Source organism: Diceros bicornis, chromosome 1 (assembly GCF_020826845.1).
Source record: "Diceros bicornis minor isolate mBicDic1 chromosome 1, mDicBic1.mat.cur, whole genome shotgun sequence".
Classification (NCBI taxonomy): Eukaryota; Metazoa; Chordata; class Mammalia; order Perissodactyla; family Rhinocerotidae; genus Diceros; species Diceros bicornis.
The window spans coordinates 43239614-43300561 of NC_080740.1; the positions used below are offsets into that span (position 1 = coordinate 43239614).

Genomic DNA, 60948 nt, shown 5'->3' on the forward strand with positions numbered 1-60948 from the left:
TTGTATAGAGCTTAATATATATACACACACATGAGTAGAGGTAAAGGTGGACTGTATCAATTTCAGTATTCTGGTTGAGATATTATACTAGAGTTTTGCAAAACGTTACCACTGGGAGAAACTAGGCAAGAGTACAAGGGATCTCTGTATTATTTCTTTGAACTGCATATGAATCTACAATTATCTCAATAAAAACTGTAATTAAAAATACAATCATAATGTCATCATCAGACCTAAAATATTAACATTAGTTCTTAATATCTGGGCAGCAAGATACATTTTATGGGATCATGATATGATGAAACCAAACAAGATGAAATGCACCTAGGAAAATGTAAACTTCTACAATTAGATCCAAACAGCCAATTGCATCAGTGCAGACTGAGGGAGACCTGGCTCAGCAGCAGATCACATGAGCACATCTGAGGTCTGGGGACAGGATGTTAAGGCATTATGCCACCCACTCACCAAGGCTTTAAGCAACACACACTGAGGCTGAATTGCTGAGTACGTCTTTCTTTGTGAAGGAGCACACAGGCAGGAAACAGCAAGGGATGTCCCATATCTGGGGTGACTACCTCACACTAATGCAATAATTTTCCCTGTGTGACCCTCTTCTACCTATACAGAAGTTCCAAATATGACTCAATTGTGGACCAAATACTCAGTCTCACCTCTGCATTAAAATGAAATCTACTTCTCCTTTCTGAGCACTATAGGCAGCATCTCTAATGTTCTCATGCTATTTGTACAGAACATTCGAAATTTCATTTTGGCTTTGCTCATGTGTGTGTAGTACATACACTTTGGGTATGAGATGGCTAAACAGTAATGACCAGGAACTATTGATGCCATTTAATGAGGTTACACAAAGTGTCATGGCACAACATGCCAGGGGATCCATTTTATACTAGGACTCTGTAGAGGAGGAAAAAATTTCTTTATCCTCTTTGGTTCCGTGGGAGGGCCTGTGAAATAAACTGGCAAAAGACAGATTAACAAGAGAAAAACAGAGTTTATTAACACGTGCCTTGTGCATACACATGAGAGGACTCAGTGATAAGTAACTCAGAGGGTAGTCAGAATTTGAGGTTTATATAGCATCTTCACAAAGAACCATAAATGTGTGGAGAAGTGACAAGACAAAGGAAAAGGGAATTAGTTTTTGAGGAGCAACAAACTGTCCAAGTAAGTATATGGGGGAAGGTAATAGAAGATAAAGGCTGTTTAGCAATGTTGTTATATAGCTTCTTCTTGGTGCTTGTCTCCGGGCTGATAAGTGTCTACAGGTGAGTTGAGAACTCCAGGTGAGTTCTGCCCTTCCTGGGATGGAAAAGGGAGACAGCTTTACAGATTTATGTCCTGCTCTCAGGCAAATAGAGGGAGGGCAGAGAGCTTCTCCTATATCTGCTTTTTCTCAATTGCCTTCAGTTCAAAATAATCCTTATGCCAAAGTGGTATACTCTGATACCCTACAATTCCAAATAGGAAATGACTCTACAAAATGGAAATGTGTTTTCAATTCAGAATCCCAACTGGAAGTGACCCTTTCCATCTAGGAAGGGTTTAAACATCCACCTCCAATTGTTAGAGAAGACTGATCCGCGGTCCTGAGAACACAGCTGAAAGGAGGGAAGGAAAACATTGTTATGCACACGACACTCTCATTGAAAGAAATGTAGTCAGTTAGCCAGGAGCAGTGTGTATTTAAGTCAAGTTTCTGAAGAAAACAGTCAATAAAGACTCTACCTGATTTAAAGATGCAGATGCCAGGACAGAAAATACAGTCAAAGAGGAAAGGTGAGAAGTGTGGGCAGGAAAGCTGTGTAGACCACACTGGGGAGCATGCAAAATCTGAAAGGATTATTTCCTCAGTCACTGGTTGAGAGTTCTTACCAGAGCCAGAGGGAAATACTGGACCCCACTGAATAATGTTATGTGAATATTTATGCTTTGTTACTACGGAGTGAATTGTATTATAATTCTCATTCTAGAGGGCTGACTAGGGTATCTCAGCAAGAATCCTGGGATGCAGTTCCCCCTGGTGGTGTTTCCAATGGAGAATAGAGCTGGTTGACGGTGAGCTGACTATTAAGATTCTGGGGCACAGTGTGGGCAAAACTAGCTGAGCACTATTTTTCCAGAAAGCTGCATTCACAATGCTGATCTCTTTCTGTTGTATTTAGTTTTCTATTATTGCTGCAGCAAAATACCATAAAGTTAGCAGGTTAAAACAACCAAATTCATTATCTTATAGTTCTATAAGTCAGAAGTCCAACATGGATCTCCTGAGGCTAAAATCAAGGTGTCAGCAGGACTGTGCCCCTTTTTGGAGGCCTATTTTGGAGGCTTTGTGTTTCCTTGTTCTTTCAGCTTCTAGAGGCCACTCACATTCCTTGGCACATAGCCCCCTTCCTCCTTCTTTGAAGTCAGGAATGGTTCGTTGGGTCCCTTTCTTCCTCAGTTGTCCCATCTTTCACCAAATCAGGGAAAAGCTCTCCATTTTTGAGGACTTGTGTGATTAAGTTGGGCCCATCACTTCTAATCCTGCTTTCTCTAGAATATAATGGAGTTAAAATATAAGCCACACTTTTCTAGTGGTGAGCTAGTTAGCGTTGCCTTAGAGCAAATTAGCAGTGGAGTCAACCACGGGATGCTACGTTCTCCACTCCCTTCCTAATGGCACCTTGTCCTTATTGTGTTGGGCTGTCCTTTTAGACTTCAAGTAGAGATAGACAGACAATAGGAACAAGGAAACAAAGTGAAAGAGCACAGAAGTTGGGAAAAGTGCCTATTGAAAACACAAGAAAGAGGAAAAATCAGCATCCACAGAGTTGATTTTAAATTGAGTTCTAATCAAATATCCCAATCTTTCCAAACCTAAGTATGACTTAAAACACATATGGATCTTCTTTTTGTTTACTAAAAAAAAAAAAACAGAACACAGCAGTTGATACTCTCACTGACTTTCTGGCTATTTGATAGTTATTGGGCATTGAGTGGAAGGAGGCGTTCAGTAAATTTTAAACCACAAATAAATTAAAGTAAAAGCTAAAGACATTTGCAAATAAAGAGCTGTCACCACATTTCATATTTGCTTCAGCTCTGGGGACATAGAGAATGAACAAGTTCCTCCTAAACACCGGGAGACTCCGTTTAGTGGTTTTCTCCAGAAAGGGATAGCCCACGTAAGATTCCTGAGCAATGAAAGCGTGTAGTTTGGAGGATTTCGAACCATCAATGAGCCCAAATCATCTGGCCTGTGAAAGGGTGCATTGTTCACGAGACATAGAGATGTCATATGGAGTGACAATAGCTTTTTGATGACTTATTTACACAGGACGGTTAGAGATGTGGGAAAACAGCAACAAAAAGCCCACGTTCAAAAACAGCCTTCAGCTTGTGGTCACACATAAACTCCCAAGTCTCCGGGGTCACCACCAGGCAAGTCACACTAAGCATATCAGAAAATAGAGGCGCATTCATTACACACACAGCAGAAACCAAGCCTGCCTCATGGGCTCAGCACTGTTTTTGACTTTCTTCCCAGGAACTTGACTCAGAAACAGCTTTGGATGGGGAGAGCATTTTTAACAAAGGGTGTTGATGTCTGTAATGAATGGTAATGACGATCAATTTAAGTGTTAGCCAGGTTCTGGGAGGCACCGACCTCCTGGAGATGGATGGCATGCTAAGGCACAATTTTGAGGGTGTTGTAGGATAAATGGATGATGTGGTTAAAAAAAGGTTCCTCCGGGATACAGTGAGGCCCATCTCTTGCATGCCAATCTATCCTGGCCAAGAAGCTCCCTTCAGGGCGGCTGTATTCTTCACTGTGTTTGTTTCCCCCTGGATGCACTACCCCAGTGACTACACTTCTGATACTGCCACTCTGTGGCTTGGAAGTCTGTACCAGAGATATTGCAGTGAGTTAGAACTCTGAAACAATAAATCATGAGTGTGAAGACAGTGGGAACTCTGTGCAAGCATATCACATGATGGGAGCTAGTAAACACACGCATCTATTTGCAGTTTTATTACATTTAATACTAAAGGGTGTCTGTAGTTTTCCCCCACTATTTTTTATCATAATACATCAATTTTAGACACTTGATGGATATTTGATATCCCATTCTAAGTTGAGAAGGAATTATTGTGCTATTCTTATACATTTTCAGTTCAAACTTATTTATAGGTGTTATTTGAAAAAATAGTCAGCTTGGCAGAAAGAAAAAGTGCAACAAATTCTGTAATTCCTACAAGGAAGCATAATTCTCTTATGAAGCATTTCCAGCCCAAATCTTGGAAATCCAACAGCATTTTGCTAATAGCTTGTTTATGGTTCTTTTTATTGACTGATTCTTTCTTTAGACTAATAACTTAAGATATCCAACATTCTTCATCTGGGGAATCATTTGATGGTAAATCAAGGACTGCTGGCTTAAGCAGAAGAGTAGCTCTTATTATATCAATGGATAACTACATAATTATGGGAATGCCTCCAAAAAGTTCAGATTGTCTCCAAAACACATTTTTTGCCTGCTTGTGTTTTTCTTTTTTTTTTTTGTTTCCTTCTATCATCTCTCCTGTGGCTGATCTAAACGCTGGATGCTTGATTTTTTTTCTCTCTGAAATTGGGTGCATCATTTCTTATGACCTTCCAATAACATATGAAAATTCCTTCTCAGGTCACTGGTTCTTTCTTTTCCCCTTGGATATTTCCCTCCCTCCTAGAACCAAGTATTTCAACCTCACTCCACTTTCATTAGGAAGTTTGCAGTCTGAGTTTTTACCCACAAATATATCATGCTTTTAGTAATTATCTCCTATAGAAAAGACACCTACTAGACTCCCCGTTTCCTGAGGACGAGTGCTCCTTGAAGTGATTTTCAAATATTTAATTGAGGAGAAAAGTAGGGGGAAAGGGACATTTTAAAGTAAGGATCACAAATGATTGCAAATTCAAATACCTTTGAGAATCAAGCATGAGCTACAAATTAATGAAGCAAAGGGCTGACGAGAAGCTTTGGAAGAGTGAAGACTGGATATCTGACCTACCTGCACGGCCCTTACTCAGTATCAGCTTATGTTGGATGTGGCCACATTGGAGTGTGGGCTTTATGGCCAGATCTTTCACTTTTTCAAAAGAAACCCCAAATCCTGATTTTGTGTGATGTCTCCCAATTTTAAAATAATGGCAGCTGATTCAAACATTTTTAACTCTATGCTGGCCAGAAAGAACATATCTATGGGCCAGATTTGGCATAGAAACCACTGCTTAAAATTCTTGAGAAAGAGCTATTTGCAAGAGAGCTATTTTATTGGAATAGAACTATCCCAAATGTCAGAAACTATAGTATGTAGACTTGTTTTTTATTCAATGGCCTGACTCTTTCACTTTTTTTTTTTTGTCTGTCCTTTGAATTTCTATACATTATAGGCCTCTAATGTGATTGTACTGATGGTTTCCATAACCAGTTCTCCACCACTCCAAATACCAATATTATAATTACGTGGTCATACCTGTGTGGCATTCGTGACTCTTGAGTACTCTGTGATTTGGATACTCAATATAGAGTGAAAATTACAGGCTCAATCTAACAACAGCTTTCATGGGGTGATATTATAAGACTTAACAACATAAAATGTCTTTGCAGAAGGCTCTACTTAGAAGCATAAAGAGTGCATTTCTCCCATTTTCTGTTTTCATCACTTTCCTAACACCATAGACTATTATGTCTACACCTGACAATTAGATTGAACGAAAGTGAAGAAACTTATTTCTTGGTTTAAAACTCTTCATGGTGAAGGAGAGACAAGGAAGGGGAAATTTTTCGTTAGCGGTTCAAAATCACCCTGGAAATGCCAAAATGGACAGTCATATTCCCTTGAAGCCATATGTCTCAGGCTAAATGGCTTTTCTGAAAGTGTTTCCATTTTTTAACTTTCAGATACTGCTCTTGTCTTTCACAAACCATACCACCATTAGTCCCTGGTTGTTCTCACTGGCCTGTCTACCATTCATCAATTACTGAGGACTGCAAATGCCACTGGTCCAGGTGCTACTCAGAAGGGGTGCGGAGAACCACCCAGAGTGAGCTGGGCCAGCTCGCCTCAACTCTTCTTGGTCATCCTTGATCTATGAATGGGAGCACTTTTCTTTGACTCCCTCTCTGGCAGTGGTGGCCTGATGGCTGGGCAGTCAGCAGCAGAAGAGTGTCATATAAAATTAAGGGAAATATGAATATGCCTAAAATGGCAGGTTTCCCTTATGATTTAACTGTAAGTCACAAATGGAAGACCAACGTTTTCTAGCTCTTGAAGCATGGTAATGGTGTAAAAATTATAAAAGTGTGTGTTCAGTGGTCTGAACTAGTTGAGGGTTGAATGTTAAGATAAGCAGCATATTATTTTCTAAGACGCTATGAAAGAATTCACTTGAGTTTATATTTATTGCAATGGTAAGGTAACACGCAGATTTGAATCTTAAATATTACAGATTTTTATTACTTATATTCTGATGGTGGTTATATCAGTCAGACAGAAACCATACCAGTCATACTTAAATGGAGAGAATTTAATATAAAGAGATGTTAACCAGGAATGAAGTTGTTACCTAGGTAACTAGCAGGGTAAAAAGAGAACACTACTATACAGAGGAGGTGGCAGCTGCCATTCCTAGGGCTGAAGGATCAAAGGGAAGAGGTTTGAATTGTTAAAACTTAGAAACTTAGAAGAAGCGCCCTATGGAGCTGAAAATCAGATCTCCAGAGGAGGCACAGACTGGCCGGTGATGTCGTCTGGTGGGGCAGGGGACGTGACTCTGGTTTGCAAGTGTTAGAAAAACCGTACACTGGTTTCAGCAGCTGCTGCAGGAAAGAACTGCTTCTGCCGGGCTGAAGAAATGCTGCTGGGGTGATGCTCACAGGAGCCACAAGCAGACAGGAAGCCTTTAAACAGGAGAAAGCCCTCTCTTCCTCCTCCAACTTTGCATTCTCCTTCCAGTACCGCTATTGGCAGAGCGTTAACGCAGAGCCAGCTGGCAAAGCAGAAATGGGGTGGGCAGAGTCCCAGTGCCAGCGTCGCAAAGCTGAATATAGAAAAAAGCATTTGGAATATAGAGACAAAAAGTTAATAAATGGCATAACAAGGATGCCTCCTAGCTCTTTCAAAAGCTTATGGGAAAAATAGATTTTTATTTTCCTGAAGCAAAATATGTCATTCAAATTTGTTCAAAAAGATAATTCTAGGGAAGGAAGGATTGGTAATCAATTTCTTAAGAAGCACTGGTTCAATATTTACAGTTTCAAGTTTTTTATTTCTGATTTTCAGGAAAATAAGTTTACTTAACAAGCCAATTTTGCCCCCAAACATAAACTCTCTCAAAAAAAAAATTCTTTCACCAATAAAAAAGATCCTGAAATTTGAAATAGCATCATTAGAATTCAATGACAACTATGTCAATGACAACTATTAAAATAGAACTGTATCTCAATTAGTATTAAGTTTTCATGTGAGTAAAGGACTCTTAAAAAGTGGCTAAAGTATGAATAGATATTTATTTCTCTTATGTAAATAAAGCCCAAGAGAGGCACTCCAGAGCTTATATGGTGGCTTCAACATTATCAGGGACTCAAGTCCATCCAGGTCTCTCCTCTGCCACATCAAGGGTTACATGAATGTAATCTGGTCCACGATGGCTGCTAGAGCTCCATTCATCGCATCCATGTGCTAAGCATCAGTATGAAGGAAGAGAAGAGGAGCAGATTGTGCCTCCACTTTTCAAGAAGAGTTCTTATAAGTCCCACACAATACTTCACTAGCTGCAAAGGAGCCCACAGACTTTTAGCTGGGAAATCATGTGCCCAGCTAAAAATTGGGGCTCTGTTAATTTGCAGGAGTTGGGCAGAATAACTATTGGTAAGTAACTAGTTGTCTCTGCCAGACTCTGGGAGGGATATTACTTCATCAGTCATAAGCCTTGGTATGAATGAGTCTATCAGCTCCTTTTAGAAAGTGAGATTTCATAGGTAAGGAAGACTGCAGAGTATATGAGGGCATGAGCAGGGGAGAGTAGAGGCTGCTGAGGGGGGTGGATACAGGATATTAAAGACAAATCTCTTCTATTTTACAATTTTGCTTGGAGCCAGCATCAGCCCCATCTTTCTTTTTTATTCATTTGTCGATTTAAAGAGTTTGGATTCTATATTAACAAGGAACAGATCATGTATCACATGCTTATTTAGTTTCAAAAGACTAAATTATTTTTTAAAAAACGTAATCATTTTGGTTGTGTTCTTTCCCCTCTTTTATAGAGAAACGCCTTCTAATGGCAAGATGGGTTTTAGGTTTCCACGGTTATTACACTCGTCTTTGTAAGTTTGTCTCTCCCTTCCCATGAACCCCAAAGGGCGTGGAAAAATGGCATCATATTGATAAAACATGGTGCCTTCCAAGACATTCTTTAAATATCCTTTGTGCAAATATGGTCAAAATGAATAATTCAGGCCAGTTGGAGTGAACATTTCTCTACGGATGCCTGGGGTGAAACTGGCTGGCTTTGCAAAATGGTTCTCTTTATAAACTAGCAACATTGCTTTATGACGTGTCTGGGTGACGGGCCAATTTCTTAAGTGATTTAAGTTTATGTATTTAGTATTTTCCAGCGCTTTTGCTTTTAGAACCAACTTATAGGGTAGAGCAGCTGACCACGCTGTGCCTTGTCACATTGCCTTAGCAGAATCACTGGCGGAAACATCATAAATTTCTCCATTAGACACTTCAGTTCCCAAAAATTTTACTCGCTTCTAACTACCTCATCTTTCATACTTGGACATCTTTAATCACAATAAGACAAATTTCAAGAGGACATTGGAGGAAGAAAGAGATGATAGAAAAAGAAAAGATGTGAAGATTCAGTGGAAATTTTATGATGCTTCGTCACGCACGCTAGGGAGAAAATACTAGTAGAACACAAACCCTGTGTGCATAAAGATCCATCCATCTCCTAATGAAAATAGTAAAGTGGCTGCAAACTGAACACCATCCACCCTATTTGGTCAGCCTTAACTTTCACCCTGCACCCATTATAACACCCCAATTTCCCCTCACCCATCCCCACCCCTGGCTAGTAACATAGATTTTTTCTTAAGGACGTTGGTGAATCAGGAAAAGGATCTGTATTGCACGTTGCGTAGGGAAAAACTTCATCTAGAAAACCACTTACAGCAAAATAAAATGATCCTTTTCACTTAAGAAAAAACGTTGTCTTCAGTGGCCCCAATCTCTCTCTCCTGCTTTTTCCAGCTCAGAGGTTTCTCTTCTTCTGCACCCTCGTCCCCTCCTCCTTTTTGCCTCTTCCTTCTCCTCAAGGGGAGCCTAAAGGCTGGAGCTTAGTTACCTTCCCGGGGGGCATATGAATTGTATATTAAAACAGGAATAAAAACTAAAGAGAAGAAGCTCTGCCCGTGGAATTTTAGGCAGAATGAATAATGGAAAGAGCTGCGTATTGGAGCCAAAGAGAGCTGGAATTGATCCCCAGTTCTGTCATTTAGAAACTGACTGTCTTGGACAAGTTACTTGTCTTTTCTGAGTCACAGTTTCTTCATTTATAAAATTGAAATAATAATACCTGCTTCATAATCGTTTGAGAATTAAAAGAAATTATGTATATAAAAATTAGTATAGTACCTGACGCATAGTTAGCATTCAATAAATATTAGTTCTCTTACCTTGTCATAAGGGGGATGGAGGAGTTGTTGAGGCAAGTCACGGTCTTTCTCAGTATTCTAACCTGCTGGGAGTAGTGTGTGTGTGTGTGTGTGTGTGTGTGTTTGTGAGAGAGAGAGAGAGAGAGGGAGATTGAGAGCAAGTTTAGGGGAAGTAAGGTTATTTGACTGCATTGATTTTTCCAAACTGTCTTAAGAAGAAGTACTTTTGGTGTCTGCAACTTCCTGGTACCAAGGAAAATGAGAAACTAAAACAGCAGATCCTTGGTGAACAAAAAATCAGAACCAATGAAGCAGAGTGGTATGGGGGGTTATTTTACGCATGTGCTGATAAAAACCTAGTGAAATGATTTTACTGCAGTCCTTGTATTCTCTAGGTCCACTTTCTGTTTTGGACGGTGCTGACCAAGTGATAAATTTTTTTTCTCTAAGTTTCATTTTCTGTGCAGGCCACTCTGTTTGGGGCCAACACATTCTTCTGTCACATGTGTTAATATCACTGTCTTAGGATCTGTCGAAATGAAGAATAACTTCCTTTTCTGTGCCAGACCTTGTTTGATAGTCTTCATGGCAAAGATTCAGACCTTCCTCGGCACCAAAATACAGGAACTGGGCACAGATCTCAGAATTCTTTTTGTCCCTTATCAAACGTAGTGCCCAAACAGTGTTTTGATATGACCAGCACGGCTGTCCTGGCTCTGCCTGAACTCAAGTGTCTGCCGCGGTCGGCAGAGTCCAGCCTCAGATCAGGTGCTGCTCCCTCTTTGACTGGGAGTGGATGCTACAGAGCCTCTAATCCAGATCCACGTCATTCTTCAGGAAATGAAGACGGTCCTAAGAATTCTGCAAATAATCTTCCTTGGGGCTAGATTGTAGACCGGGGGTGAAACTGACCCACACATTTATTTCCCCAAGGTAAAAACTCCTTAGGCTTCTGCCTATAATGAGATCTTATCAGCCCTTTCTTCTGGTTGGTTTGAGAAAACCATTGGCCATGTTTTTATAAAAAATATTTGGAAGATAGATGATAGATAGATAATATCTATATATAGATACACATCTATATAAAACAAGAAAGTAAGCATGATAGCTATAAAAAGAGTATCAAGCAAAGTCTGAGCATCTTCATCCCAGGGAAGCTCTGCAGATATCCCACCAGGAAGGGCATAGGCCTGAGTTTCATTCTTGGCTTGACAGTTATGGCCACAATTTATTAATACTCCATTCCTATAATAAAGAAAATTGCATACCTGGTAGCTTATGAGAATTGTATCCGCTTCTGAGGGTTTTCTTGATAATCCTCATAATATTCACTATTGAATTACTTCTTCTGCAGGAGTTCTTAACCTGAGGCCCATGGACTCTCAAGAAATCTGGCTTATTACTATATCTCAAGTGAAATATATATCACAACCAAAAATATTTTATAAATTATTTCAATAAAATTAGTTTTACTTTTAATAGTAAGAATTTTATTTTTTGCCTTTAAAATCATTATTCTGAGAAGAGATCCATAGGCTTCAAAGAACTGTCGAAGGGATCCATGGTACTAAAAGTTAAGAATCCCTAAGGTAGTGGAAGAAGGTCTTTTTACATGATCTGCGGTTTTATTAATCTAATTTTCACAGTTCTTGGTTCCCTCTTCCATGATCTCACCACCATGCCTCTGTTGGTTTGTGCCATATGTCTCTATGATATGCTGTAATTGTCGATCTTTCTTTGAGCAGAACACTACTTTCAATATGGTCACGGTGCAATTCATAATGGAAATTTTCTTCATAGTTATTTTAAATTTACTGAACAAATCCTATATGCTAGTTACTATGCTAGCTAAAGAGGATACTAGGTCAAAAAAAAAAATCACTGATCTTTATCAATTTACAATCTAAAAGGTATGTGTGTGTGTGTGTGTGTGTGTGTGTGTGTGTGTGTTTAATAACTTCTTGATTTATGTTTCCTCCGCAGATCTTGGAGGCATCTGAGGTTTAATGGAGACTTTCCAGCATTCCAGACTGCTGCCCTGCAATGAAGCTCTGAGTCACGATCTTTGGGTCTAAGGTACTGGCAACAATGTGGAACCCCAGGACAGCCAACCTGACTAACCTTCCCTCTAAGCAGAAGCCCAAAATGAGTCTGGCCTGAAATCACAGCAAGCACTAGAGAAGGACTTCTTTGTTAATGGAAAGAGGAAAGAAGAAAAAGATTTCCAGCAAATTGCAACAGACTTTCCACCATTCTAAAGAACCCACCTTCCTTATCAATCAAGCCGTCCTATCTAGTAACTCCCATTCTAGCCTTTTGCCAGGAACAGGGCATGTCAATCCTGGTGAAAATATCAAGACAAACCCTCAGAAAAATAGACCTGGAACTGTGACACTCTCAAAACGGTCCAGTAGGAGAACAATGTCAGAAAGCCTGTCCAGCCCCCCTGTGATCCCGTCCCGCAGGCCTGGATTCCGGGTATGCTATATCTGTGGCCGAGAATTTGGGTCCCAATCCCTTGCCATTCATGAGCCCCAGTGCTTGGAGAAGTGGCATATTGAAAACAGCAAGTTGCCCAAGCACCTGAGGAGGCCTGAACCCTCCAAACCACAGCCTCTCCGTGGCAGCGGGTCCTACAATCTTCAAGCAGCGAATGAGGCAGCGTTTCAGAGTTCCCAGTCTCAGCTGCTGCCCTGCGAATCCTGTGGCCGCACATTCTTGCCAGATCGTCTTCTTGTTCACCAGAGAAGCTGCAAGCCAAAGGGTGAGGGGCCCAGAGCACCAAGCCCCAACAGATCTGATGATCTTCCTGGTTTCAAGAAAGCTTCCAGCATCCCAGCCCGACCAAGGACTCTCATCTGCTACATTTGTGGTAGGGAATTTGGCACCCTGTCCCTTCCTATTCATGAGCCCAAATGCCTGGAAAAGTGGAAAATAGAAAATGACCAGCTCCCCAGGGAGCTCCGCCGGCCATTCCCACAGAAGCCTCAGCCTCTTCCAACTGGACAGTCCAGTCAAGAGGGGCCAAGTCAAGCTCAGCTTGTGCCCTGCCCAAACTGTAGCCGGACCTTTGCCCCTGACCGCCTTCTGGTACACCAGAGAAGTTGTAAAGCTCAACCCAGTGGGTCAACAGTTCAGAATTTGACCTTAGGAAGTAAAGGTGGCCTAAAAGAGTCCGCTAATTCTAAGCAGCAAAGGCACATGGCAGCACCCGCTGTGACTGAAAAGGTAATTCACGCCACTTGAGATGCACTGGGTAGACCTGGGGGTACATTCTGCCTCCAGGGGAATGAGAGAAAACTGTCTGCAGAATCAGCTGCCTCAGCCCCTAGGATGGTTTCTTTCAATACATTATTTCTGCCTCAATGCGTCCCATCCGCGTTGACCCCCTGTCGGACTCCAGGGGCTATATCTCTGTTGACAAAGTAAATATAAGAACATCCTTGCCTGGTGGGTTCATAGTCCTCTTCCATTCTGCTGCCTAAAAGTAAGAGAGATGGACTTCTTTCTTCCCTGATCCCTCATACCAATAATCCTTGGGAGAGACTGTTATTTGAAAATGAGTCATTAATGCTGTGTCTACATTACAGAGATATAATTCCTATTCCAACAGCCAATATTTATTACCAGTTTATTTTAGTCATCTACCTTAGGAATTCATTTTTGGCAATGCTGGGTTATGCTGAGTTTATCTTACTAAAATAGAATCTGTGTCAAAAACCCCAAATGACTTTAGCAATAATTAAACACTGGAGCACTTACAGAAATAGACATGCTCTGCAAATATGGCATGTTTTCTTTCAACAATTACATGATTGTAGTATGTGGGGAATTAACCCCCGTGTAGACTCTGAAGCAACTAAGTGTGTGTTCATGGTTCTGAGAAGCGCTCAATTCCTGCTCCGTGTTTGGGTTAGACACCGGGCCCTGACCCCTGACTTGGGCAACTGTAGATAAGCATGACCCCAGGGGTCCCCAACCTGTATGGTGAAGTGTTGTTGGGCCTTTACCTGAAGTTTCACCATCAGCCAGGATTGGGGAAGGATGCTTATGGAGATGGCTACCTGCAAGAGAGGCATGATCTATGCTCTTGGTGCTGCCATTAAGCCAGGGGAGTGGATGTGCTGTCTTGTACAGAATGTCAAACCGTGAGAAATAGGAAGTGCTCACAGTCTTTTCTCTATGGCTTACTACTTAAGATGCTCCACCTGCAGGGATTCTTTAAATGAACTGTTTTCGAGAAACTAAGGTTACTGAAGCTATGGTAAGAGATTAGACCAGAGGGATGGACTGTGGGAAGGCATCCTTTATTTTTAATCCAATTTTTTTCTTTTTTATTGCATTATTTTGGCAAATGTCTATTACTTTTTCCTAACTTCCATGTTTAAAATGAAATACTTATGGACTTACTGGTTTGGAAGATTCCAAGACAATGATCCTAAAGCTGAAGAATCAGACTAACAGCTGCTGGGCAAGTTTTCCAATGAACATTGAAGAAAGAACGGCTAGTTTCTTTGCCGAAGGAAAACCCAAACTCTTAAGTGTGGCATGGGCTGCAGGCTGGTCTCATAAACATGATCTGTTTTTCCCATCTTCTGGCTGTTGCTTTTCTTCCAAAACGTGTGGGGTCTGGATTCAGAGAGGAAAAGAATCCGTGTCTCAGGGCCACAAATGAGAAACTCTGTGAGTGTTCTGACTTACAGGCCTGTTTCCTGATTGTATGCATTTACTTCAAATGTTCTCATTGCAGATCTCCAGATAGGGAGGAGTGTGGTCAGGATTCTTGTGCTTGTTGTTGTAACACATACTTTGTGCTCCCCAGAGTGGAGCCAACAGGCTGAGCACAGCGTGTTCTCACTCAGTCACGACCGCTAAAAGAGGCTGGCCTGGGCCCACGGCTTCACAAGAAGACACCTCCTGATCCACCCAGTCATCTGGAGGGGAGAATGTCAGAAGGAGAGGCCAGAGATGGCCCTCAATGACTCGAGCATTTCGATCAGAGTAGGGGGAGTCCATCAGAACCAGGGCATCTAGAGGACATGGCTATGTCAGGGTACAGCCAACCCTGCTCCAGACCTGAGAAGGCATGTGTCAGTGAGAAACTGGCGCTCACTGCTGTCAGATGTGTGCTGGCCCGTTTGGGGACCACACAGGCTTCAGTGGAGGGCATAGGAGGGTCATCCAACATAGGGTCCCTTTAGCTGCCAGATTTAAAGCAAGCTTGGGTTAATTAAAATGGAGGAAACTCCTAGGCTTCAGAGAGGCATAAGAGCTCTTGAAGCAATGGACTTTATTCCTCCTCTAGAAAAGGCATTTGCCAGTCCATAGTGCTTTCAGCAGAAACCCTCTCCTGGTAGCGCAATTTTCTCTTTAGGTAGTGGTTTGATCTTGTCTGTTGCTCTTTTTTCTTTCTTTGTGTCATTTAAAATTTAGATAGTACAGTGAATCATCCATTTTCCATAAAGAGCACTGCCCTATGTATTATTAGCTCTCAGAGTTTCGTCTGCCTGTGGTGGCCGACTCTTGGCTGACTACAATGCACACTCATTCTTTTTACAATTCAGATGTTTGCTTCATGTCTTCTCTTGTCAATTAGAACAATTTCCCTCTAGAATCCTCATTCTGACTTCAGATTAGAATCAGTGATCTTGCCTAATGTTCTCAGGAGGCTCAATCTTGTCATGTATTCAGGTGAGAAAAATATTTTCAGAACCATGATCATAGTGCTTGGAAAACAATTCACTCCGGTTGGGCGACAATGACTGTTTTGCTGGCAGAACGAATAACCCTCCTCTCGGAATGTTCCTCCAACATAGATTGGCGCAGGTCCCTTATGACACAGATGCTCCTGTTGCCCTTCAATCAAATCTAAACACAAACAGACGCCTTTAAGACAAGTTCTCCTCCAAGACCCTGTGGGGGGTGGGGGGGGGAAGGTGGGGGGGGAGGGCGGGGGGCTGGAAGCTTTTTACTTTAGCTCTGCTTTGCCTTCTAACCACTGGATGGGCTTGAACTGTCCTGTTGTTTCTCATTCAAAATATAGAGCTGAATTCACTCTTTCTGATCTCACAGGGAAGTTGTGAAGGATGCTAAGCAGTGTTTCAGAGGAATAAAACCATTGGTGTGGATTTTTATTTAAAAGGTGTGACTGCCCTGGAGTTATTGCTCTCCCACTATACGGCATCACGAGCAGCATCGCACTCCCTTTCTTTCCTCTAAAAGAAGGGAAGCCTGAAAAAGAAATATACAGTTTAGCAAGATTTTTAAAGTGGCGTCAATTTCAGATAAAATTTTTATGCATGATATGGAAAACCATATATTATCACTTTAAATTTTAATATTGCATTTATTTTATGAGATCCTTTGAGGTCTATTTTCGTAAGCAGTTTCCTAAGTGATGCTGAGAGGTACAATAATAGATGTCATTACTGCTCCTTATTTTAATATGAGTGAATAAATTTTAATATTTGCATTTAATATTTGGAAAAATATTACCCTTTCTAGAAGGTGAGAGTATTTCATTCTTTGACTTTAGGCCCTTTCTGGCTAATTGGAACACAGATTGACAGAGTTAATTAAATATAACTACAAACCAAAATGAAGCCTTTATCTAATTACCTTTTATTAGTTAGATAATGTTTGGGGTTATTTTCTTAGGATTTTGCTTTTAACATGTGAAACACTGTTCCTAAAAATCCTATACTATATTACAAAATAGACATTCTTTTTCTTTATGGAAACTATCTTTTCTATAAATGATTGCTTCTCTGAATGTAGTTTTAAGCTAACTCTGGTCTCCTAGATGCTAAGATTTAAGCTAAAAATCCCATCAGATGCATCTCTAGCATCTGGTGCTGCCATCTGGTGTTTTCTTTTAAAGTAATATCTTCTACACTACAAAAATGTTCTTGCCTTTCTCTTTGTGTTACCTCCAAATGTGTTTGAGAAGATGCCTTTAAAATACCAACTCTAGTTATTTAGGTCTACAATTATATATTTGGTTTAATATTATAAATGCTGTTCCATGGCTAATTATTTCATTCTCTAAAGGCGAAACTCTCAGTGGCAAGGTCACAATCAGAAAGATCCAGAAAGGCAGGAGGGATGTTCTCATATTGTCAAATGTTGCGTGTGTGCCTGTGTATCTATTGGGTAAGAATTATTTGGAGTTTATTAGGAGGCACGGAAGAAAGAGAACTAACTTTCATTGAGAGCCCTTATGATTTCAGCCCTTTATACACATGATCTCATTTTATTCTTCATAGTATTACTGTAAAACAGATATTATTTTCCCCACTTTCCAGGTGGGGAAACTGAAGTTAAGCAACTTGCCCAAAGTCACATAGTGGGTTTGGTAGTGAGTGTCAGAGCCAGATATACCTATTTCCAAAGACCCATCTTTTCATGTCACTAAGAGAGAGGCATATGTGTGATACAAAAAGGGTATGGCTGCCCTGCTGGGCTGTGAGTGTTAAGTAGGACAAAGACAACAGAATTTAGTTCATTCAACAAATATTTATTGTTAGGCGTTGGACTAAGTACTAAATATAGAGTCATAAAATAGATAGACACTGTTCTTGATTTCATGGGTTTTTAATTTATAAAGGAAATTATATGAAATATGAAATTTCAAATTGTAATATGACAGTGTCTAATGGCGGGAGTGGACATTCAGGATCTTGGTTAGCAAAAACCTCTGGGAGGAAGTAACATTTCAGCTGAGAGATGAAAGATGTGAAAGCATTAGCCGAGAGTAAAGATGTAGGGGAAGGAAATGGCAGGAAGAGGAGACCTTTTGGCCAAAGGTAGCATGTGTGAAGGCTGTGAGGTAAGAAAGATCTTAAAATGGGACTAAAAAGTCCACAGAAAAGTGGCCAGAGCCTAATGAAGGAGGGGACAGGCACACAAGATGAGACTGTAGAAACAGCATAGTTCCCTTGAGCTGCCCAGTGGATGTGGGGACACCAGTTGTTTGGCTCTTGCAGAATGCAGGCTAGAGCTGATGATGGCTTGGCCTAGGGTGTTGGTGGCAGAGATGGAGATAAGGTATAATGGGCAGAAATTGGTGATAGTTGGGATGTGGAGGGGTGAAGAAGGGGGTCAGAACAACTCCCAGATTTCTAGCTTGAACAATTGTACTAGTTGTGCCATTTTCTAAGATGGGGAAGACTTGAGAAAGGGTAGGCTCTTAGGGGTCAAGATCAATAGTTCCATTTTAGACATATCAAATTCAAAATGCTTGTGAGATATCTTAGTGAGTAGGTCAGGCTTAATATACAAGTCTGAATCTCAAAAGAGAAGATTAATGTGGGATATACATTTGTACATTAGTAATATATATTTAAAGTCATCAGAATGAGTATAGGGTTAGGAAATTAGAGCCAGGGCTGAGCCCTGAGGCATTACAATATTTAGGGGTTAGAGGAGAAGGAGCTGGGGGATGGGTGCCTGGAGACATTGGAGAAATTACTAGAGAGTATGGTGCCATGGAAGCTGCAATCAGAGAAAACGGCAAGAATGAGAGTGCGGAAAACAGTGTGGGATGCTGAGAGTCTGGGTAGAACAAGGGCCCAAAAAATATCTCTTTGATATGGCAATGTGGATTTAGTTTGATAGTCTTGGAAAGAACACATTCAGTATAGTGGTGGGGGTTGTAGAGTGTGTGGATGATAAAGATATGATGTGTTTTGAGAAGTTTGGCTTTGAAAACTAGGAGAAAAATAATGGATAGGCTGGAAATAGAGATATTTGGTTAAGAGAGATTTCTTTAAAAGATGGGAGCTTCTAGACTATATTTGAATGTTTAGGATCGTGATCCAGTGGAGAGAGGGAGATTGAAGAAGCTGGAGAGGAGATAAGGGCAAGTGGAGGAGAAATGGGCACCAGAGGGTGGGATCCCAGCTTGTTCAGAGGAAGGAATTTGATAGGAAGGGACATTTCTCCATTTCAGGAGGACGTTGAATGCAAGTAAAGGCAAGTTTGTAGTTTGCAAGTGGGAAGATGAAAGAGCTACAATCTGTTAGCTTATCTCTTATGTTTTCTCAATGAAATACCAAGCAAGCTTATCTGATGAGAAAGAGAGAGGTATAAAAAGAGAGAAAAAGGTTACTTTTAAGAGTCTACTTAGTCCTTCGTCTCTTTATGCCTTCAGTTAAGCTGTGTTCCTGAAATCAAGACTAAGGATTCTAGAATCATTTGCCTCTATGATTCCCAAGCACAAGAATGATTTGGAACCCTTTGGAAGTGGTAGATAAAACATTCAGTGGGATCCTTCTGAGGGTTCTTACCCTTATAATCCTCTTCAGTGGTCCTACTTTACCTCTTCAGCTGAGCTCATGTCATGAAAACCAGCCTTGACCTCACAAACAGTCCCCTGATGATGCTGATAGCTGCACTACTCATGTTCAACTCCCTGTGCCATTTCTTCACCTTTCCTTGGTGCCAACCATGCCTGCACATCAGGGCAGCATTCTAAGATCCCACGGCTCTCAGATGTAAAAAGCACAACTTTAAGGTAACAGGACCAGTTCTCTTCTGCACTGTGGCTCTAGAAGCCAACCCAAAGGCATCTGTGTGTGTGTACTGCATGTGTGGATTACGTGTGTGTTGAGGGTGGGGGGACTTATGAATTTTAGAGCAACAGCATTACCACTGAAGTCGATGGATAGCTTCCTAATATAAACACTTGAAGGAAAATACTCATTTGTACAAATTACAGTCTAACGTAATTATCTTTAAAAATCAGCCTCAAATTATAATTTTATATCACATATCCCCAGTGAGAGAGACCATAATAGATACAGCCACCTCTCCCAGAGCCCAAAGACCAAAGTAAAAATAGGTGGTCAGGGACCAGCCCAGTGGCGTAGTGGTTAAGTTCACGCATTCCGCTTTGGCAGCCCAGGGTTCGCCAGTTCGGATCCTGGGCGCGGACCTACTCACCACTCCTCAAGCCATGCTGAAGCAGCATCCCACATAAAAGAACTAGAAGGACATACAACTAGGATATACAACTGTGTACTGGGGCTTTGCAGGGACAAAAGAAAAAGAGCAAGATTGGCAACAGATGTTAGCTCAGGGCCAATCTTCCTCAAAAAAAAAATAAATAGGTGGTCATTGCATTGGTGCTCCAATATGGGGCTTTCTGCTTCTCTAGAAAGAGAAATACTGATTATAACCTCTGTGAGAGGAGACGATCACATATTATAAATTCAAATATTATTCAGACCTAAAATGACAAAACTACAACACACCATACTCTCAAAGAATTAGTCTAGCTTAAATGATTTCATATGTCTTCATAAGCCCGTTTTTCCATCACCCTCATCTCCCTGCTTCCAGCCCCAAACACACAGACATCCATATTTTCTAATGATAGATGCTTAGAAATCTTTGTGTGATCATTGAATGGGTATACATAGTTCTTAGAAATCTGAATTCCAAGGTCAACAGCTAACATCTCTCCCAAAATTCTTAGAACTTCACCAAAGGCAGTGCAACACAACTTTGAAGGAGTTCTTATTGAAACAGAGTCTCCCTGCTGAATATGAGACACAAGTTCAGCTTTATGAATATGTGGAGCATTGAGAGAGTTTGACTTAGGACTCCATCTCTCGTTTTCACTTTATATTGTATAATTCACCTCCTTCTTACATCCATTGTCTCTTTCAAATTTTCACCTCTATGAGGCTGTTTTACATGTAAAGAAATGTCCTGCAAATTGAAGAAGGGCCTAATAAATCCAGGTACTCAATAATTTTTCAATATTCCTGCTCCAAGCACCATCCCTGAGGCCATGATCCTGTCATTTAAAGTCCTCAAGCAACTCTCACATCCCAGGCTACCTTTGTTTAAGCAGAGAAGGTGAAATCATAATGGTATCACTGGTCCCAACCTAAAGGTTCAGGAAATCAAGGCAGAGGGAGAGAGAGAGGATAGGGAGGAACCGGGATCAACAACTCTGATAAGGAAAGGGAAAAAAAAAATTGTCTCCCAAGGTTCGAATTCTTTCTGGCCTATCCAAGGGGATACCTTTCTTTTCATTGGAAAACTTCTTTCTTTGGCCTTCACGCTGAGCTGGGGGCCCTTTAGCATAAATTGTAGACGAATCAGGCATACGTGTCTGCATTCGTCGAATCAGGAAATAACCCAACTTCCAAGTTCCAGGTCAGGTAGCATCTACACTTTTCTTTATTTCTCTCTAACTGTAGAAGCTGGAAAAACTGAGTGGCTGTCTCAGTTTATGGGTTTTTCCTGTCTTGGCCCCATTCCTCCCTTGCTGCTTCATTTTATCCTATGACCTGGAAGCCATCTGACTACAAGGGTGGTCAAACTGAAGAGCACAAAAACCAGATACAGGGGACATCCTCCATCCATTTTCTTCAAGGAAAGTCATTCTTGACAAGAATTTAGCAAGAGATTTAATCAAACACTTCACCTTCCAACCAATATCCTTCTAAGGGATCAGGGAAAAAAGCAGTTTTATCTCAAATGTGAAAAAAAAAGAAAAAAACTTCAGCTAAGAAACTGTATTTGTTTCAGGAACAGACTGTAACTTGGAATTCATTCTTTGACTTACATTTTTCAGCCTTGTATCTCAGGGTAAGCAATTAAATAACTAAAATGCCAAATTACCAACTAAAAAATAGGTACCTGAAGATACTTGAATATTAACAACATTTCCAAATGAGTAGCCAAGTCTTTCTTATTGTTAAAAGGAGCGAAACAAAACTCCAAATCATAAGTAACAGACTCTCTCTAATAGTTGGCCAATAGACAGGCTGGATTGGAAAATTCCTTACGTGGCATCCAGTGATTTCCAAAAACAATTTAATTTCAAACAACGATCCTTCCAGATGTGACATTTGGGTAGAATTGTTTGAAAACACCACAAGTAAATGTGACATACCAGTGGTTTCTAGACAATCAAACTCTGCAATTGTTGAAGTTTAAGACTGAACTATGCAGTTACTCCTATATATTAAAATGCTATTTATACTGTATCTGCATGTGTAGAACATGCCTGGGGGATGGAAACTTAATTATATACATTCAGTCTCAGTCAAGTGTGTTAAAATTGTGTTTTAAATGGCCACAGGCAAAATTCTGACTTTGGGAAATGAGTCTTTGGTGACCTGGCCTCACATTCTGATCTTTTCCTTTCAGCACCTTCTGCACCCTCCCTGCCCTTACCAACCCCCATTTCTTGATATTGTCGGAAAGGGTTTGGGAGAATCTGATAAAATCCTTCATAGAAAAATCTCCCTCATAGGACTATTTGCATTTTGAAAGAAGATAGTGGAGAGGGCAGTTTTAACCGAAGGAATGAACTCTTGAGGTAGTCAAGAGAACAGAAGTAGGAATTTTGCTGGTTTCTCTCCAATCCCACCCAATGGCTGACTCTCTGGACATATAAGACAGAGTATGATACTCTGCTGACCACTGGTGGCCTTATCCCTCATGTTTCTAGAAGCCATTGGAATCAGACAGACCTGGAATCAGATAATAGATGCACAATGAAATCACATATCTTTGAGCAAATTACATAACTTTCCCCAGCCTCAGTTCCCCCAATGTGAGAGGTTGAAATGAGAGAACACCTACAAAGGACCGGAGATGGCAGCTGAAAAATGGTCATTTGTCAGCTACTCCCTGCCCCCTTCACAGTGGCAGTGCCTGAAGACCCCCTGTCTGAGTGAAAACGAGCTTTACCACTTACTTATCACTCTGTGCCTTGGTTTCCTGCTTTGGAAAATGGGGGTACTGAGTCTTTCCCAGAGGATTATTATGAGAATTATTTGGATAAAGCATGTTAAGTGCTTAGTATGGTGTCTGGCACTTAGAAAGTGCTGGATAATTGTCAGCTGCTACTCAGTTGGACATTTTCAATATTGGAATATTCACAAGAATTTCTAAGAGAGGTTTTACTGATTTCCTCAAGTATGGGAGAAAAAAACTTCCCCTCTTATTCCCCCATCCAAACTTTCTGCATTCTATGGTATGCCCTGTGCACTTACCACAGACATCTCAATTATTTGGCCTAATGCAAGGGATCAGGAGAATGGAAAATCTAAAATAGTAGCTAAGGCTCAAATTCTTCATATTTAATTTTGTCTTTTGGGAAGAGGAAGACTCACTGACAGAATGACACCCATTCAAACAGCTGCACAGTCACATAACAAGACCCTCAGACCCTGGCAGGACAGGCCCTGTTTTTGACAGGCTGAGATTCAGCTGGGAGTGAGGGTAACAAAAAATCCTCCAGCAAGCAAATGACTTGAGAATTACGCATGGTTACTGTGCCTATGTGGTCTTGGAAGCCAGTCTCATCCCTCAAAGTAGGAGCTTCTTTTGCTTAAGGATAGGCTTCAAGCCTCCTGTCAAGTTCTGTTGTAATTGCCTAAGTGCTTAAATTCAAAGAGAACAGGGAATTTTCAGTGTGACAATCTCTAATGTATCACTGTACACTTTTTTTCTAAAATGCCTCCCCTACCACCTGGCAAGCTTTTTAAATCCCATAGTCAGAGACTCAGTCCTTTGACTCAAAGCACTGACTGTATAGAAGATCCCAGATAAAACGCAAAGATTCCCTAAATAGGTAACAAGCCTTTTTTAGCCACTGGCACGTTAATGCAAATTAACCATAAGTTTGGCTCATTTTTTGGAAATGAGATATAAGGCAAATACCTTTTGTTGGGGAGATATATGGGGAGAAGAGGTGGGAAAATAGGCTGCTCAGAGTCACAAACTCAGATGCTTTCAGGGGTTGAGCAGGCTGCGTATAGGACAACAAGGACTGGTGGAGTCTGTGGTATTGTGGAGAGTAAGTCCCTTCTAAAGATATTCACATTTAAAGCTTTCAAGAACATTGTGCTGGTCAAGTAACACATACCTGTCTGTTGGCTGAAGTGGCCTTTGGTCCATCAGTTTACAATCTGAGATCCAGAGTAGGAAGCAGAGGGGAGATAGTTCTAGGGGGTAGCCTGGGTGACAGGCTGTCAAGAGGACAGCCTGGGTCAGAGGGACTCATGAAGGGACCCACATAGTTGTGTGATAGTTGTGTGCAGGAACCACTGGCATGCACACTTCATGTCTGAGCATAGAGGAACTCACCCCAGCTGCCAACCACCATTTGGGAGTCTCCAGAACAAGGAGGGCATTCTTGTGGGTCAGACCTCTGGGAGCCAAACCTTCTAAGAATTTTACAGGGCCACAAAAAGTCCAGGATCCTAGAGAGCTTCCACATCTGGAGAGTAGTTTTCAGAACTAATCAGTCCGAATTCAAACATATCAGTGGGCAGAGAAGTCAAGAAAATGCTTCCCCCACGCAACAGGGCCCTTTCTCACTCTGCCCCTGTTTCTTGAGTAATTTCAGGTGGAATAGGCTCTGTGCACGCCAAAGAGGGATCTGCCAACCCGACTTATTGCCTTCGAGAAAGAGTTTAGGAAAAAGTAAAAAATATTTCCCAAATAAATGTGGTGAGTTAAGTGTGGTCATTCCCACCGTTAGGGCCGGTTCCTGGTTCTGTACCTAGCACAGTGTCTGGCACACTGCCCGGAACCAGAAAATTCTTCCTGAGCAACGGTATCTGGGGTACAATTGAATCACCTCCTGAGAGACAGCCCTTTCCTCCAGATGCGTTTCCATTTAGTGCAGCTCTCATCTCCCGAAGCAGTCTCAGCTGTATCCTCAGCAGATGTCTCTGGTTTCTTTCTACTCACAAGGCAGCTTGAGCATCAATATTTAGAATCTCATTGCTTTATTGGCTTTTGTGAAGTTGAAAAATATCTGATTAAACCCAGATATTTTCAGACTGGCCATACTGAGCTCGTTACCAGTCACGCTCCATTTAAGAAACAAAGTACATCAACATATAGGGCCGGTTCTGGGCCAGGGCCTGAGACAGGATAAGAATTGTCATGTGTATCTCTCCCATGGCACCATTTTTTAATTTTGCATCTTGTGACTTGGATCATTACAGATTAATGATCACAACCAGATGGTTTGAAAGTGTCTTAAGGGGGGACACCTTTTTTTAATTTACTCAAAGTTGTGGTTCGGGCCAACGGGAACCATTCCCTTTCAGGATGCTCTCTTACCTCTGGGTTCCTTGATTTCTCTTTGACTCTTAGGTTACTGAATGTCCCCAAATGAACATAGGGCATATGGCTGTTTCGATGCAGGGATGTTATGATGCAAACCTAAAAAAAAAAAGGACTCAAATTTTCTACATTTTTTGCTGTTTGTATCCAAGTAATGTGCAAAGCATGTTACTTGAGGGAAAGAGCCAGGCATTTCATTTCATTTGCATACATATTTGGTAATAAAAAAGACATCTTTTACATTTTGATATGGTTGCTTTGGCACAGCCCCACTAAAATGGCCTCCTCAAAAAGAACAGGCCAACTGCTTCAATGACAGCAAATAAATCCAGCTACCTCCTGCCTTCCGCGGTGCGAACGTGGGGGGCTTCCTCTGTTCCCTGGTAGCAGATAGGTAATTGTGTTTGTGACCTTCTAGAGCGAAAGCTCTCAGCTTTCTCTTTCTTGCTTAGGGGAGTGAGCCTAAAGATGATGATTACAGGCTGGAGGGACGTCAAGGGCAAAGCCGAGGAAAACGTAAAGGAATGAATAGTTTGAGGCAAAGGGAGACTTTCAGTATCCCTGAAATCAACTGAGGAAAGCAATTGACTTTATATGTCTTTTGTGCACACGCTTACACACACACACACACACACACAAACACATTAAAGGATCTTGAAGTTTATTTTACTGGAAGATGAGAAACTGGTGTCTGTTATGTTTCAAACAGACCAGATGCCATGCACATAGCACAGAGGGAAAGCCCTGCTTTTAAGCTATCCATTTCTGCTGCAGGGCTCAGGCCCTGACACTCTAGAATTGGACTTTTCTGGTTGAAATTGTATGTGAATGGATTTGCTCTCTAGTGTACTTTCTCTGGCAAAATTTTTGATGTCCTGGAAAAAAAAATTTTCTAATTTTCTTTCTTCAGTTATCTCCTATAGTATTTTTTTCTTTTTTCAACTGGAGGATGTCTTGGGAGACAAATTAAAGGGTTTACGATCTAGATCACTTAAAAATATTCTCTAGGTCTTGGCAAAAGTCACTCTAAAATACATTATTTGATTCTGGAATTTCATCTGAAAATGTGTGTTGCTGACTTTGAACTTACCGCATTGCATGAGCCCAGTAATGTAAAAACACTCCACTAAACTAGGTCCACACGAGTGGTTTCTAATCAGCTTTATTGAGGAATAATATACAAACAATAAACTGCATTCATTAAACATGTGCAATTCAATGAGTTTTGACAGTTTTTTGTTTTTTTGTGAGGAAGATCAGCCCTGAGCTAACATCCGTGTTAATCCTCCTCTTTTTGCTGAGGAAGACCGGCTCTGAGCTAACATCTATTGCCAATCCTCCTCATTTTTTTTCCCCAAAGCCCACTAGATAGTTGTATGTCATAGTTGCACATCCTTCTAGTTGCTGTATGTGGGACGCGGCCTCAGCATGGCCGGAGAAGCCGTGCGTCGGTGCGCGCCCAGGATCCGAACTCGGGCCGCCAGTAGCGGAGCGCGAGCACTTAACCGCTAAGCCACGCGGCCGGCCCTTGACAGTTTTATGTACCTGTTATAACACCACCATAATCAAGATACAGAACATTTTCATCATCCCCAAAGATTCTTGATACCCTTTATTCCTCCTTTCACCTCCAGCTTCTGAGCAACCCCTGATTTGATTTTTAACCACTATGGCTCAGTTTGGATTTTCTATAAATGAAATTAGGCAGTAACGTACTGTTTTCTGTCTGGCTTCTTTCAGCACAATTCTGAGTTTCAACCATGTTGGTGCAAGTAGCAGTAGTTCTTTTGTCTTGCTGAGTAATAGTCCATTGAATGGCAGTATCATACTTTGTTTATCTATTCATGGACGTTTCCAGTTGCATTAGTGTCTTTATTATCACTTAAGAGTGCTGTCTACTTCAGCGCAGGCAGAACCAGTTTGTATTTCTTTAATATGGAAGAAGCAAGGTGTTTTAGTATATGAAAATTATAAATTGTCCCATCTGGCCCATTCCTTGAGCTGATTCTGTCTCAAAGAGATTAAGTCCTCATCCGTGCACTCGGGTCTCAACACGATCAAGACAGTTTTCATTACTGCCCTCTCTCTGCCTGGCTCCCACAACAACACAATGGCTGATGCAGCTCTCTTGGCATAGAAAGTGCTTGCTTCTAGTACTGTCTGTCGAATCCTTATCCAGCTACTGAAGCATGGCCAGCTTCTAACGATAGGAGAATGGAATCTGGGGTCAGGACCAAGTTGGGAAGATGGGGAGACACTTAGAAAAGGCACCAACCTTTGACTGCATTCTCACGGTTTCAGTCCTATATTGAACAGACTAATCCTTGCTTTCACACTTCCTTTCATCAGTCTTTTTGCTATGGGCTTTAAAGCTTTCATGTTAATTTACTTCAGTAATATTAAATAGTTGTTGAAAAGGTCATGTTGTCTGGCAGTTTGCTTGAGGGAGTTCTCCCCTCATCAGTACAGTTCTACCCATTCGACAAAACCAATTCAAATATCACTCACTTCTCTGGCTTCCTGTCAAAACTCTTCCCTTTCTTCCTACTTCAGGCTCCCATGGCTCTATGTCTTCCTATCGTGGCACTTATAAATTTTGCCTTCTAATTAGCAGTTTACATGCTTGTCTCCATTACTAACGAAAACTAAGGATTGGGGAGCCCCATAACCTCCAGCATGCTGAGAGTGTTATACTCAATTAAATTTTTGTTGCTGGAACGAGTAGATGAATAAAGTCACGGAGGCAGCAAAGTTGAGGACTGTGGCCTCTAGCTTGGGGAATGGTGTTGAGTTTGGTGTGGCTAGCAGACTTGTTTCACGGGGCTAAAGTTGGCCATGAATGAAGTCAGTATAAAATGTTTGGCCTTTATTCTGTAGCCATGGAGAACCACAGAAATTCCTGGTATCATGTCAAACAGGCTAAGTTTGCGTAAAACACAGTCAAGTGCAGGGGGCTGTGGGGCCAGTTAGGAGGCTGAAAATTATATGGTGATTTGTCAGTCCAGCCACAATGGGCAACACAGGACCCAAGGGATGGTTCAGTCCATCCATTCCCCAAGTTATCTTTTTGGCTGCCACTCAACATAAGATGGCTAACACCTTACAGCCCCATTTAGTTATTTGAGAATTCGTGTTTTGGCTAATGCATCCAAGCCAGGAAAACAAGCCTGAACAAAATTTAAATATATGAAAGAGCTATATTTAAATTGTCTTATGGTGGAAACAGACTCAAGCTGAATCCTGTTCTCAAATTATTTTTCCAGGCCTTTGTTACTGCTTTTTAAAGTAATGGGGCAGAATTCTAGGACTTCAATTAAGTTGCATCATACAAGCATTTAACTGAAATATAGTCAACTTTAAACAGTTGACAAAATAAAATAGTATTATTGCAATAATGTAATTTAAGATATTGTAAATATTTTCATTTTGTGTTGTACTTTTATTTTACACTATGCAAAGCTGTATTCATTCCTAATATTAATTCTAGTTCCAATTACTAATTTATTACAATACTAAACTGTATTATATACAAAGCCTTGAATATCATCTTTATTATTATTATTATTATTATTTTTTGTGTGAGGGAGATCAGCCCTGAGCTAACATCCGTGCTAATCCTCCTCTTTTTGCTGAGGAAGACCAGCTCTGAGCTAACATCTATTGCCAATCCTCCTCCTTTTATTCCCCAAAGCCCCAGTAGATGGTTGTATGTCATAGTTGCACATCCTTCTAGTTGCTGCATGTGGGACGCGGCCTCAGCATGGCTGGTGAAGCGGTGCGTTGGTGCGCGCCCGGGATCCGAACCCGGGCTGCCAGCAGCGGAGCGCACGCAGTTAACCGCTAAGCCACAGGGCTGGCCCTTGAATATCATCTTTTATCAATTATTAAAGGAGTTTTCAGAAAGTAATTTGGGCTCCACTTGATTTTTCCTTTTAGGACTGATTTTCTTTCCTAATCTCTGCTTAAGTTTTGACTGTGGAGTTGATATTCTTTTTTATTATTTTGTTATTCTTATGAAAATGACACAAGTTCACTACAAAAATTCAAACTATTAGGAAAATATAAAAATTACCCCAACCTCCCCTTAGTTTGACCTTAGCAAATATCACTCCAGACATCTGTCTATATACATAAACATATACAAATAAATAGACACGCAGATTGTTTCATTGAAGTGTGAATGACTTGGACCATCATATCCAAGTTATTGTTAATAGAGATATTATATTTAATTTTACTTGAATTTGATAAAAAGAAACCAAAGTGAAACTGATATTGCTGAACTATAGAAAAATATATCTTCACTAAAAGAATATTAGTTTCTAAAAGGACCTACTAACATTAAAAAACAAAGATAAATTATTAAAAGATTTAAAATTTTTTTTAACTCTATGTTTTAATATCACACTGACTTAATTGACTGTTTGCCATGAAAGGTGAGGAATTTAGTATCATTAACATCTTTCCCCTGCCGGTTTTTGATAATTAACTATTTTTATTTGTCAAAGTGCGTTCTTTTTATATTCTCTTCTCTAACCATAATTTCTCTAGTCATTTTGTCTTAGTTTTATGTTTAAATGAATTCATTCCCAGTCTTATAGTCACGGCTTCAATATTTCTGAGCTTTTTTGTTGTCGTTTCCTCCTTTGATTGCTTATATTTTGCTAATTAATGTTTTTCAAAGGGGATGGGAAGTAGAGTGACCATATAATTTGTTGACTAAACAGGGACACTTTAGAGAGTAAAGGAAGGAGCTATTAATACTCAGTCAAGACAATGGATATAACAGGGACTGCTCTAGGCAAAGCAGGATTTAAGATCACTGAAAAGCCAGAGGTGGTGTGTTTCATAAGTTCTTGCATGCTTCAACTCACTACTTTTTGACACATTTAAATGGTGCCAAATGGCTCCTTACACAAAGGAGCATCTATTTGAAGAAAAAGTTTGGCTCTGGCTAAAGGCCCAACAACTCACTTCCTGGGGCTAATGGATGGGTTTTAGGGAGTCCACCAATTTTTTGAAATCATACCCATAATTCTGTATACATGTGCGTTTTTCTGGAGCGATAACCATAGCAGTCATTAGATTTTCAAAGGGATCTATTGCCCCATAAATATTACTTGCTAATTTCTACTTCACAACAAATCTCCAAAAAGCTACATCCTTGGTTCATGATCTCCTAACTCTCTTGTAAATAATATCACACAACTATAATTTCACACTATTATTACTTAGTATTTATTGTGGGTTAATATAAGAAATGAACAAATAAAGAGTGTTTCTGAACTTTTATAAAACTTCTAGTAATGACTTCTGTTTTAATTTTTAATATTTCTTTCATTAAGATTCATGCAACAGTATTTAGTGCTAGGAATATTTTTTCCTTCTGGCTAATTGTTATGCTTCCTTCCATAAGCTCTATTAGCTATTGAGTTGTGTCATTCACCGTGGTTTCCTTTCAGCCTGAACTACCAGGGAGGTCATTGAGAGCTATTTGAAGCTATTTGAAATAGGTATCCTAGTCTAGATTTTCTAGAACTATGTCTATTCCTCTTCCATCAATATCTCTCTTGAGGTTCTCCACCAAACCACCCTTTTTTCTTGGTCTTAATCTTTTCTTTTCCCTTTCCTTTAATGGTGATATTACACCTACTCATTTTAAATTGTAAAAGTGAGTAGATGCATGAGAGGTCATCTACACTGATTAGGAGAAAATTGTTAAATGTCTACTTCCCTTTGCTTTGCACAGTCCTGGCCTATAAGATTGAACATGAGGTGTTCCTGACAGAGAAAAGACATTAACAAAAAGAAAAAAAAAAGCTGCCTGGAAAATAAAATAATAATTCCAATAGTGGCCAGCAAAACAATTGAAAACATATGAAAGTTAGTGGATTCAAGTTAAAAGAAAAACACACATATGAAAACTTTCCCTGAAGTGTTCAAGTGCTCTGTCTATATCCAACCTAAATACACTTTCCTGGGAAACTGAAAGAACAAAAGCAAAATTGTGATGAGCCTTAATAAACTTTTGTGCATAGGGGCATGTAGTTGACAGTTCATTTAGGAAGTTTAGGAAACAGTTTACGCCTGAAATAACACTTATGTAGATTCAGAGATTAATTTTTTAAGAAATCTTTTACCCTGATGTTAAAAAAGTAATGTCTCACCCCCAAAATACTATCTGAAATATTGACAGGAAAACTGTTGATCTAATCCTTTGCTCTGCGGAAACATTAGACTTAAGGGCTTCCTCTTTGCCTTCTTTTGATTATGCTTTCCTGGAGTTGGCTGGCCCTGTTAAGTCCCCATGTAGACGAGCCCCCTGGGCAGACATTCACTGCCCCTGCCTTGCTCTGTTATGCCATGTCACATTAGCACATTAGTGAAGAAGGGGCCTTCTGCCCTTTCTGCCAGGGCTATGGTCTCTTCTTCCTGTTCCTCCTCTCCATCCCCCACAAATCCACTTTCATCTGAAAACACTAGAGAAAGAGGCTGAAAAGTAACACCTTGGCAGTTGGGGTAGTGGCAGTAACCACAAGTTGGCGATTGTTCAGCTTTCTCTGGAAGTTTGAGACTGACAATTGTGAAATTAATGAAAAATAAAAGAGATTCTCTTATCTCTGTTCAGACCCTGGGGATGCATTTTTCTCTTCAGCTGTGTCTGGGTTGCTTGCACTTCCCTAGAGCATGGCTTAGGAGTAAGATGCTCAAAACCTAAGAATACGGAGCGTGTTGCAGGTTCATATGCAGTTCAACCACAAATACATAGCATGGAACGAGCTTTGGAAAATATAATATAGAACATCTTAGCCTTTTTATGGTATTAATTTTCTCCCACATCTCTTTAAGTTATTTTGTGTGTGTCTTCTGGCCTCTGTGTCTGCCTGTTTTCTTCTAATTTTTCCTTTCAAAGAAACCTGCTGACAATGTGACATGAAAGTCCTCATTTAGGACCCATGCCATTTATTTCGCTTATATGCTTGGTTACATACTGGATTTTGCTTATTCTTTCCATATGAAATTTTAATAAATTCATTATTATCAAAGTAAAAAAAATAACCTCTCCTTTTTAAACTAAAAACCTGCACTTAATTAATCTTTCAAGTAAATAAACATGTGAAAAATAGTAAGGAACTTTTGGATATTTTGAAAATTATTGCTTCTGCTTTACCCTTTCTCTTAGGTATTGAATTCCTCAAGTATTTTTGAAGTTACTTTTCAAGTGTTAAAGACCCTGTTCCATGGCTAATAACAAGGAAGGATAAACAACTATAGTTATTTTGATGAATGTAGTCTATTGGCATAATTTAGCATAGAATAATAGAATAAAAATATTCTACCTCAAATAATGTGCTTTTTTAAAAACTTGGATCATCCAGAGGGTAACTCTATTTTCCATTTTGCTTGGTCCGTATTCATTGCGGATTTACCCATCTAGAGTCTTTTTCGGCTTGAGTATGCAGAAATCATAAATATGTTTCCTTCCGACTTTGATCTTGCTCTGTGCCCTTCCCATTGCAGGTGTAAACCCCCAATAGTCTTAGCTAAAAGTAGGCAGATTCTAAAACCTTCACACATTCTGCCATATTTTATTTCCCCAAAGGTGACCACACCACCAGCTTAATTTTTTTCTGCTTTCATGCCATTCAGTGCTACTTAAGAACATGTTGAAAAAGGTCATTTAATTTCATTGAAATTTCTTGCAGTTCAACTTAACCAGGTCTTTTCCGTTATTCGATGAGTATTCTTCCATAACTGAATCATTATTACATTCCCTGCAGTGCCTAATTCCCATATTTTCGCTATTCTCTTGCCCAGAATTTGAATCTCTTCATTCTCTGAAGATCACTTTGCCCCCTCCTTAGAAGACTGAATTTATTTTATGTGAGCTCCACTTATGCCTCGCTTCTCCACACCAACCTTTCTCCAACTTCATCTGTTTCATCTTCACTTTCCTAAGAGGCGTTATAACATCTTCAGTCACACCCTTGATCCCATCTCCTCCTGCCTCCTCAGAGATGTTATTCTATTGATTATCCATTTTCCCTTCAGCCTGCAGTCTCTCTCTCTGCCCAAGACACTCCTATCCTGAAAACAACCACAAAACAAATCTGTCTTCAACTCTGCTTATCTCTCAAATTTCCTTTCTGCAAATTTTTTGAAAGTGTATTCCTTTTCTCTTCAACCTAATCTTTAACTCCTAACAATTTAGTTTTATCCTTATCACTCCATTGGAACTAAACTCGCATAAGTCACTGGTATATAATCTACTGGTAACCAAATCAAATGGCCTTCCTCAAGCACCTCAACCACTCTCTGTAGCATTTGACAGCGTTGATGACACTATCTTTCTGGAAACCAGAAGTGTTTCCAGAATCCTGATTGGAGTCTTTTGTCCCCATGCTGTTTCTTTGACTGAAAACTTGAACCTTTATTTCTTTGGCTGCAATTTCCCTTGCCCAATTTCCTTATTGTAGATATCCTCCCAGGAATTTTTCTCCATATACTCTCTATAAACTCCTTTTCTGAAATTTTTATGGTTATAAACATCTCTTTTGTGTGAATAGCTCTGAAACCCACTAATCCTGAATTACAAGCCTCTATTTCCTGTTTTGGCTGGACTTACTCAAATTTAAATTCTACTAGTATGTCAAAGACAACAGGTCCAGAACGGAATCCATTTATTTCTCCTTCTCCAACCTGTATTTTTCTATTTCCCCCCTTCAGTTAATGACATCACTATCTCTCCTGTTACCTAGAATAAAACATTGGTATTCCCTTGGACCCATGATTTCCTTACTCTCAGAGCCATGAATGCTCAAACCCTCATAGGTATGTGCCCTGCTAGCCCTTTTAGATACATTGCAGCCAGACTTACATTCCTTAAGTGTGATTATAAATTATTCCCCTGCCTAACAACTTCCTATCCCTTACAAAACAAAATCCAGACCTTAGCATGGCATTCATGGTTGTTCACAGCATAGCTGCAGCCTACCTGTCTGATTCTAGTTCTCAATGCTACACTGAACACAAGGCAGGCTGAGTTATTTGCTATTCTCTGTACTCACTTTCAGATTCCTGCCCTGAGGCTTTGCTCAAGCTGTTTCCCCAGTCTCCAATATCCTTCTTCACCCCCACCCCCCCAGTTCTTGGGCTCTAAATTCTACTCGTTCTTCAAATGCTACCTCCTTAAAGCTTTCTTTGATCTTCACAACTGGAAGAAACATTTCCAACCTCTGAATTTCAATTAAATTTTACTAATATAGCCAAACTAGCTTTCATTTGCTTAGTGTTTAGGTGAAATTTTTTTCCTGTCCTTTTACTTGTAATCTATCTGTGTCTTTATGTTCATAAAATGCATTTCATGTAAACAACATGTAATTGGGTCTTGTTTTTTTCTCTATTCTGTCAATCCATGCCTTTTAGTTGTGTTCTTTAGCCCGTTTATATTTACTGCAATTATTGATATGTTTAGATTTAAGTCTACCAGCTTGGTGTTTTAATTCTATCTCTATTATTTATTTTTTTGGTCCTCTATTCCTCCTTTCCTGTCTTTCTTTGGGGAGTGGTTAACTCATCAATTTTTTTTAATAGTCTATCTCCCCTAGTTATGCCTCTTTTCATGACTTTGTGCTTTAGTGGTTACTATAGTGATTGAAATATGCATCTTTATCACGTCACATTCTATGTTTAAAGAATTACTTCAAGAAAGATCTAAGTATTCTATGACAATCTATTTCCAATTTTTAGCCCTCACCGTTTGTGCTCTTGTTTACTATAACTTTACATTTATATGCTATAAACTCCATACTCTTTTGTTACTATTTTTCTTCAAAGAGCCCATAGTCTAAAGAGATTTTGTCATACATATGTACAAAAATTAGGAATATTTTTAAAAGATTGTTTTAATTTATTGAACTATTTGCATTTTATAATGTTTCCATTCCTTCTTACAGAACCAGATTTCTAGCTGATATTTTCCTTCAGCATTTAGAACTTCTTTTAGGATTTCTTGTAGAGTAAATCCACCAAGGATGAATTCTTTCACCTTTTGTCTAGTTAAAGATGTCTTTATTTCACCTTCACATTGAAGGATATTTTTACTGAATATGGAATTCTGAATTGACATGGTAGTGGGTATTTTTTTAATGGTAGTGTTTTTTTTTTCTTTAAACATTTTTAAAATGTCATTCCATTGTTTTCTGTCCTCCATTTTTTTCTGATGAGAAAACATCTGAAATTCTTATCATTGTTTTCTTATTCTCTTGTATATATTGCCTCTGTTTTTTTCTGACTGCTTTCAGCCCTGTCTTTGGTTTTTAGAAGTTTCACTATTATGTGTCTAGTTCTGTTTTTCTTATTTATCCTGCTTGGATTTCTCTGAGCTTCTTGGATATGTCATTTGTTGTCTCGATTTTAGAAAATTTCAGCCATAATCTCTTCATTTTTTTCTTTTGCTCCATTTTTTTCTCTTCCTTCTGGGATCCACTTACATATATGTTGGACCATTTGGTCTATTCTGGTTTGTTCTTCATTCTTTTTTCTCTCTGTGTTACAGTTTGCATAATCTCTTTTGACATGTCCTTAAGTTTACTGATTGTTTCTTCTGCTGTGTGGGCTTCTGCTGAAAGTCCATCAAATGAATATTTCATCTCTGATATCATGTTTTTTATTTTAGCACCTCCCATTGGTTTTCTTTAATAATTTTTATCTATCTGCTTTCATCTCTCTGCTTTAATTTCCCTGATATTCACACATGCTGTCACCTTTTCCTCTAGATCTTTTAATGTATTCATTACAATTATTTTAAATAATTATTCTTAAATATTAATTAAAATAAGTATTTTCAAAATAATTATTTTAAAACCCTGATAATCCCAATATCTAGGCCGTAACTTAGGTTATATTTAAGATTGTATCTGATGATGGTGCATCCTATTTTCTTTCTGTGTCTGCTTTACAATTTTGATTTAATGCTGGACATTCTGTGTAAGAGAATAGTAGATTCTGAGGTAAATTATACTTATACTCAGAAACGAGTATGCCTCCTCTTCTGTCAGGCTGTGAGTATAATTGGCTGTGTCAATGTAGTCTGTAATTTAGCAAGGTTTGGATCTTCTCTTTGCTTTAGTTATGTTCAATGCATTACAGGCTTTAAATTGCCCCAGTGGTAAATTGCCCCTGCCTTGTACTTAGTGAAAGGCCTAGAGCCAAAGGGCTCCTCCCAGTTCTCCTGCTATATTCTTAGACTCTTGTGGGCCCTACATGCCTGCAACAGAGAGGGAGTCCCTCTTAGTGCTCCCACCCCTCCTTCAGCAATAGACCGCTTTTATCTGGGACTCATTGCATGGCCTAATTCTCCAGCTTGACCCTCAGATTTATGCAGGTCCTGTGTTCCTGAACTGGTGAGAGTTTCTATCAAGGCTCCTGCCTCTCCCTAGTGTTGGACTGTTTTGGGTGGGAGAGTTTATATACACAGACGCTGTATGCCTGCATCTCAGAAGGGTTCACACTCAGCTGTCCTGCCCTTTTCTCTGTGGCAGACAACTGTTGTCTCCTATTCATGTAAAGTTGGAGGGTGGGAGGTTTTCTCTTGAGTCTGCTGATCCACCCTCAAACTTAGGCAGTTCTTTTAGTTCATTAACTTACCTTGCAACTTTGAGTCTCCAGTGGACAAAAAATATTATTCTGTTGGCTATTTGATTTGCTTTCATTGTTTAGGTGGGAGCAACGTTTCTTATAACTTTCTATATCCTAGACAGAAGCAGAAGCTCTCTATTGCATTTTATCCTTAACTCTTGCTTAGATTTGATTCTCTCAGAAACAAATGATAAAAGAAGGATTTGAGTTCAAGTAGTTTATTTGGGAGACGATCTCAGGAAACCCCAGTAAAACAGTGGGAGGGGAGACAGGGCAGAGAAGGAAGCCTACACAGTGTGTTAAGGAGTAACTGTGGAGCAATCCCAGTGGGGCCATCTGGAAGACTGCATGGAACCAGCCTTAAAGAGGAAGCTGGGTATTTAACCACTAACTCCCATCTGTAATTGATTAGTTGCCCTGCCTGTGGGTGAAGACTGTTCTAGGTCAAAAAAGACAGAGAACAAAGGTGCTTGCAGTAGAAAGTTGTTGACATGAGGGAATGTGGGTGGGCACAACAATATCTGTTAAACTCTCCAATGACACTTATTACTTTATTTCTCAGACATGCCAGTATACTAAAGCCTGATGTTATTGAGCAAATGATTCATAGCTGATTTAGCTTTGTAATCTCCCAGCATGGAGAACAGTCAGAAGATAATCAATCAATATTTATTAAAGTACCAATATGTAGAATTCTGGTTAGCTCTTCATTTCCTAAACTCCTCCCAAACCCACATCCTCACCCTCCCCCGCCCCTCAGATAACGTAATTTGCTCTCTTAATTTGTCAAAAAGGCTAAATTCATCTGACTGGTTGGAATTTTTACAAAATCATATTGATTTTCTAGCTAATTTGAATGTATTATGATTTGAAAATATAATTTCCAAATGTGAACTTTATCTAACAGATATTTTATACTACTTGCAGCCAATAATGATAAGACGTCCACCAACAATTGTTTGCTACATTTGTGGTCGTGAATATGGAACAAGATCAATTGCCATCCATGAGCCACAATGTCTGAAAAAATGGCATAATGAAAACAACTTGTTGCCTAAAGAGTTAAGGAGACCAGAACCTAAAAAACCAGAAGTCAGGACCATTACCGGTAAGTTTTTGGAAAAAAAGACTTGAGTGCATAAGGGGAGACTTTTCTCTCTAAACTTATAAGAGTAGAGATATTCTTTTCTTATTTGTTTAAACAACTGAAATCAGCAACATTTACTGTCTCGGCTACAGCCAAATATGAAAAACGGTTCTGGAATGCCTGCCCAAAATGTTGTCTTCAGATGCTGAGATATAAAGATACTACGTGCTAGAAAAATTGTGCAAGAAGAGGGGGCCACTGGAATTTGCTATATTTCCCAAAAATTACTTTCATCTATTATCAAACATAATACTTAAAAAATGTAAAGCTTAAAAAACTTTTGGGGATATCTGGAAACATGTTTTCAAATATAAATGTGTCTTAGTGTTCGTAGAGCAGGGGTACCAAACCCAAGTGCTTACAGAGTCCCCTAACCAGGTTATGAAATTGAATAAATTGGTCCAGGTATGAAAAAAGGGAAGTTGGGGACTATGGTGAGCTGAGAGCACCAGCTCTCTCTCCAGTTCCAGCTGGTGTTGTTCATTAAGACATTTAGCCTAGTGTGGTCATATATTTCAATAACACACAAAAAAACTGGAAATCTAGACATCTATATGAAATGTCCAGGTTTTTAAAATTTTGCAATTAATACTTTGTAAAGCACTGCACTAGCCAAATGAAACTGAAACTCCATAAACTGCCATGTGTGGTCTCTTTACAAGCTTCATGCTTACTCATTTAGGATATGAGAATAAAGTAGTTCAGAGAATATTTTTGCCATACAAGCTCAGACTTGCTGGTCACATTTCTACCATTGTCATTTTCTCACTTGAGCCCCTGATTCCTTTCAAAGGAAAATCTTTCTTGGTTTTAGGAGGAGTAGCTAATTGAATTCAATTCATTCATTCTTCTTATGTAGCTATAGATTTGCAGAGCCAGGAGGTCATTTAGTATCAATTAGTCCAAAGTACTCTTGTTAGAGATGTGACCCAAAGAGTTTTATAGCAACCCACAGAATGGAATCCGATTTGTCATGATAAAGTTCTAGATGCTGCTAACACTCAAACTATTCACAGTCTTTACTAAGAGGAGGACTCTGAATACAGATGGGTAAAGAGCTCAAGATGAAAACATCCGTCTATTGAAATTAGAGCATTTGCCCACAAAGAGATTGTTTACCTCATTAAAACTCTCTTCCCAGCAATTCTCATTTGGTGTCAAAAATGGGTTTCCTTTACTTCTGATCTTTATCGCTTTCTCTGCTTGAGCATAATTATCACACATCTAGAAGAGGTGAGAGAAACTACTAGTTTGAAAGCCCAGGTAGGTTCATTTTTCTGTTATTGCCTACAGATGGAACAGGTAGGTCCTATCACTGCACTTCCCTGCAATTTTCCTCTTGGCCTCATGCTATTTTTATTTCTGAAGGTGCTCTTTCTCACCAGGCCCAGAGAACTCCCATTACCATTTCCATCCCATGGACTTACTGTGGTTGCAGAGTTCAAATTACCCTTCCTGCAGATCCAAGGTCAAAGGCTTATGCAAAAACTTAGAAATGTGGTGCATCATCTACAAGTGAGAATCAATGAATACTCTGGAACTTCTGAGTCTGTATTAAAACTCATAAGAGTAAGGAGAAAGTCAGCGCCATTCCTTTTCAAGAGTTTTCAAAGCACTCAAACTACACATTTGTATCCTACATAGAAAGTCGTACTTGCTTTATCCAAAGGAGAAATTCTGGGTTTGCTGGTTTTTAATTTCCCATGGAGCAAATAAAAGAACATTAGGAATGGGCATGTTAAGGAATCTGAGGTTTGCTATGCTTGTGTGAACCATTAGACAGAAATCGTGTAATAGTCTGGGCTTTAATGAAAAAATATGTGCTGTGAAAATGATAAAAACTGTGTTATATATTTTTGAGTGCCTGGCTACATTTTGGGGGGCCTATTTGAGGTAATTCTAAGACATAGTTAGTTTAATGTACTAAAGTCATGCTATTTAAATAAGGTTTATTAAAGCTAAATCCCACACTGTTTCTCTAAAATAAAGCCATATGCTTTTTTTCCTATGCTCTGCCAATGAAGATTATACGTCTCTCAGCGATCTTTGCTGTTTTCTTAAGGACACTTCTCATCAGATTGACTAGTCTGTCTGTATTCTTCACTTTAATGATTTAAAGAATCTTCGCGTTTATGGCCATAAAGAGATGATAAATTTTTAGGATATAATTCATCTTAAATTCACTCTCAACTGTCAGTTTTGGCTTCTAAAAACATTCCACTGAAGGATTACAGAAGAGGAAAATACAAATACATGTTCTTTTCCTTTTGTAAGCTTATATTTAGAGGCAACTGAAAGAAGGCCAAAAGTTATATTTGCAAGATAATAATGTGCAAGCAAAGATGTTAATAATTAGTGAAGAATGCATATCATAACACATAAAACAATATCTTCCCCTTTTTAAAATCCAAGGAGTGAAAAATCTCTGGTTCATAGCTAACTTTACTCAACCTTTGGGTGAGCAGCACTGTTTTTTTGTTTTGTTTTGTTTTTCGGGGGGCAAAAGTAATAGGATTTGTTTAAAAGCCTCGGTCAACAGGTATTTCCTGATAATATTTTCCATAAAGTAGAGTATGGTTCTCCAGAATGAAAATTGATCCATTTTACCATTTTCTTTTCCTTTTCTTTCTTTTCTGTTCTTTTTCCTTTTTTTTTTTTTTTCTTTAACTTTCCAGCCAAAGGTTTCTACGATCTCGATGCCTTAAACGAAGCTGCTTGGACAAGTGCCCAGAGCCAGTTGGTTCCCTGTATTATTTGCGGGCGTACCTTCCTGCCAGACAGACTGATTGTTCACCAACGATCCTGTAAACCAAAAGTCACCAAGTAAAGCCCTTTCTCCCTGCTGAAGTGTTAGAGCAATTACATTCTTCTGAAAGAGATTGCGATATGGTGGGAAGGGAAAAAAGGAGCCAAGGAGAGGAAACAAAGAAAACTGGAATTGACCAAAGGCTGTCTAGCACAGGAAGCCCAGCCCAGTGCTCTGGTGGCACAAGTGTGACCACTGTGTGATGGGTAAATGTTCTGCTTTTAACAAGTGCTGCGTGCATGTGCATAGACACACTGCGGGGCATGCATATCACACTTTTGTCAGGCAGAATTATAAGTGGGCTGTGCCTCAGCAGAGCTGGCATTTTTGTCTCAAGGAAATTTCAGAGCCAATTGTTGTTATTTTATTTCCATTCTATTTTCCCAAACAAGATTTTCAACTCACAATTAGGACTATTATTCAATGAACAGAGGCTTTGGGTGGTCACTTCAGGCAAGTCCTTAGTCTCAAGAAAAATTGGATTCCTTCCAATCCCTGTGCTTTCTGAAATAACATGCCACTCCCTGCTTCCTCTGATCCAGGGAAATGTTTTTAATTGAGTTCTTAATTGGGAATCTTCTTTACTCTATAAAATTATGTAACAGGAGAGACGTTGAAAAAAGAGCTAAGGACTTAAAGTACTAAATCCATATGTAACTCTACTCCCTTACTAATAGTGAGAAATGTTACAGAGAGATTTCAGAATTTGTGCCAGCTTCCTATGTCAGAGATTGCTGCAATGCAATTCATAAAATGGGATGAGCCTTGCTCCTTCCTTCTACAGGAGAAGACCAGCAAGGGTTCTCTCTGCCCTCATAGGGGCTTATATGTGTTTTATTGTTGAGGGATAAAAGCTGCCAGGAAGTTCTGTGCCTCCCCACCCAAGGCCCATGCACAGTAAGTTGGTTGTGAGACTGCTCTGTATTTTAGAGTCCTTGAACGTGTATTCACAGAGGTGGGGCTCTCCTGGGAGGATGCCAGGCCCAGGGAGATGCTCTGCCCAGGAAACTCAGCTCCCCCAGGCAGCGCTACTTTGTCTGGACTCCCAGTGGTTTTGCTTGAGATCTTTGTTCATTTTATGGCTGAACTTCAGGGCAATTCTGGATCCTCTGGGTTCCTGCAAGCCTTGCATTCATGACCTTACACAGCACAGTTTGCTCCAAATTATATAAGCAAATTTATTTGACCTAATATTTTGGTCATACATCTATGTATTATAAAAGTTTAGGTTAGGATAATTATGCCAATCATTCAGTTTTTCCTGCCTGTTCTAAAGGAAGCAAGAGATGAGCTTTTAAAAAAGTCTTTAGATACCCTCAAATAAGATTATCATCTTGTGAAAGACTAGCAGTTAATGACTCATAGTTGATGGATGGTTCAGTTCTTTTATTTTGTTAACAAAAATGACAACAACATCTAATAACTCACACATCTGTGAGTGTGCTGTGGGTCAGGCACTGTGCTTAGTGCTTCCTATACGTCAGTCTACATAAATCTCACATCACCCCTACAAGTAGATATCATTATCCTTATTTTACATGTGAGGAAACTGATACATAGATTAAATAACTAACTCAATGTCACACTGAACTTGAGGTAAGAGATGGAGTAGGGAAGCAAACTCAGGACTGTTGGTCTTCCAAACCCATAACCTTTCCATTGCCGTTTGTATGCTAGACATCATCATTAATAAGATTAACTATACTAAGGCCAACGATCTGACAAATGTGAAAAGTTTTGTACAACATTTAGTAACTAAGGCAAATGGGAGTCTTAGCATGCTTGCAGTTCAGCTGCTCGTCTGGGTTTACCTTTTTTTTTTTTTTTAATTTTCTGTTTATTGCAGTAACATTGGTTTATAACATTGTATAAATTTCAGGTGTACAACATTATACTTCTATTTCTGCATGGATTACATCATGTTCACCACCCAAATACTAATTACAACCCATCACCACACACTTGTGCCGAATTATCCCTTTCTCCCTCCTCCCTCCCCTCTTCCCCTCTGGTAACCACCAATCCAATCTCTGTCTTTATGTGTTTGTTTGTTGTTGTTATTATCTACTACTTAATGAGGGAAATCATACGGTATTTGACCTTCTCCCTCTGACTAATTTCACTTTGCATAACACCCTCAACATCCATCCATGTTGCCACAAATGGCTGGATTTCATCGTTTCTTATGGCTGAGTAGTATTCCATTGTGTATATATACCACATCTTCTTTATCCATTCGTCCCTTGATGGGCACTTAGGTTGCTTCCAAGTCTTGGCTATTGTGAATAACGTTTCAATGAACACAGGGGTGCATGTATCTTTATGCATTGGTGTTTTCAAATTCTTTGGATAAATACCCAGCAGTGGAATAGCTGGATCATATGGTAGTTCTATCCTTAATTTTTTGAGGAATCTCCATACTGTTTTCCATAGTGGCTGCACCAGTTTGCACTCCCACCAGCAGTGTACGAGAGTTCCCTTCTCTCCACATCCTCTCCAACACATGTTGTTTCCTGTTTTGTTAATTATAGCCATTCTGATGGGCATGAGGTGATATCTTATTGTAGTTTTGATTTGCATTTCCCTGATAGTTAATGATGTTGAACATCTTTTCATGTGTCTGTTGGCCATCTGTATATCTTCTTTGGAGAAATGTCTGTTCAGGTCTTTTGCCCATTTTTTAATTGGGTTGTTAGTTTCTTTGTTGTTGAGATGCATGCGTTCTTTATATATTTTAGAGATTAACCCCTTATCAGATGTATGGTTTGCAAACATCTTCTCCCAATTGTTAGGTTGTCTTTTCGTTTTGTTGATGGTTTCCTTTGCTGTACAGAAGCTTTTTAGTTTGATGTAGTCCCATTTGCTCATTTTTTCTATTGTTTCTCTTGCCTGGTCAGGCATGGTGCTTGAAAATATGTTGCTAAGACCAATGTCAAAGAGTGTACTTCCTATGTTTTCTTCCAGCAGTTTCATAGTTTCAGGTCTTACATTCAAGTCTTTAATCCATTTGGAGTTAATTTTGTGTATGGTGTAAGATAAGGGCCTACTTTCGTTTTTTTGCATGTGGCTGTCCAGTTTTCCCAACACCGTTTGTTGAAGAGACTTTCTTTTCTCCATTGTATGTTCTTGGCTCCTTTGTCAAAGATTAGCTGTCCATAGATGTGTGGGTTTATTTCTATGCTTTTGATTCTATTCCATTGATCTGTGTGTCTGTTTTTGTGCCAGTACCATGCTGTTTTGGTTACTATAGCTTTGTAGTATATTTTGAAATCAGGGAGTGTGATACCTCCAGCTTTGTTCTTTTTTCTCAGAATTCCTTTACCTGTTCGGGGTCTTTGATTGTTCCATATAAATTTTAGGATTTTTTGTTCTATTTCTGTGAAAAATGTTGTTGGAACTTTGATAGGGATTGCATTGAATCTATAGATGGCTTTAGGAAGTATGGACATCTTAACTATGTTAGTTCTTCCAATCCAAGAGCACGGAATATCTTTCCATTTCTTTGTGTCTTCTTCATTTTCTTTCAGCAATGTTTTATAGTTTTCAGTATACAGATCTTTCACCTCTTTGGTTAAGTTTATTCCTAGTTTATTTTGTTGCAATTGTAAATGGGATTGTATTCTTAATTTCTCGTTCTTCTACTTCGTTGTTAGTGTATAGAAATGCAACTGATTTTTGTATGTGGATTTTGTATCCTGCAACTTTACCATATTCGTTTATTACTTCTAAAAGTTTTTTGGTGGATTCTTTAGGGTTTTCTATATATAAAATCACGTCATCTGCAAATAGTGACAGTTTCACTTCTTCCTTTCCAATTTGGATCTCTTTTATTTCTTTTTCTTGCCTGATTGCTCTGGCTAGGATTTCTAGTGCTATGTTAAATAGGAGTGGTGACAGTGGGCATCCTTGTCTGGTTCCTGTTCTTAGAGGGCTAGCTTTCAGTCTTTCACCATTGAGGATGATATTAGCTGTGGGTTTGTCACATATGGCCTTTATTATGTTGAGGTACTTTCCTTCTATACGCATTTTATTCAGAGTTTTTATCACAAATGGATGCTGTATCTTGTCAAATGCTTTCTCTGCATCTGTTGAGAGGATCATGTGATTTTTATTCTTCATTTTATTAATGTGGTGTATTACGTTGATTGATTTGCGAATGTTGGACCATCCATCCCTGCATACCTGGAATAAATCCCACTTGATCATGGTGTATAATCTTTTTAACATATTGTTGTATGCAATTTGCTAGTATTTTGTTGAGGATTTTTGCATCAATGTTCATCAGTGAAACTGGCCTGTAATTTTCTTTTTTTTGTGTTGTCCTTGTCTGGTTTTGGTATCAGGGTAATGTCAGCTTTGTAGAATGAGTTAGGGAGCTTCCCTCCCTCCTCAATTTTTTGGAAGAGTTTGAGAAGGAGAGGTATTAAGTCTTCTTTGAACGTTTGGTAGAATTCACCAGGGAAGCCGTCTGGTCCTGGACTTTTATTTTTGGGGGGGTTTCTGATTACTGTTTCCATCTCCTTACTGGTGATTGGTCTATTCAAATTCTCTATTTCTTCTTGATCCAGTTTTGGAAGGTTGTATGATTCTAAGAATTTATCCATTTCTTCCAGATTGTTGAATTGGTTGGCATATAGCTTTTCATAGTATTCTCTTATAATCTTTTGTATTTCTGAGGTGTCTGTTGTAATTTCTCCTCTTTCATTTCTGATTTTACTTATTTGTGCCTTCTCTCTTTTTTCTTGGTGAGTCTAGCTAAAGGTTTGTCAATTTTGTTTATCTTTTCAAAGAACCAGCTGTTGGTTTTGTTAATTTTTTCTATTGTTATTTTAGTCTCTATTTCATTTATTTCTGCTCGATTTTTATTATTTCCCTTCTTATATTGATTTTGGGCTTTGTTTGTTCTTCTTTTTTCCAGTTCCTTTAGGTGCATTGTTAGGTTGTTTATTTGAGATTTTTCTTGTTTGTTGAGCTAGGCCTGTATTGCTATAAACTTCCCTCTTAGAACCGCTTTTGCTGTATCCCATAAATTCTGGCATATCGTATTTTCATATTCATTTGTCTCCAGGTATTTTTTTATTTCTCCTTTGATTTCTTCATTGACCCAATAGTTGTTCATTAGCATTTTGTTTAATCTCCACGTATTTGTGGCTTCTCTGATTTTCTTCCTATAGTTGATTTCTAGTTTCATACCATTGTGGTCAGAAAAGATGCTTGGTATTATTTCAATCTTCTTAAATTTATCGAGACTTGTTTTGTGGCCTAATATGTGATCAATCCTGGAGAATGTTCCATGTGCATTTGAAAAGAACGTGTATTCTTCAGTTTTTGGATGGAATGCTCTGTATATATCTACTAGGTCCATCTGTTCTAGTGTGTCATTTAAGGCCAATGTTTCCTTATTGATCTTCTGTTTGGATGATCTATCCATTGGTGTAAGTGGAGTTTTAAAGTCCCCTACTATTACAGTGTTACTGTCTATTTCAATTTTTATGTCTGTTAATAATTGCTTTATATATTTAGGTGCACCTACATTGGGTGTGTAGATATTGACAAGTGTTATATCCTCTTGTTGGATTGTTCCCTTGATCATTATGTAATGCCCTTCTTTGTCTCTTTTTACAGGTTTTATTTTAAAGTCTATTTTGTCTGATATGAGTATTGCTACCCCAGCTTTCTTTTCATTACCATTCGCATGGAGTATCTTTTTCCATCCCTTCAGTTTCAGTTTGTGAGTGTCTTTAGGTCTGGAGTGTGTCTCTTGTACGCAGCATATATATGGGTCTTGTTGTTTTATCCATTCAGCCACCCTATGCATTTTAATTGGAGCATTTAGTCCATTGACGTTTAAAGTAGCTGTTGATAAGCATGTACTTATTGCCATTTTTTAACTTTTTTCCCCTCAGTATTTTAGTGGTCCTTCTCTGTTCCTTTCTTCTTCTATACAGAATTGATGGTCTCTTTAGTTTGACCTCTGTCTGAAAGCTCTGCTCTTTAACTCCCCTCCTCCCTCATTTTATGTTTTTGATATCATATCTAACCTCTTTTTTGTGCATTTGTATCTATTACCCTCTTATCATGGAAATAGATAATTTTTCCTATTTGCTGTCTTCTTTTTTCCCCTTAAATCAGTCCCTTTAACATTTCTTGTAGCACTGGTTTCTTGTTGAAAAATACCTTTAATTTTTGCTTGTCAGGGAAATTTTTGATCTCTCCTTCCATTTTGAATGATAACCTTGCAGGGTAGAGTATTCTTGGCTGTAAGTTTTTTCCTTTTAGCACTTTAAATATATCATGCCCCTCTCTTCTAGCCTGTAAGGTTTCTGCTGAGAAGTCAGCTGATAGCCTTATGGGGTTTCCTTTGTATGTATCTTGTCTTTCTCTTGCAGCTTTTAGGATTCTCTCTTTATCTTTAATTCTGGACATTTTGATTATGATGTGTCTTGGTGTGGGCCTCTTTGGGTTTACCTTGTTTGGGGCTCTCTGTGCTTCCTGTACCTGGATGTCTGTTTCCTTCCTTAGGTTAGGGAAGTTTTCATCTATTATTTCTTGAAATAGATTCTCTGCCCCTTTGTGTCGCTCTTCTCCTTCCAGGACACCTATAACATGGATGTTAGTGCACTTGATGTTGTCCCAGAGGTCCTTTAGACTGTCCTCACTCTTTTTAATTCTTTTCTCTTTTACCTGTTCAGCTTGGGTAATTTCTTCTAGTCTTTCGTCCAGCTCGCAGATCCGTTCTTCTGTATCCTCTACTCTGCTTTTGAGTCCCTCTAGTTAATTTTTCATTTCCAGTATTGTATTCTTCATTTCTGATTGGTTCTTTTTTATATCTTCCATTTCTTTGTTGACATTCTCACTGAGTTCATCTATTCTTCTCCCCAGATCAGTGAGCATCCTTAACACTCTTAGTTTGAACTCTCTGTCAGGTAGGTTGCTCGTTTCTATTTCACTTAGTTCCTTTTCTGGGGTTTTGTCCTGTTCCCTTACTTGGAATGTATTCCTTTACCTCCTCATTTTGCCTCTTTCCCTGTGCTTGTGTCTGTGTATTAGGTAGGTCAGCTACATCTCCTGCTCTTGGATAGATGACCTTATATAAGTGATGCCTTAGGAGGTCTGCCGTGTGCTTTCCTCAGTTCTCAATGTTCCAGGGGTGACCCCTATGTGGGTCCTTCTGTTGTGGCCTGTTTGCTCTCCCTCTAGGCACCCAGGGAGGCCGAGTTATGCTCCTAGCCAACTGTTGTAATGCTCAGCTGCTTGTAGTTGTTGTGGGCCCTGCAGTCTCTTTATCAGGTCTGGGGAGCCCCAGCACAGTTGGCTGCAAGTTCTAATACAATGTTTGTGTTGCAATATTTCTTTTAAGTGAGTAGGCCCCCAGCGTGGCAGGTTGTTAGGCTCAGGGGCTTACAAATGCTATAAGCCTCCAGACTTTAGGTCTCTTTTCAGCTCTCTGAGGATTGCAGCTGGGTGGGGCTGGCCTCAGGCATGGGAGCACCCAATTGTTTCAGGCTTTGGAAGGTGGGGCAAACCCCCTATGTGGGTCTTTGAGAAGCGCAAGTCTTCTACAGCTAACAAGCCCCGCCACCCACAGTTCCACACACACAGTCAACACAGTCCTGCCCTGTGTGCGTGCCCCGACCTGCTGAAGTAGACCCAGTCTCTCCACACTCTCCACCAGCTCCTTGTGCACGCCCTGCCCCACTGAAGTCAGCTCAGTTGCCAGGCTGCAGAGAATCCATTCACCAATCTATGCAGGCCCACAAGTTGCCTGAGGGCTTGTTGTTGGGTGGGGCCAGTCTCTAGGGTGGGCTGCCTGTCTCGGCTGAGCTGGATTAAATCGGTGCTCTAGTGAGTGGGGCAGATCTGGGCTAGCAGGCCCCAGGGAGTACTCCAATGGCGTCTGTGTCAGCACGCCCACACCAGGCCACAGCAATGGCCGCTGCCAATGTCCCAGTCCCTGGAGAGGTCTCACCTCTCACTGCAATGCACTCAGAGCCTATCAGGTGAGTCTCTTTTCACCAAAGCACTGTGCATCTTTCTTTCTGGTGATTTTCAGTTGCTTTCTGAAATGGGTGAGTTTGCACATGGGCCCTTTAAGAGCCAGTTTTAATTTCTTCGTGAACCAGCTTTTCTGGGGGTACTCCCCAATGTTTTAGTAGCAGGCAAAGTCAGATATGCCACTCGTCTCGATTGTGCTAGATTCAGAAATTGCCTACAGTAGGGGCGTTCCCCGGCTTAGGGCCCTGCTCCTCCAGGGAGGGCTATGGACCTTTGGGCTGCTCCCGGCCGTGAGGCGCTGTGGCTTGTGAAGGCAGCATTTGTTCTCTCCAGAAGGGAGTTTCTGCCTCTTTCACCTCAATTAGGATTGTTCTTTGTTTCAGGAGTTCCTCTTATCCAGCTTTCAGTTCTGTCTCAGGGGTAATTTTTCCATGAGTAGTTGTAAATTGTCTGTGTCCGCGGGAGGAGGTGAGTTCCGAGTCTGCCTACGCCGCCATCTTGACTTCCCTCCTTGGGTTTATCTTAAACTGAGGTTAAAACAAAAGTCTGAACTGTATTGTGTTTCAAAAGACACTTCCGCATTCTGCTAATGTTCAGAAGTCAAACAGCAGGGGAAATAATGCGAAAGTTCTGGCCTCAACATTGAAATGAATTGCCATTTTGGGTCATAAAGAGAGATTCTTGGGCACTTTGCTTTCAAAGCATGACAAAAAACAAAACAAAATGAAACTACTTTATCTGTAGGAATTATTAAGTCTGTGAGTTCTTGAGAGCTTGAAAAAGATGAGCTCTTGTAGGAATCATCACTTCCACAGGGGACAGTTTGAGGTACATCAAGGTGCTGACTGTGGGGATTCTACATCCAGTTCCGCCTCAGGCGACCAGCAAATGTTCCACGGGATTAAATTGGGAACAGGCTCAGTTGTAATGACATCAATTCAAGAGTTCCTGTCCGTTATCAAGGCAGGTCATCAAAGTCTCACCATTAAAAGGAAAGAGCTCACCTGCTGTCTACCAACTGCCCTTCTTCCAATTCGTTCACACCTGTGCAGATATTTGTACTCTCAGAAGAAAATTTCTTTAACAATGATTGGCACCTCCATGAACTATGTATTTGAACCTTGAAATGGTTCCCATAGACACTCTCCTAGATGAGGAAGAGCAGATACCAGATGAAGGTACTTGGCACTCTTACACTTGCCCAAGCAGTCATTGGTCTGGGACATAATGTTATTACAGTGTGGGGAGAGAGGGAGAATCCCCCTCTGCCCTTTCCCTTAAGGTTCTTATGGCTGGCCAAATAATCAACAAGACAGGTTAGCAGGAGAAAATAATACCAAGTTTAATAACATGTATACATGGGAGAAACTCAGAAATGAGCAACTCGTCCCTCTGTCTAAGCTGCTTGCTTAAGTATTGTAGCTAAAGGTGAGGAAGGTGTTAGGGGTGGGTAGTGGTCTGGGACTTCAGAGGGCAAGAAGACAATTCTTTTCAGGGTCATCTATAGATAATGTGGTCAGGGAGAGATAGAGTTTTTTTTGATAAAAGGGGCTTGGTGCCCCTCCCATTGTAATATCTATTTTACATTATCATTATAGCCATCATGATAGAAGATCTGTTCCAGGAAGGAGCCACCATGTCAAATTCTTTAGGCAGTTAGTGGGGGAGGTCAAATGTCCCTCAGAGAAAACAATCAAGGTAAAGAGATATATTTCAGGGTGGCCAAATCTTGATCTCCCACCATAGGCACCAACAATAATGTGATTCCTGCACTGCTCTGTTAACTGGTGCTGCATAAACTTTAATTGAATTCCCCTCTAGTTGAGGTTATGGGAAGAATTCCAGGATTTCTTGATGCTCATTTGCACACTGAATTCACATCCAAGTTGCAGGGCATGTCCTATCAGATGGGAACACTGGGGACAGAAGAAGCATGTCCTAGTAAGAGGGGAAGAGACGGACAGTCTCCTACTGTGAGTAAGCATGGGAATCTGTTAGAGCTCTGTTACGGGAGCCCTTCAGGCAGCTCTTCATCAGGCAGCCTCGGAAGTATTTCCAGGTGGGTCTCGGCATTTCCAAGGATGGCTCTCAGATGACACTGCTTCAGCCTGGGGAATACTGGTCTGAGTCTCTTCATGGAAAAAGAAACTGCTACTGACAAGCAGACACATTTGTGAGCAGTGAAGAGATAAAGGGCAGATACCCAAAGTCCTCTACCCCCTGAAAACAGCCCTTGGTCTTTCTGTACTTGTCTGCTTCTGACATTAGCAGTATTTCTTCTTTACACCCCTGTCTAAACTAACTCATATGGCTTTAATCCCATATCAGGTCAGGGCAGGAAGTTCAGCCCTTTCCTTCCCCAACCTGAGGGGTCCTTTCCTCCTCTGGGGATGGTCCACCTTCCTTTATCATTTATTACTTTCCTGCTGACTCACTGCCTGGCCCACACGAACAGCTGTGCCTGTTCCTGCTGGCCCTGCCCACTCTCTGTGAGCACTATGGGCAGAGATAAAAATGAGGCTTTCCTGCACTTGGAAAAAACAGCACAAATGAGAAGCAGTCAGTTTTCAGTAGGGGCCAAATTGGGTGGTGTAGAGAGAATGTACACCAGGAAAAACGCTGCTAAATTATCATAGGATGGTATACCTTTATGCTTAGTTTTTTAAAAATTTTGTTATAAAAATATTCAAATAGATACCCTTATTGGGAAAAGTATAATGAAGTCTTATGTTCTCTACACCAAGGCAAACTTAGATCTTCACATCCCACTAAGGTTGAATTTGAATGGTTTAAATTTCAAGTACTACTCTTATGGATATAAGAGGGAGATGGAAGTGGCAGGGAGAGGTGCTGGGAGCACGAGATTCCAGAGTATCTCTGATAATGCCTTTTAATTCTACTTCTAGAAAGATGAGATTAAGCCAGCATGGATACAAACCAACTGCAAATCTGATAAAAAAGTGAACCTGGCCGGGCATCGCGGGGGCTGGGTCCTATCATTGATTGGCACTGATTACCCTACAGGCCAAGCTTGTTCAGATAATTCTTAGTTGAGTTAGGAAAAATAATGGCCACCTAAAGATGTTGATGCCCTAGTCCCCCAAACTTATGAATATGTTACCTTACATGGTAAACGAGATTTTGCAGATGTGGTTAAGGTTATGGACTTTGTAATGGGGAGAGTATCTCAGATTATCTGGGTCCAATCAAATTTCATGATTCCTTACAAGTGGAATAGGAAGGAAAAAGGGTGGGTGAGACACATGGCAGCATAAGAAGGATTCAATACCCCGTTGCTGGTTCTGAGATGTAGGGAACTATGTCAAGGACCAGAGATAAGCCTCTAAGAGTTAAGGGGGGCCCCAGGAGACAGCCAGCATAGAAAATAAAACCTCAGTCCTATAACCACAAGAAACTAGATCTTGTCAATGATCTGAATGAGCAAAGAAACAGATTCTCCCCCAGAGCATCCAGAAAGGAATGCAGACTTGCCAACAACTTGTTTTTGTCTGTGAATCCAGAGTTGAACTTCTGATCTACAGAACTGTAAGAAAATAAATGTGTGTTGTTTAAGCCACTAAGTTTGTAGTAATTTGTTTTGGTAGCACAGACAACTAATAGAAAAAACATATGTGGCTTAGGGTAGGACCAAGAAATCTTCCTATTGATCAGAGAGGTAGAGCCCTCAAATCCATGAGGGATGCTGGCCGCCTCCAATGCTTGATTAGTGAGAGGGCACCACAGCCAATACGCAGTAGGGCAGAGAGCCCGAGGAAAACTGGTTTCACGTTTTGCCACCCCTGAAAACACAGCTATTTTGCAACATGTACAAATTCTGGATGAAGATTTTTAATATTCAGTTTAATTAATGTTAATTTTAATGTTCTGTTAATATTTTAACCGTAAAACTGATTCTGTCATATGTACACACTTGTTTTTTAAAAAATAATAATAAATGGACAAATGCAGTTGAATTATTTGGCAATGGACTTCTGGCCCCAATGACATCGTGGCCTTGCCCTGCTTACCTGTCTGTCTTTTCCATGAGCTGCAGAAAGAAAATAACTGCCTAATCTGAAATGGTAGATGGTTATTATTATAGGAATCTCTCAGTAAACTACTGACTGAAAAATAGTCAAAACATCCAAACTCTGAAAGTACAGGTATTGTTTGAATAAATCCCAAAATTCTGTTATGATTTTCACCAGGGGCTTCCTGAGGGGTCATGTGCAGATCTAAAAAGTAGGCTGGACATCTTAATAACTGGCTTAAAGTATAGGAAAGGGCAGACAAAAAACCCCTGATTTGAGGACTGGCCTTCAGCTGAATTATCAAGCAAGAAATTTGCCTTTAGTGCCTTCATCATCTCTCTGCACCTTCTGCTCTCTATGTCCTCCCATCAAGGTTTCTCCAAGATCCTACTGTCCTACCTTCCACCCACTACTGCCTAGACTTCTGTTTCTGTTGGAGCAAAAACTCAAGTGCTCCAGGCCCTCGATACCCTCCATCTCTCCCTATTTCCCCCTCAACATTTCACTTCTGTGTCCCTTTCTCAGCTTTTCACTAGGTATTTCATTAGAAAGAAATTTGAGAAATTCACCTATGCTCAGCGGTTCATGAAAGATAATGATTTAATGTGCTACCCTTTTCAGGAAACAGTTATTTTAAAAGAAGTTTCCTAGAAGTATTACGTCTTTATCCAAAGTAATGAAATCCACGTGGTGGAGTTTTAGACAAAACGTCGGAATGAAAGTCAAGAAAGCATGGGAAGTGGGCCTCACCTTGACCATTAGTGTCTCTTATCACACCACACAGACCTCTGCTAACTCCACATCTAAGTAGGGGCATCTCTGTAGGGTATCCATTTACAGCTTGTATTAAGGTAGGCAGGCTAGTTGCCATAACAAATAGACCCAAAACATTATAATGGCTTAAATAAGACAGAAGTTTATTTCTTGCTTTAGAAAGAGTCCTGGGCAAGCGAACAGTTTAGAGAGGTGTCCTGCCATTGTGAAATCATTCAGGGCCCCAGGCTGATGAGGTCTCTGCCGTTTTCAACACATGACACTCAAAAGTTGTCCTGGGAGGACCTCTCCTTTCAGCCCAGCCACAAGGACAAAACAGCATGGAGTTACCCACCAGCGCGTTTGTATAACCAGACCTAGAAGAAATGCTCATCATTCCACTAGCATTCGTTGGGTAAATCTCAGCCACGTGGCTGTACCTAAGTGCAAGGGAGGCTGGGTGTTGTGTTCTTGCTGCATCAGCAGGAGGAAGAGGTGAACAGGATTTGGGGGAGCAATTAGTAGACTCTGCCAGGCAGCTCAAACATAAGGGTATTCCTGGCTTCTTGTCAGGGGACCACTTTCCCTCTAGCGGAAAATTGACACTTGGGCACAGTTGGGCACATAGTTGATATTTGGGTACAGACCCATGCGGATAAGACATTGTTCTCGCCATCAAGGCAGACAAGGTTGGTAAATTAGGACCAAAAGAAGAGACTCTTTAAAACTGCAGTTATTTTCACGTATCAGGAATAGCAAAATCATTCACAATTGGAAGGAAAGATTCTTTTTCTTTATTTATTGTTTGAGGAAACACTTCAAGGGACATTTTTGATATGCAAAGTTTAGTCCTGGGTTTAGGCTCGTAAGAGTAGTTGTGTCTGAGAAGAAAAACAATTTTGCAAAAGAATGTGAATGGCCACCTTTTCAGTGGGCAGAGCTCCAACTTTGGGGAATTATTGTTAAGTAAACTGGTTTTTCAATCTCTGGTTAGAGCTTGACAGGAAAGAAGTTGGAGTTTTGGACTCAGAACTAGGTCAAGGGGAACTCCCACCTACATGAGTAGGGACTGAAACCATAGCAACATGTCAGCAAGGCAGACTGAGGTAAGGGAAGAAAGATAGGGTAGGGTTCTTGGGAGTAGTGATCACTGTTACAGAGTTTTAAATATTCCTTTCCTGCATTCTAATTCTAATTCTGTGTATTATCTTTAAGCCTTCACTCTACCTTATTGAAGCTGTGCTGGGGTGTGGGGTGGACTTGTGAAATAAGAGGGGAGCCTATGTCTACACATGGACAAATAGACCAAGAAAGCACTTGAAACTGCACGGAGCATGCCAAGCAGCAGTTTGGAGCAAAAGATGACAAGCAACAGCCAAGGCAGGTGAGTACTTGCCGGTAATCCTCAGAATCTTCTGAGGAGAAGACTGGGATTCCTGACACCATCTAACCGTGACAGATCTTGGCTATTTGGCTAGCAAAGGAGTATGCAACCCTGGAAGGCCAGAAAACGTAGGTATATGATTAAACACGCTCCAATAAAGCATCAATGAACAACATAAGACTGCACGTAACTGTGCCAAATGGTGGTGTACAGGCTCCAATTCCTGTAGCCAAAGCAGATGGGAGACTGACATGGTTAGAAAGACCTCACAGCAGAGGGAGGTTGGAGCTGGCCTTGAAAGGAGGAACAGGTAGAAGCAGCAGGGACACTAAAAGACACCCCCGGGAAGAAACCCGCAAAAACTATGGTCTACTCCAAGAATTGCAGAGTTGGATATGTTTCATTTCCCCTCCAATTGGGTTGTTTTTCTTTGTTACTCTCTGGGGTTTGTCCACAGGATTTCCTGATAACTTGATAAGGCATGTTATTTGCCTTAATCTGGTGCATTTCTAGACCACAGCTTCCTAACCAGTGTGCCCAATATTGATGTGCTAACACATTAATCCCTTTGGCCCTCCAGGCTGCCTGCCAGGGCCTGTGGTGGTCACTTCTGGCTGTAACCAGCCTCAGTAGTTAACACCAGTGTGCAGTACCGATATCAGCATTTCCCAGTTGTGCTGTAAAGTGAAACATGGCGGGAAGCTCTGTAGCCTATATGTTAGTAAGTGGCATTGATCATGGTGAAGACAAGTACAGAGTCTTTAGACTGGGATCAACTGATAAAAGAAGTTATCAAAGTTCACATTTTAGTTACTTGCTTTAGCTAGGGTTGCTATTTCTCTTCCTCTCTTTTTTACATGCTTCCTTCCCAACTTCTATCACCAATGTGGAATTTTCCAGAAAGATGAAGAACCCAGATCCAGAAAGTGGTGAAGCAATTCCACATACCTTTTAGCAATGAGGCTTAGAAGTAAAACCCCTGGGGCATTCAGGGAAGGCTCCCAGGGGGGTTCAAGAGCAGGCATTGTGTGTGTGGACGTTTCCAGGAGAGCAACATAGACATCAAGTCAGAGGAACAGCTGGAGCAAGGATGAAGGGTGCATGCAGTATTGGCGTGCAAAGAAGGTGAGGGATGATGACAATGAAGCCAGTTATGACTTCATTCTTCCGAGCTCTTAGCTTGCAGTAGGTGCTAAAGCAAATCAGATGAGTTGTATGGCTTGTCTGGTTTTGTTCAGGAGGACACTGGACAAGACGACGTCTAAACGAAAAATAGAGGTGACTAAACAGACAGGTTAGGAGGGTTATAAATCTACCTTTCCCACTTTCTTCCCACATTTGTCTTTTCCTACTTATTCTCTCACAATATCATTGTCTCCATTCCCCTATTCCATTTTTCTTCATAAGCAGGCTCATTTCGCACAGCTCTAGCAATAAGCACTCTAGCCAGAAGAGGGCAGTATTTGGAAGCAATGAACACAGAAATCCTCACCGTGCTGGCCCAGGCATCACCAGGCAGAGACTGGGTTGTCATTTTTTGTTTTCCCCAGTAGCAAACTATAAAAGGGATGTGAATTTCCTCCTGAAGTCACAACAAGTGACTCCCTCCTCTCCTCCCCTTCCCAACTTTTTAAGGAAAAATCATAAGTATTTTAGGGTATAGATATCAACTTGGCTTCTTAACAGGTTGTGTTTGGGCCAGTTTTCTGACAAAATTTGGCAGAGTATAGAATGCAAATATCTAGATATTGTGAGGATTCAAGCAAAACAGGCACTTTGCTTAAAGTATCCTGCTCTTATTATGCAGTTGGCAAGTCAAATTTGTACTCTACCCAGTTTTTTTCAAAATGATTGTACAAGTCACTCATTAACTTTCTCAACACGTGTTTCTTGAACACCTGTTAGGCGTCATGTACTGGCTGGACAATGGGGAGGTACGCAGATGACTGAAACAAGGAGGGATATTGGGTGGTATAGATGGATGGCATGAACTTGAAAGAAACTGGAGTTTTGAAGAAGCAAGAGAAAGTTCTAAAAGAGAAAGCCATGGGGAATAGAGATGACACCTCCCCCATCCCCAGGCACTGTGGGATGTGGGAATCTGACAGTGTCCTCAAGGGACAGCTAAGATTTAGTCAGAGTAAGAAAGAATTCTTTTGAACATTTAGAGAAGAAATTGAGGATACAGGAGATTTTGCTGATAACAGATCATGAGGCAATAAAGAAAGGCTTTGGGGTAGCGAACACAGGCGGCCTCATGATTGTAAAATCTGTGTAGACACTCAGAACCCCACACTGAGAAGGGCCCCAGGACTGTTACCATCAAGAAATTCTTACTGATTTTTGAACAAGACGACCCCCATTTTCATTTTATATTAGGCTCTGTAAATTATATAGCTGGAGGTCAGGGATATGTGGACATTTGGGTAAAGTAAGACTAGAGAATTTATAGATCTGTCTGTGGATAAGAGTCTTCATGATGCCCTGGGAAGCTTGAATTTCTGGTGGTGGTTAAAGCAAACAAAGATGTAATTTCCAACAAGATTAGCACTGATGGTCTTTTAGGGCACAATGGTTCCCAGTACTAATTAAGGAGGGATGCCTGGAGACAGGCAGTGTTTTGGGAACACATTGTTCTGTGGGTCTAACTGGAGCGTGTGGGGCCTCACTTAGGTTTAGGGGTACTTGGTTCTTAGTTGTTTCCTTTCTAGACTGTAGTGTAAAGCGTGGGGGGATTAAAGGGAGTTTTGTTGGCCTCCCTTAAATCCCGCTGTAGGCAATGCTGTGTCCAGAAGAGAGGTGTCGTATCAGGAGCCATATAGCCAAGTAAACATCTGAATGCGCTAAAATATGTTAGACTTTTCCTTTGTGCTTTCTGAGTGTGATGTCTAGCTTAAAGAGCCTTCCCCCTTGCCGAGACTATACAGTCTCTTAAATTTCTTCTAACAATTTTTAGTTTTTATATGTAGCCTTTAATTCAGCCAAAATGTTATTAGTATATGGTACATAATACGGATCTAACATTTTTCTTCAATGAAGTTTTCCAGTATTATTCATTAATTAGTTTATCCTATATATAAATGAGTTCATTTTTAATGTTCCATCCTGTTCTATTGATGTATTTTCCCATCTCTGCAACATTATCACACCATTTACATACTATACCTTTAGAGTATATTTTGATATTGTATGCAAAGGCCAGCTTCTTTTTCAAAAAAAATTTGGGCTCTTATTATTTATTTCTTCTAGATGAATTCTAGAACCAAATGTGTCAAATAACCTAAATAATTCTGCTAGCATATTGATTTGTATTAAAACAAATTGATAAATTCTTGGAGGAAGAATCAGCATTTTTTACAGTATGGACTCTTTTCATTCAGGAACATGGTATGCCATTTTTGTTTAAAAGCATAAATCTTCAATTCTGCATTCCATTCACCCACCCATGCTAATTTGCTGGTTTTGCCAGTAACAATCTTTTTGCATGTTTTTGACTGTTTTTTGTGAAACCCTTGGCATCTCCCTTTTCACAGCGACATGTTTTCAGGTAACTCTGAGGGGCAGTGAATACAAATGGAATTGAGAGTTTGAGGACAGTAAAAACTTCACACAGAAATTTTCTAACTACTAGGAGCTTTTGTTCATTTCTTAAATCTATGTTATTAAATTGAATTGTTTATTCTCTTAAGTGCTCCAGAAAAGATGGAAAGTTTTGCCTTAGACGCTAAAGATGTTCACATGGATAGTTTCTCTATAATCAGTTAAAATACAAAGCCATATGAAATTAAATGCCAAACATCATTGCAAATCAATATATAGTTGGAAAAGCACTCCACATAGCTCACTATATTTTTCAGGAAACCAAAACCTTCAGCAATACTCATCTTGTAAAATGAGAATATTCATAAAGAGGAAAATCATTTTTATTCAGCCAATTCACTTATTCCACTGTCCAAGGCTAATCAAGGCATGTGATTAATAACATTCCCTTAAAATTGCATCCTGGGAAGTGTTTTCACTTAGATTTAATGAAAAACACTTGGAAGCAATTGAGTGCTGTGGAGAAGTGGTTAGTTATTATCCTTGTTTATGAATTAACATGAGTTTAAAGAGTAGTTGATGCTGAAGGCTAAAGTTTTTATTTCTTTTTCGTAAAAATATTCCATCCAAACTGAAACAGAAAGATTGACAAATGTCAGAGGGCATTTAGCCTGCAAAAGAAGCCAGAAACCAGAGATTTGAAATCGGAAGTGGTGGACGGGATGGTCTGATAAACACGTGGAGCCCAGCAGGTGGCAATAGAGGCTCCTCTCTCCCCTCCATGTGCAGACATTTCAAGTCATCCAGCTTCTTAACCCATCATTAAGGCAAACCTAATTTCAATTATCTATAGTCTTGTTGCTCTCATGGAAACAAGAATAGGAGGATTCAGCGTAGAATAGGAGGAATGAAAACTCATATATAAATCTGAGCCCTTGAGAAGGTCTTTGCTTTCCCAAGTCACTGAAAACTCCTAGTCATAAAGAACATGTATGTCTCAGTGGCCGCTGTGCTTGTTACCACCGTAAGGATTTTTCTTTTTTTCTAGTTGGAGAGGGACAATAAAATTTTGATCATCACTAGTTTTCAGCTTTATAGTGTCTCTTAGCAGACTGGTAAGTCTTATTAGTTCAAAGGGAGCTCATTGAAAGGCTTGAACTACTAATGACTGTTATAAGCAAAAATTTAAAAATCCCAAGTGTTTTCATGCAGAGCACTGAGAGAACTGAGATGTTACTCTCAAGAAGGATTTGAAAGAGGGAAACCTCTGTATTAGGTTGGATTAGTACTTCCAGGTCACACCAAAGAAAAAGAGATTATTCTATAGGATGTTTCCTAAACATCTCTCCTGAAAGGGGACATGCCTCTCTTGGGGTCTTTATTTTATTTTTAAAGTATAGTTCGTGGAAACAGCATAGACTTTGGAGTTTACAGCTTGAATTCAATCCCATCTCCACCAATGACTACCCCTGGGATTTTGAGTCAATAACTCATCCTTTTTGTGCCTCAATTTCTTTATCTGTAAAATGGAATTAATATTAGTATTTACCTCATAGAGTTGTGAATAATCAGTGTAAAGCACTGTGATATGGTGATTTATAATAAGAAATAAATATTTGACTTTAGTTCCCATTTCTGGCACAGAGCTCCTAAAACCCTTGGAATTTCTTAAGTGATGAGAACACACAAAAATGTCCTTTGTTATATTAATAAGGTGACTTGTGCAAACACCTAAGGATGGAGGCTGGTTGTGCTGAGAACCACCCACGTGATTAGAGGGTTGGAACTTTCAGTCCCAACCTAGACCTCTGGGGAGGGGAGAGGGGCTGGAGGTTGAATTATTCACTAATGGCCAATGATTTAATCAATTATCCCTATGTAATGAAGCCTCCATAAAACCCAAAAGGACAGGGTTCGGAGAAGAGCTTCCTGGTTGGTGAACACATGGGAAAGCAGGGAGAGTGGCTCGCCTAGAAAGGGCCTAGAAGCCCCGCAGCCTTTCTCTATACCTTGCCCTGTACCTCTCTTCCATCTGGCTGTTCCTGAGTTACATCCTTTTATAATAAACCAGTAAGCCAGTAAGTAAAATGTTTCTCTGAGTTCTGTGAGCTACTCTAGCAAATCTAAACACAAAGAAGGGGTCCTTGGAACCTTCAATCTATAGCCGATCAGTCAGAAGCACAAGTGACAACCTGGACTTGTGATTGGTGTCTGAATTGGAGGAGGTGGAGGCAGCCTTGTAGGACTGAGCCTTTAATCTGTGGGGTTGAGCTGAATTATAGGACACCTAGCTGGTATCTAAGAATTGTTGTTGGTGTGGAGCCCCCCCTCCCCCTGGGGAATTGGGTGCAGAAACTTTAAGCACTTAGAATAGTATTGTCACACAGAAGTACTCAACACACACTGGCTATTGTGGCAGAGACAATTAGCGCTCAGTGCTTATTTATTTGTTCCAGGACATTTCCCTTGCGGTTAGTCTAAGGCCATGTGCCTAATTATAGCCAATGAACTGGAGCAGAAGAACTGAGGCAGGTAAGAGCCAATGTGCCTTTAAGATATTTCTTTATCTGATGAAGAGAAATTAGAGGCCATGTGTTCCAAGTAATATAGCTCCAGACTGGAGGAGAGCCACCAATCCACATCAGGGTATGATGAGGGTGACAAATAAACTGTGTTATGTCACTGAGATTTCAAGGTTAATTACACCACAACATAGTTTCACTATGTAGGGAAGACATAAGATTTGACTATTAGAATTTCTTTATAAGTGTTGTTGATTCTAGATAATGACTAATAAAATGTTAAAATAAAATAAGTAGCAGACTGACTTCCAGTTCTTA

General features: G+C 40.1%; 1 protein-coding gene across 1 annotated transcript; it reads left to right on the forward strand.

Moving 5' to 3' along the window:
- The first annotated feature begins 11724 nt into the window (after nt 1-11724).
- Nucleotides 11725-40426, forward strand: LOC131404657 (zinc finger protein 474-like). Its single transcript, XM_058539640.1, is given in 4 exon segments — nt 11725-12938; nt 24692-24722; nt 37360-37560; nt 40275-40426. Coding segments are annotated over 4 exon segments (1416 nt in total). The 5' UTR covers nt 11725-11906.
- The last annotated feature ends 20522 nt before the right edge of the window (nt 40427-60948 follow it).